The sequence below is a fragment of the Ornithodoros turicata genome, chromosome 1, assembly GCF_037126465.1.
Source record: "Ornithodoros turicata isolate Travis chromosome 1, ASM3712646v1, whole genome shotgun sequence".
Classification (NCBI taxonomy): Eukaryota; Metazoa; Arthropoda; class Arachnida; order Ixodida; family Argasidae; genus Ornithodoros; species Ornithodoros turicata.
This window is the reverse complement of record NC_088201.1, coordinates 223,228,737-223,300,825: the sequence shown is the minus strand read 5'-3', so window position 1 is coordinate 223,300,825 and position 72,089 is coordinate 223,228,737. Positions and strand designations below refer to the sequence as shown.

The 72,089-nt window shown below is 46.8% G+C and overlaps 4 protein-coding genes across 4 annotated transcripts in view; 1 reads left to right on the top strand and 3 right to left on the bottom strand.

Moving 5' to 3' along the window:
• The window catches only part of LOC135377037 (uncharacterized), a 1,512-nt gene extending 1,251 nt beyond the window's left edge, over positions 1 to 261 (bottom strand). Inside the window, exon 1 of the mRNA XM_064609392.1 lies at positions 224 to 261. Coding sequence (XP_064465462.1) covers positions 224 to 235 — 12 coding nt within the window. The 5' untranslated portion in view covers positions 236 to 261. The remainder of the gene's footprint in view (positions 1 to 223) is intronic.
• An 8,978-nt stretch (positions 262 to 9,239) lies between these two features.
• On the bottom strand, positions 9,240 to 10,680 carry LOC135395187 (uncharacterized). Its single transcript, XM_064626430.1, has 2 exons — positions 10,585 to 10,680; positions 9,240 to 9,896 (listed from the first exon to the last, which is right to left on the bottom strand). Exons 1-2 carry the CDS (start codon positions 10,678 to 10,680, stop codon positions 9,240 to 9,242), a joined length of 753 nt encoding a protein of 250 aa, XP_064482500.1.
• A 4,976-nt stretch (positions 10,681 to 15,656) lies between these two features.
• On the bottom strand, positions 15,657 to 17,594 carry LOC135395178 (uncharacterized). The gene is made up of 2 exons (XM_064626420.1): positions 17,589 to 17,594; positions 15,657 to 16,955 (listed from the first exon to the last, which is right to left on the bottom strand). The coding sequence occupies exons 1-2, from the start codon at positions 17,592 to 17,594 to the stop codon at positions 15,657 to 15,659; spliced, it is 1,305 nt and encodes a 434-aa protein (XP_064482490.1).
• A 39,198-nt stretch (positions 17,595 to 56,792) lies between these two features.
• LOC135395164 (uncharacterized) lies at positions 56,793 to 62,111 on the top strand. The gene is made up of 2 exons (XM_064626406.1): positions 56,793 to 56,846; positions 61,404 to 62,111. The coding sequence occupies exons 1-2, from the start codon at positions 56,793 to 56,795 to the stop codon at positions 62,109 to 62,111; spliced, it is 762 nt and encodes a 253-aa protein (XP_064482476.1).
• Positions 62,112 to 72,089: the final 9,978 nt, after the last annotated feature.

The following is a 72,089-nucleotide window of genomic DNA, read 5'->3' as shown; positions in this document are numbered from 1 at the left end:
GTACTGTGTTCGGAAAGCACAACCGAAGGTACTGACGGCAGTGCTGAGGAATTGCCTGAACATTCGTCCGAGCGGGCCCTGATCCCCCTCCGTCTTCTTTCCCACGAGCAACGTTATGCCATGCCGGCAAGCAGACCGCTCGACACAATACAATTCCAGCAATTCACCCTCCGGTACTACCCTTTGCTCCGAACTGCGAAGAATTATCCTGAAGTCCACTTACAAAAGCGTTCATGATTATCCTGGTGTTCGTTGCTGCTGACCAAGCAGTGACTGTGAATTTCTCCCGCAATGCAAACTGTTTTATAGTGTAAGCCTGACGAAGCAAAACGAGAAAGGAATGTAAAGTGTAAAGCGGGCGCTGATAAGTCTTTGCTATGAGGAAGCATTCGGCAGGGCCCTTGTTTCCGCTTCCGACGCACACTGAGGTTTTTTTTCCGTCTGTATCTCCCACGTGCGAAACGATAAGCGGCGATTATGATCTATTCCTTGTTGCATAAGTTGACCACGACGCAGACTGTTGAATGCCGTGGCGCGATTATGAATTTAGAGGGAAACTGTTTCTTTTTTTATTTTTATTTTCCTGTAAGAATGCCTGTGAGATAATATCATAGCCTCCATATATTGTGTTACGGGTTAACTCGGTGAAGTCGTCGCCTGTTGATCTAGGGGTCAGAATCATAGTTTTACTATTTTTTTGTTCGGAATTTACATACGGCTGATGTTGTTGATTATTGGATAAAGCAACACGAATAAAAAAAGTATGTTGGTCAACGGCTGTATATTTGCATTTTTTTATGTTGTATTTGTTTAATATTCACGCGGTGTGTGTCCTGTGTGGCCTAATTCATATCCGTGGTATCCTGTACGTAAGAAACGCACACATTGTGATTGTGAGTTTTTTTCATTGGGTGCAAACCATCTACATGTAATTTCATGGAGCGGACCAAAATTTCAAAATTCAAAACTTCAAAATTTCTGCAATAGCAGTTTTGCTATTGCGGAAATTTTTCGCAATCGGGAAGTTTAAGAACACAACTCGGTTGGTAAATGTGACATACGAGAGAGATAAAAATCGCTGTATGAGTAAAAAATGTAATCAATCAATCAATCACTCTAGCATGCAACACACCACAGCGATACAAGCCATACTCCTTGATACTGTTTACCTTTCATTGATTGCCTGGAGGCGGCAGATCGGGAATTGCCACGTTTCACATCTCTCGTTTCCATATTAAGATTTCAGTTGTTGCGTAACGGTTATTAAGGTTACCTTTAAAAAGTTCCGAGTTACCGCTATATATACCCCGTGGGAGAAAATACATTGATGCACTTTCGGATACGTCCAAAAATGAACTCGGCACTTTTACAGGTATTTTTCCATTAAATTGTTTGATTCATGTAGCGAATTCTTATTACACTGTTAGAAAAAGAAGTATAAATAAGGTATAATAATGGGCTCTTATACCTCTTTTATACCTCCTGCTTCAGATCTATACCTTTAGAGGGTATAGAAGAGGTACAAATTTCCTATTTATACCTCCAACCCTTCTCAAGGGTATGAAAGAGGTATAAAGCAGGGCTAATATACCATACATATACCATTGGCACGCGTTTATACCCCGTACAAGGTATAGATCACCGAGGTTATACCTTTCATGGTATAGATGAGGCTGTTTATACCTACTGCGTTTTTATACCACTATGGTTTTTTATACCTTTACTTCCGCAACGCGCTGTATCACATCATTATTATTATTTCTTGAGACGGTATCAGCCAAGTTAAACTGATATTTAATTAAGAAACACAGACATCAGTACAGTACTATCTGAATTCACATAGTGAGTTTATGGCTGCATAATATTTGTCTAGCTCGAATGACTAAATCTAGATGTCCTCACATTTAGGGTTGCGTACCAGACGAAGGCTGTCAAGTCCACAGCTTGTCAAGTCACCACTGGTATATCAGTATTTGTTGCTCTGTAAATGTCTATCTCGCGATACGCACTTTGATGGCTGCGCACTGCAAAACTTGCAGAGCGATCTTGTGACGTGGCAGTGACGTACATGCTCGGAAGCTCCTCCCTCTGGTGGTCCTTTTTCGTGCTAGCGGTACTGAAAGATGACAAAGTGCGCATTTTTTCAATGCGACAACCATATAGTTCTCATAAAAGAAAATGTAGCGAACGGCAATGACGAAGTGTATTCTGGATAAAAGGAGTGTACGGACGCCACCGGATTTAAAAGCACAATTCAAGGCTTCGTTTTAGAGCAAATGCTAGATAATCTCGACAGCTGCGTCGAAAAAGTGAACCACCACCACGGAGGCCAAACACGGTCGTTTGACGTCATGTGAAAAGATCGTATAAGTCTCGACCTCGTAAATTGCACTCCGTCTTGGGCTTCTGTTTCCTTCAGGTCTCGGGATCATTTTCTTTTTTTACCTTCGTTGACAATAACGACGTTTGGCCAATGGAAATAATTGAATTGTTCTCCACAGGAAAATTCTATATTGGCGACAGTTTTAAGACACCGTCGTTTCAACTAGACTTATTTGGACATGTGTAATCTGCTCTTCCTGATTTGGTAAAACGCTTCTTTTTTTTTTTGTGGTTATCATTGAGCTGTCCGCTATTTTGAACCCATTGAAACGCGTCGATGAAACTTAGGATGTGCTATAGTATAACAAATAATATCCACAGGGGGAAGTGATGAATCGCTTTCCTTCATTTGCCGTAGCTCGTATTACTATAACTAGGGCTAACTATGTTTTTCGGTGCTTATTGATTTTCACCAAAATCGGGGTTTTTCCATGTTTTCCTTGGCGCGTACATGGTTTACCAGACAGTTATCGGCGAATAGAAATCACGATGTAATTTCCGCACGACGCTCATTCGACATGGTGTTGTTCGCTGCGACGGCGTTTTATGGCTAACGAAGAAGTAGACGGAGGGGGGGGGGGAATATATATTTATTGAAAGGAAAGGTCTGCGGGAAAGTAGACGGACATTTTTTCACAACCATCGTATTTCTGTATGGTTTTCTGATCTGCATAAAGAACTTTCTAGGCATGTGCAGCAATTTTACTGTCATCGTTCCTAGAATGTCCCTCTGCATTCGGCGTTTTTGGATTAAAACCGAACGATGGAAAATTTACCCGCCGTATGTTTTTCGAATAAAACCGAACGAGGGAAAATTTACCCGAATGTGCTTCGATTAAAACCGAATGAGGGAAAATTTACCCGACGTATGTTTTTCGATTAAAACCGAATGAGGGAAATTTACCCGCCGTGTGTTTTTCGATTAAAACCGAACGATGGAAAATTTACCCGGCGTATGTTTTTCGAATAAAACCGAATGAGGGAAAATTTACCCGGCGTATATTTTTCGATTAAAACCAGAAACACGGAACCCTAACTATAACTTTTTACCAGGAAACAAAGAACAGGGTTACATTCGACTATTCGGGTGTTGTGTCCTTCTGAGTTTTTCACGATTGGCAGTCGCGTGAAAGTTCAAGGTGAAAAACATCGTACATATCTGTCAACAACAACAACTTTATTTCAGGATGATGGGGCGTGGGGGGGTACACATCTGTCGAAACCTATATGACTTTGGAATGTCCGCTTCTTGTTAGTATTTGCAACATATACCGTGGGATGGGCCCCTGTGACGGTACTCATGGGTTAACGTTGGAGAGGGTCGCTGCAAAAGCTAGTATATAGCTGCCAACCAGTCAAATCTTGGCGCCTTGTGGTTCGTACGCGTGTTCGAACATGTGAAACATTTGTGAAACATTCGTGAAACATAATAGCGGTAGGAGTCGCCAAAAATGAAAATTAAGAGGATGCTGCGATCCTCCTTCGAGATATAGAAATGACCTCGCAGTGCCTGACAAAATAGCCTGTCATTCTTTTGCTGCGGTCTACTGCTGCCAGCAGAAAACCATGACAAAATGTGAGGTGTGCAAGGTCCAGGTCCATAGACAAGGAAACTTTGTAGTTTTTCATATAGTATAGTATACTTTAGTATTATACTTTAGTATTATAGTATATTTAGTAATATACTTTATAGACAAGGGCCGAAAGGAGAAGAAAAAGAGAAAAGAGCCGTGAGACGAACTCGAGACCTCTTGCAGTCCCGACAGTGAGGCTTTCGAAAAAGGTCAAGAGGAAAAACACTTTTTCAATGTTGACCTAATTAGCTTAGAGAACAGTCTCCTGCATTTCTGTCACTATAATTTCAGCTTTGCACTACGTTTTTTTTTAGGTGAGCAGAAGCAAAGTGCTCTCATACTCGGTGACCGCGCTGCGAAGCCGATGTGTATGTGCGTGTGTGTGTTTTCGTTTTCTTTCCTTTTTTTTCGTTTTTTTCAGTTTTTTTTGTTCCCTTTCCTTTTTTCCGTTCCTTTTTATGAAATGAATAGCAAGTCGGTGTTTGCTGACTAATCTTTCCTTTTTTTTTCTCTCTCTCTATAGACATATCCCCCCCCCCCTCCTATGTCGGAGGTACGCCGCCGAAAAAAAAATCTTCGATTTAACAAAAGGTCCTTCGTTACCGTGGCTTACCTTTCTCACTGAGTCGTATACTTAAAGGGTGTTGTGACAGTTAGATAGATGTGGTTCGTTAGATTTGATTGGTTTATTCCACATATTATATTGCACACTTGACTATTGAAAAGAAAAAAGATGAATTTTTCTACGTGTTGCACTTGGCGAGATATGAACCCTTGAGCAAGCTTAGTCGTCAAGCTCTGACACCAGAGCTCGGCATCTTGCAAGAGTCTCGGTATTATTCAATTTACCGTGTCTTAGTGCTGCAAGGTACGAATGTACGTGAGAATGCAGATGCGTCTCAGTTACTTGACCCGCCATGAAGGCAATGATTAGCATCTGCACAATATCCGCGCGTGTAAGATCCTCCATACGTGCAGATATTCAGTGTATCCGCGCATTCGTTGTTACCGCATTTGTGAAAAAAAAAAAAAAAAAGAAACACCCATGACAAAATTGTTCCGTATACGAGGGAAGGTGAGGTATGGCAGTCTTCCAAAAAGCTAGACAGAGGCGGGATTTAAATCATGCGCCTCTCGATTAGCGGTCGAGCGCATTGACCAATTCGACCACGCTGGCATCTGAGGCTTGAGGCATCTTGACGCTTGTGTTGTCTTCGTCTCTTTGTTGTTAGAGCCTCAGAACAATTAGTTTGCCACGGTTTTTCTCAGCGTCCCCACACCGCACTGAGCGCACGCGAAATTTTGCACCACACCCCAAATTGCCTGCCAGGCAGGTAAAAAAAGCAGGAAATCCTCGAAAAATGTGTGTCACACAAACCCTGCGTGACAGCAAACACCCCTCCCCCAACACGAAAATCCTGGGAATATCCCTGGGTATTACAGCCGGTTTTACTTTTCAGCATGCAGACTTGCTCAGGAGCTTTGGCATCCACAGTTGTTGAATAGTTCAAGGCACAACAGTTAATAAGCAAACAATAAGAGATAAGCACGCATAGCAATACACGCATCAGCACTATAGAAAGCTCCGTCCTGCCCATCTCCTTGCGCGTTCTTGAAGCTCCGTGAAATTCTCTATCTTATTACGGTACCCCGTCCCGCTTTCACCATTTTCATTAGTCCATTGACAGGATTTTAGAGTTAATGTCCGCTGTCAATTATGGCTACCCGTAGATTGGTATACCAGAGCCATACGGGCATGAAAAATGACATTATCGTCCAATGGGATTGCGGTCTAGAATAACATTATTTCCGAAGCTCGTGCCACACGCCATTTTCTAATGACATTAAATGCCATGACATCGATGCTGCTCACTGACTAACTGAAATATCAACTATGCTACTTAAAAAAATAAACAAATAAAAACTCGTTAAACATGTTGAAAATTCATGTAATATTCTGAAATATAATATTATAAGTTCGGTCTTCATGTGGACCATGTATTTGCCAACCAGTGCCGAATCCAACACAAGCAATATGACGGCACCTCACGTTGTTTCGCTATTGTTGTTGAAGATTTCTAACCTGTAAGTTCTTTCGGTAAAAGATGTTTGAGAAAGCTCAGATTTATGGAGCCACATATTACTGCGCAGTACAAAGTGGTTCTAGGTGGGCAACGTCACGACTTACGCCGTTGGGGGAATGTGCGTCCTGGGCCGACTTCTAAGGGAACTGTGGCGACATATATGTCTGAAAGCGGAAAGGAAAACCCAGGAAAAACCCCAGGCAGCACAGCTGGCACCGAGATTCGAACCAGGGTACCCCCCAGTCTCGACGTGACAAACTAAACTATGCAAAAAAAAAAGAAAAAAAAGCAAAGCGATTTCATGGGCGAATGAGTTGTGGCGAACGCAGTAACCAGAAAATGGCATTAAGGCACATGCAATTAAAACTGTCAGTGTGGCATCGCACGAATGACGCGAATGACGTCACAACTTCACCCACCCTCTGGGCACTTAATGTCCTTTTTTCGTGTCCGTGTGGCGGAGGTATAATGGTAATTTGAGCGTAAAATTGGGACACCGGCGGGCACCCCCGAGGCAAGCGATTTTATCTGCATTTTGTTGGAGCGTTTGAGAACCTTACATTGCTTCGTGTTATACATTTCCTATATTGCGTTTTCTTGCTGCAATTGCACTATTGTCGGTGTTTCGCTTTATTACGATATCATTATGCTTTCTTCATGTAATGCCGCAAGGCCCGTGGACCTCCACAATAAGTAAATAAACTTATATCCAGAATCGGTAATATCGAACGGACAACCACCCGGACCCGCGTATACACACAGTTTTCCTGTCAGCCAGTCAGTCAATAACGATAACAATAATAATAATAATAAATGTTTTATTGGTGTCCATGAACGCCAACAGGGGCCATAGTATGGTCACACACAACATATGTAACATCGTTAATGCAATACAGTACAATGGAATACAAAAGTTGTATCTGAATGTTTACAGTGCACTATCTAGTAGGATTTTCAGTCGATGGGCACTTTTATTATATAAACAAATCAATAAAAAAATGACATGACACGAACCATGTTAAACTATAAAAACAGAAATAGACAAGAGGCAAAAAGAAAAAGATTTGACATAATTATGACAGACACTCGGTTACATCTGTTTTGAAGAACCCGTAGGAAGGATGAAAAAATGTCACAGGACATGGACATCAAGTTCAGCGACATTTCACAACGTGTAATAGTATCAAATGGACGGAATATATTTACATAAAATTATGGTCGATTGCGAAACGCAGCTCGAGGAGTACAAAAGCATAGACGATTTAATAGGAAAGAAGAGTCAACAACTGAATGTACACATCTGCGCGTGAATAAAGCGTGAGCAATATTACGCCGTGAGTTCAGTGAGGTCAACTTGAAATGCTTTAGCAAACTATTAGAATCGTACAACTCAAAGGCCGGAATGTGCCGTAGAAAGAAATAACGAATGATGTGAAGAGCTCTCTACTGAAGAGCTTCAAGGGGGTTGACATCCGTCAGAGGGAGTACCCCACAACTGACGCATATACTCGAGTATAGGCAGAACACATAAAGTGAAACACCTAGCGCTTTTGCAGCCTGTACAAGCCAGAGAGAAGGAAAGCGATACCCAGGGAGGAAGCATCGTGTGATTTCCTTCTCTCTGGCTTGTGCGGTAAACTGTTTTCAAACGTGCTAGACGGGGCTGAGGCTTTCAATATGGCGGCATCCAGGAGAAAACGGTGTATTACCGGTCCTATAGCTGTCTCAAAAGGGTTGCTTATAAAAATTGCTGCATGGGGCATTCTCGGGACCTCTTTCGAGATCTGTCTTCTGCATCTTTTGGTAATTCTCTTTAAATCCACCATTGTACTAAATCACTTTTGGGAATATTCCTTCAAAACTACCTTTCGCAGTGAACCGATCAATAAGAACGAAATCATTTAATTTTGTTGTATCATTCTCTTTCACTGGGTATGGACTTTTTCGTAGAATATGTTATGTCTCTCGCGTTTTTAACGATCTTCCTTCTCAGTTTTTAACGATCCAGTCCAAGTCAGATTTGAAAAGGTCACTGCGTCAATTATATTATTGTGCCTAATTAGTGTACTATGTAGCTGTATTTGGTTTGTTTTTTCTAGCTAAGTTGTGTTTAGTTGTCTTGCTGTTGACTGCCTCCAGGCCCAGCGTCACAAGCCATTCGGCTTAGGCGGGCCTGCTTTGTACTTTGATTTCATTGAAGAGGAATAAGAAAAATATTATTCTTATTATTATAGTATTGTATAGCGGAAATATATTTGTTTATGGTGGAGAAGGAGTTGTGGGCTTCATCGTAGTTGTGGGTTTTTGTGTGTGTGTGTTTGGGGTGTTCGTTTAATGCGCTGCAGTTGCAAAGTCGATTGCGGTTGTGCGAAAACAAAATCGGGTTTTGACTTATTTATACCGTAATGGATAGGGGGTTGTTGTGCGTTGTGTTCGCGTTTTTATTAAAAATGCCGGACCATAGTCATAAATAGATCGGCTAATGCCAACATATTCACGTGGGAAGGTGTTATGTCGAGCGTGTGCCATGCGTCGTTCAGTCACTGGCTGAGCTGACGAGAGCAATGCTTGTAGCAATCTATGAAGAATATTTCAGCATGGCGAGCGACCACGTTTTGCCAACAAGAAAGCTACGTAACATTGCCAGTTCTGTTGGTGACGTAGTCGCTTGCCGAGGTTGGCTCCACGTCGTCAACGGCTAACGTGGTCAGAAAGATAGCCCATTATGAGAGAGAGAGAGAGAGCTGAACTCTTATCATTGCAAGAGATAGTCTTTAAATGTGTGTTTGCAGGTCACCGTTTTAACGCACTGTATCCTTAGTTGAATTGAGCGACATAAAAACAGTAATCATAACCATCATAACGTTTTGCCCTTGGCGGGCATTTCACGCTCTACTTATAAGCATCTCAAAATGTATGTGTTTGTGTCCACGTGTGATATCTTTTTTTCGTTTCAAAATTAACCGTGCCCGTAAGAAAGACAGTAAAGTATCGGATACTTTATTTCGTGCCAGCAGCAGTGGCACGCATCTCTCATACAAACCGAAACACGAGTTGAACAGGGCGCGCTTTATACAACGATGCAGATGTCTTGTACAGCTCATGCAACATGCAAACCAAGTAGCGGTGAATCTATGTGTACCTATAGCACGGTTTAAATTTACATCGTTGGCTATGTGTGTGACGAATTTTGTTAGGCTTAGTGCCATCCCTTGCCGTAACCACCAACGAAACCACCCTTGCCACCGTATCCGCCTCCGAGACCGTAGCCTCCGGCAAGACCGTAGCCGCCGTATCCACCGAGGCCAGCACCGCCGAAGCCGAGGCCAGCACCGCCGAATCCAGCTCCGCCGAATCCACCAGCGTGGTTCAGGACAACGGGCCTGACATTGTGGGACACAGTGGTAACTGGAGCCCTGACGTAGTTGACGACCTGGCGAGTGACGTGGTGCTGCTTCACAACTGGCTGCCTGAGAACGGAGACGGTGGCGACAGGCTGGGCAACAGCTGGTCCAACACCGAGGAGACGAGGAGCGCTGGCAACGCCACCGCCGGTAAGGGTTCCGCCAACTCCGACACCGACTCCGGCACCGACTCCAGCTGCGAGACCAAGACCAACGGCGTTGCCGAGGCCGCCGCCAAGACCGCCGCCGAATCCACCGCCGAGACCGCCGAAGCCGCCGCCGAGTCCGAAACCGCCAAGTCCACCACCGTAGCCGAAACCGCCCAGTCCTAGACCGGCTCCATAGCCGAGACCAGCACCGTAGCCACCTCCGTAGCCAAGACCGCCGCCATAGCCGTAGCCGCCGTAGCCACCGGCAGAGGCACAAGCGACAACAGCGCTAATGACAAGGACCTAGAGGACCAAATATTAATGAAATTGAAATTAGAAAGAACACCTAATGTTATTGTCTTGTGTTATTTTTCTTTCTCATTAACTATGCTCCAAACTTAAGTGCAATCTTGAGTTTCCTTACGATCTAGTGAAACACTCATCAATGTTGCAAAAGGAATACAGGGTGTCAGACGTCAAGACTTCGAAGTAAAGGAATTATTGTGACAGAAACTTGTACTGTTATATTGTTATGTACGGATTGCTCGCCAACGTATAGTGCTAGGGTAGACACAGAAAAAGTATTTCTTTGGAACAAGGAAGGTGCATATTAAAAAATAAATAAACCCAGGAGAAACCGTCTCAATTGTCTCAAGGGGCGGCGGTCCCACATGCGTTCCACACCAACAAAATTATGTGGCATTCTATTGCAGCAACAACGAAATTACGGCAACTATACACGCCATTTCACGATTGGCCATCTTCGAGTAGGGACCTAGTTGATTCATTGGTTGGTTGATGGAGCGTAATTGTCGAGCGATCTGCCTACCCACGTTGCGGCATGACCCCCGGACGAGAATCAGGCGTGCTTGGACGACTTCACACTAAATATGTATGGCTTGTAGCGCGCGAGCAAAACCAAGGGAAAACACCCAACGCCGTAGCGGTATTTAGATACGTGTCACCTCTCGAAGCTTGTAGATTATCAAACCCAATCGACACTGGTGAAGTAGGCCCAGGACTCACGACTACCCGCGAGCAACGTGTTGGTGGTGGTGGTGACGATGGAACTCCTCGATGTAGTCATGCTTAGAGGGGGCAACGTCACGGCTGTCGAAAGTGTGTGGGGGGGACGGTGCTTCCTGGGCCGACTTCACAGCGAACTGCGCCGACATCTGCCGACATTCGGCAGCTCATCGGCAGTTAGACGGCTCGGTAATCAAGCGCTGCAACCAGCCAACCAGGGAACTACCGGTGTTTGCCGGGTACTAAAGTCGATCAGAAAGCCAACTTACGTAAGCGTTCATGGCTGCCGTGTTGGATTTGCACTCCGTACGGAGACTATGCTTTTGCAGCGCGGACCTTCCACGTATTTATACTGCACCGTAACGAGGAGAGTGAATGAGATACACTGATAAGGATAGATAGGAAAAAGAAGTAGTGCACGCTTTTTTCCTTCTGTCTCTCTCTCTTTCGAAAGTGTTTTTTTTTCTTTTCCTTTTGCGTTTTCTATTTCTTTTCACTCATTCGATAGGAATGCTCGCCGAATTCGTTGTTTCAAGCCACTTCCGCCTTGCATAAGTGGGCGACGTGCGACGGCGCTTTGCATAACAAACAGTTCCGATACGTGTGAACTCTTCTGAGGAAGCGAAGTTGAAAGTCTGTGTACTTAGATTTGGAGATACATTAATCGCTAGCCAGGGCGTCAGTGCGTTATGTCATTTAATTATTGTCGCACTCTTCAAGAGGGGGGGGGGAGATCTATTTGTTTTTCACAGGAAAGATCAGCCAGGAAGGACGGCTTGCTATTCCTTAATAAACGATTAAATTCTTAGTTAGAGCGTGGTCCTGCGGTCTTCAAGTGACTATGAGTTGAACAAAGCCGGTAGCATTTTATTTATAAGTCGATCAAGTCGAGAGCAATGTGAGAGGGGGGGGGGTAAATATGGCCTCGAGCAGTGTGTGCCGGATACTTCCTCAGCGCTTCAAAAGAAGCCCCGGGTGGCCGAAACTATACGCAGTCCTACCCTGCGGCAAGTGCAGTATGTCGCCCGTGGGCTTTCCCAGGATTTTTTTTTCCAAGGTGGCGCAAAGTGCATCCATGGTGTGTGTGTGTGGGGGGGGGGGGGGGCAAAGCGTGCAAACCCCCCTTACCACCCCTTTTTGTGGAGACGGACTGTGCTGGTGTTTTAGAGGTTCCTATTATAACATCTGTGAAGAAACATGCGAACCTATGACTAAAGAGCGCACTCTTTCACAAGCGATCTTATAGCTCCAGGGGGAGGGGGCGGCCCCCCTTGCCCCCCTCTCGGTACGCCCATGATGTCGCCAAACATATAAGCTGATTCAGCTGGTTCACCTTACGCGTAAATCTACTCACCATTTAGTCTAAATATCATTGTTTTATTTGGTTTTATATTTAATATAATTAATTAACAGACAATCACTCATTACCATATAAGTACAAGGGGAGACCGAACTGCATGGCTCCTGCTCTCGCGTGTCATTAAAACACGTCGCTCTCAACAAACCGGGTGCTCTCTGTCTGTTGGTCACACACATATTGCGGTGATGTAAGATAACTAATTCGTTAATATAATTTATCTCACCGATAACATTGTGATATTTTTCGTGCTCATTTAGCGAGTGATTGGTACAGAACTGGGCTGTGTGACATTCCCCTAAAAAATATAGGATCCTTATCGTTACAGGGGATCGATACTCTGGGTTGCGACCGTTTATTTACTTATGTAGACCTGTTGAACAGTCACATTTCAATTACTTGTAATATTCCGGTGCAATGTGATTTTTCTCAAACCCTGAGTTAACACCGCGGTGGAACTTGGAGCTGTAAGTATAAGCGGTCTATCGACACCCAGCAGACTGACCGAGGACAGTAGGGAGAGAACTGATGTTCTGAGGTTGTAACAACATAGAAGGGACAATCACATACAATGCCTCAAGTTGCCTAAGAAATTAACGATGAAAGATGGAAGTCACTGAAAAGGTTAGCCAGCTGTAGGACTCGAACCCACATCTTCTGGATTACCGTGGGAGCAGTGAAAGAAAGGGCGTTTAGTATGCAAGCGCTGCGTTCTTTCTTTTCTTTTTTTTTTTCAAACTTTCCGTGTGGCCCAAAGCTCAAGGAAAACGTTAAAAATGACATCGCGCTGCCCCATAAGTATTTAGCCTTTGAATTTGAAGCACTGATCAGATTCTGTATGCACCCAGGCACTCCGCTAGTGTTTGTACAGCTTGGGACAAAAGTTTACGGAGCACGCCACTGGCGTATTTCTTCATCTGAGCGGCCCCCTGCTAGCTATAAGGGAAAAAAATCGAATAAGAAAAGGGTAACGGGCTATTAAATCCAGCTCTCATTAAGTGCGTCCGCTCCTCTTTGCTGCTAGGCTGTCGTTCCAATGGAGAGGCGCGACACCTCGGTGTTCCGTAAACTTCTGTCCCAAGCTGTACTAGCAAAGATGGGAAATTTGTTTAAATGTTTGTCCTCAAAATTATCGTCATCGAAATAATGAAAAAAAAATATTTTCGAGGGAAAGTTTGTCGATGTCCTGCTATTTCCGAGCGAGCGGCCTGCCAGTATGGCTGCATGTTACTCGAGAGGATCATGTATCCGCGGCCAACGTCATAGGCAACAGTGCCGACATCTGGAAGGGTAGAAAATCGAGTGAACCGGTAGAGGTGTGTTAATCGAAGTGCCGACATATTGCCTACGGGAGGAAAGACAAAACACACTGAGCTAGTTTCCGCAATTCGAACTTCGGGCCACCTGCCAGAGTTGACGCGGAATTCCATAATCCTAGCCGTTGCAGATGGTCTTTCACGGATGAACGGACCCTTTACAAAATGAACGCGTTCAGAATGCTTCTTGGACACTTTGACTCCGTGTTAGGTTAAGAAATAAGATCCTTCCGTGAAGAATCTCTCCTAACTATACCTAACTAAGGTGACTATCGCGTGCCCTACTGCATGTCGTGATATCCTTAGCTAGCTGGATATGTTTGTCACAGATGCGACGATATAAACGCATACAAGCTGACAGCTGATTCGCTCTACTGAGCGAAAAGGCTGAGCTTCTGCAACGCAAAGAGCGACTGTCTCGGTCTTGTCTGCATTTTTATCGGTCCAGCCTAGGCTTTTCTCATGGCGACAATTCCACCCCCCACCGCACCCCCCCCAGCTGAAGACCATTACAGTTGACGACTTCCAACGCTGCTATCAGCAGTGGGGATAATGTTGATGGGGATAATGTTGTTAATTCGAACGGATAATGTTGATTCGTAGTTCAGTTGGCAATAAAAGAAAAATGCATCCTAGCAGACTCATTACTTTTCAGGCAGTCCTCGAACGCATTCTAAGTGTGCGGCACTAATCAAAAAGCCTTCGCCTGTGTAAATGTTATAGGCGTCAGAAAAATCGAGACCCTTTGAAGACATACCGTGTGTTCACGCGAGCGACATCGTCACGGAATATTCTAGTAGAAGAAAAAGCGAAAACACTGCTAAAAAGCGATAAAAACCGGGCTGTTTGGTGGTACATCCTAGAAGCGATAAAACCCCGGTGTAGGGGAACCCGGTGCACGGGCACTCTCTGTGTCCCCTGCTCCGGGGCTTTATCGCTTTTAGAAAAAACTGCTCACAGAGCCGCAGTTCCGACCCGTGTCATGTTGAGCATTGACACAGTGCGGAATATCGGGAGTGGCAAACTGCGCATTTAGCAGACGACACTTAGCAGGCGACACCGTCAGCGTGTTTTCCTGTCGTCTGCTACGAAATATCTTGTGGCTGTGTAGCAGGATATTCCCCACGGTTAGCAGTGTACGCGAAGACACGACATTGAGCGCTTGCGCTCACGCGACAGCAGAAAGCTATGACGCTTTTCGCAGTTTCCGCTTCTGGGGGAATGTCGCTTGTGTGAATACACGGATACTGACGTGTACGTTCAAACGGTTGTTCCACATTGGTACATTTGGTTCAGCGTGTGGTGGAGGAGGCCTTGTACTGAACGACAGGGAAGGGAGCAAGAAATACTGTTCTTTTAAGTGTCACAGTTGCTGAGACAGAAGGCCTTTGAACAAATTTCCGCATCAAGTTCTGACGTCAGGCAACCGAGAGCCTCTGCCGTTCCCGTTGGTTCTCGAGAGCACGTGGCCTCGACCCCGGCTTCACCATTTGCCGAGTCGCCTGCTGACCCAGCCAGACTACTTTCTAGGCCTGCAATAGGTATTTTCTGCGCGGTATGCAGGTCCGTATCGGTTCATATATGCCTTTTTTATATTTATCCGAGATAACCTTGAGCGGAGTGTGACAAATCCTCTGAAGTCGTTTCTTTCTTTTTTTTTTTGTGGTTGTGGCGTGTTCCGCAACAAATAAAATGACCTACTGCAAAATAATGACAAGCGCAGATGAGCTGACGCGCGGGAGGACTCTTTTTCGAACACATTTTCAAAAATTCCCCACTCATGGAAAGAGCCTGTTGGAAAAGGAAGGAAGGGCGACGGCAGGTTGTGACGTAACGTATCCCCTGGCAGAACCGATGACGCAGGCTGGCGCAGCTCAGGCGAATATACACTACAACAGTTTGTCTCTGCGCAGGGTAAAATCGTGGTAAACCATATGATGACGCATCTGCCCAATCACAAGGCAAGGCAGCAATGAGGACGTATTCTTAAATTATCCCCTTGGATTGGCCCACGGAAGAAACAACCTGCGCCTCATCTTGAAATCATCCCTTTTGTTTTGTTTTTTTTTAGGAATGAGCGGAAGGTCTACGAGCCGGCCCTGTTAACCAAATTAAGTTCACACAGGCACAAGTGGCTTTGTATTGCGTGATGGGCGCAGTGACACGAGTATCTCGAGGAGATACAGTGCAGCATGAGGAACCTTCATTTATTTAGGAAAATAATGTACACATAGTTGACATAAATATGGCGGCATGTACTACATACAGCGCAATATACATGTAATTTACAACTGTACCGCCTTATCGACGGCAGCTTGAGCAGCGTATCTAACAGATCGGGCACAACCACATTTCTGGAACATGTCAGTAGGTCCCCTTTCTGTATCCGCCCTTTGATCCATAGCCTCCATGAAGGCCGCCAGCAGCTCCGTATCCACCTGCCAAGCCGTAGCCACCGCCGTAGCCACCAGCTCGTGCACCTGCACCTAGGCCAACACCTGCACCGAGACCAGCACCTGCACCGAAGCCACCTCCGGCACCGAAGCCAGCAGCTGCACCGAGGCCAGCACCTCCAACGCTAGCAGCATGGTTGAGGACGACGGGTCTGACGTTGTGAGAGACGGTAGTGACAGGTGCCCTGACATAGTTGACCACTTGGCGGGTGACGTGGTGTTGCTTCACAACTGGCTGCCTCAGAACCGATACGGTGACCACGGGTTCAGCAACAGCTGGGCCTACACCCACGAGACGGGGAGCACTGGCTACTCCACCTCCAGCGAGAGTGCGACCGCCTCCAATGCCAACTGAAGCACCGAGGCCTGCTGTGAGGCCAAGTCCCGCACCACCCCCCAGACCACCACCGAAGCCAACTCCAGCTGCACTGCCAAGACCAGCACCGAGGCGAGCACCGAGGTCGAGTCCTGCACCCAGCCCGCCTCCAAATCCATATCCACCTTTACTGCCGAAGCCAGAACCAGAGCCAAGACCTCCTCCATATCCTCCCTTACCGGCCTGTCCTGCACCGTAACCAATGCCTGCGCTCAACCCGGCTCCGTATCCATATCCACCTTTACCGCCGAAGCCAAGGCCTCCTGCGTATCCTCCCTTCCCGGCCAGCCCTGCGCCGTAACCAAGGCCAGTGCCCAGCCCGGTTCCGTATCCATGTCCACCTTTCCCGCCGAAGCCAAGACCTCCTCCGTATCCTCCCTTGCCGGCGAGTCCTGCACCGTGACCAAGACCACCAAGGCCGTAACCAAGGCCAGCGCCCAGCCCAGACCCAAATCCATATCCACCTTTACTGCCGAAGCCAGAACTATAGCCAAGACTTCCTCCGTAGCCTCCCTTACCTGCGAGTCCTGCACCGTAACCCAGTCCAGCCCCCAGACCAGCTCCATATCCCCCCTTACTGCTAAAGTCACCACCGTAGGCAAGTCCTACATTATGTCCAAGACCAGTGCCTAGCCCGGTTCCATATCCATATCCACCTTTACTTCCGACGCCAACACCGTAGCCAACACCGGCTCCATAACCTCCTGTACCGGCGAGTCCTGCTCCGAACCCAAGGCCTGTGCCGTAGCCACTTTTACCGTCGAAACTTGCTCCATAGCCAAGGCCGGCACCGCCAGCGGAAGCGCATACCAGAAAAGCACTAAGTGCAACAACCTGCAATAGAGTGCGGTGATCGTTTGATTAGATGGTTGACTTACGAATGCATAACGGAGAGGGGGAGGGGGGGGCGATGCGGCCCGTATCACGACGTGATGCAGGAGTCGTTACAGAGGAACACTACAAAGTGGAGCCGTTTAAATACGGACCACAGTGTTTCTTGCAATTGCCGAATACAGCGGTGGTCTCCCAGTGGAAATGCCAAAACTACAAGAGAGACAGACAGCGTGTGGATTGGCTGATTCCCATCACAATCACTAGATGTCGCATGCCTCGATCTTGTGTGGATGTAACTGTATGTTGCGCGTGTTCCAAAAAAACAATCAGAAAATAGTACGAAGATGGTGAGTATGTGGTCGTGTCTGTCCGAAAGAGGAGGGCTGAAAATTCGTCGGAAAGTCACGCGAGTACGGCATAAACGGTGGCGCGCTTGAGCGGCAATGAAGAGGTGAAGGCAAAATGAAGAGGAACCAGGGTGTCTGCCTGTTTGCACGATAGCCATATTTCAAGACTACTGTGTCTTGGTGTGCGCTTAATGTTAATATTATTATCTTTGTTATTATTTTTACTTTTTGTTTGGGTGCAACCGTGACGCTATCTGCTAGACTTCGCCGGGGCGATTGCTCATACCTTCATGGATAGCTCGATATCTCAATTAGCTCGATTGAACGATTAATAATGGTACGTGTTACGCTGCGGCACAGCAACTATCATTACGACGCCACAGGGGACAGTTCATGGGTAATTTCGATCACGTAACCGCTCTAGGACATACAGGTAATTCTGAGCATATGACATCCCATGCTTAACCGAAGGCAACGTATGTCTGCGTAAATTGCACCAAGCGACCAACTGCTGGTGGGCTAAGCCAGCAGTTTGGCTAGGTGGAAGAAAAATTAGTTAGGGACGCTACGCTGGATAATAGATGTGGGCGGACGTTTCTTTAATTATTTTTTTCACAGGGACCGCGGCAAAGGCGTTGAAACCACCGTGGCCTGGACTGGGTTTCGAGACCTGTTTCGACCACCCGTTCTCAACTAGTCTCGACAGGGAAGGCGGCACTTGTTGAAGGGTTGTGACAATTTTGATAGCTGCAGAATCTTGAGGAAAAACTACTATTCGTATATGCTGTTGAGGGACCGCCCTCGGGACGGTAGCGGAAAACTTTTTCGAACAGGGACTGTTCTTCTGAGAAGAACAGGCTCTGTTCGAAATAACGACGGCTAGCATCCTGAAGCACTTAATATTGCTTTACACGTTCGATTAATTGTATACCTTTATGTATTCCTCTGCATGTCGTACTTCACAAGAGAGAAGCACTTAAACAAACTTCAAGTTCTGAAGTCAGAGCAGCGATAGCTTCGACCACTGCCGTTGGTTCTCCAAGCCATGTGACATCACCCGCTACTGCTACACTCAGTTTGACGTCTGCTTCGATGTCAGAGTCCGATGAGTTTCAGTATCCCCAGTAATGTTTTTTTTTTCCTTCTGGCATATATTAACTACTTTCCTGTACAGCTTAGAATGCGGATTCACATCGATGCAAATAAATATTATTTTCTTTCTTTTTTTACATATATTCGACTCAACTCATGAGACGTCACTGAACGCTTTTCACTGCCATCAGTGCCCACTTCCAGGCGAGTAACTAACCCATCCAATGAAAGGCGAATGACAAGAAATTGGAACTAACGCGACGAGTAATTAAGGAATTGCAGCACAAACCGGCATTACTCGATTCAATGGGTAATGCACGCAATGCTCCTATCGTGTAAAACTCTAAAGTCACAACAAGGTTCGAAATCCATATATCCAACTGCTTCTCTGTAGGAAATACTAGCCGAGGCTTAATGTACTCACAACGGCTTCCATGTCTGTATAGGGGCGTCTTCGGCGTGAAACAAGGAGTGTGCCCTCCAACTTCATGGAGAGGAACATTTATACTATTAACCGCTTAGCAGAAATGAAAGTGGAGAGTGTGCGAAAAGGGTTGGAGCCGCAAAAAAAAAAAAAAAAAAAAAACCTCAGATGGGACCGATTGAGATTGTCCGGCCTTCTTATCCGGAAGCGGCTATTTCCTCAAACCTCGTAGCCATGGTCCACTCTGATAACCTTTCTCTTTTAATCACATTGGATGCGTCTTATTTCCGCGTTGTAGATTGCAGATTATTTGTACTTTATTTCCGGGTAAAATGCTTAGAAGAAATTCATGAAAATCCTTGAAATCCTGCTTTAGCTTGTACACTTGATTGACACTATATTGATCCGAAGGCAGCGGGTTCGGACCTGGTGTTTTACGCTAGAAATGAGGTGATAGATTATTGGGGGATGTTGCGAGGGGTGTTCAATATGGGTCGCCGTGCGGTGTGATGACCAGCGCACACTAACAAACCCCCAGGTGGGGAAAACTGATCGACGGATCGAACCGTGTAGCACCGCGATCAGGGCTGCGATCTTGAACTCTGACACGGCAAGCATTATGGTTATGTCTAAAGGGGCACTAAAATGCAAAAACAACTTGCTCTCACATTAAAGTCCGTGTCTCAATTGGTACAATTCAAACAAAATTTGTTGACGCAACGCTACCGTTTAGAAGATAAACGCAATGAAAACAGTCCCTAGCGGCAACGAATGGGATCCCAGGAAGCAGAAATTGGCGTCATCCAGTGATACAGCAGGAGAAGCGCGCGCGCGTACCTATCGTGGCCGTGTGGATTTGGAACTGGTCTGATCGTAGTGGTCCGTATATGCGCGGTATGATGCTCACTACTGCATTTTTCAATACCGATTCACTGAATTATTGCCCACATAGCCTCAATTTGTAGCCTGGATACCACAGGACTTGGGTCCTTATTGTGAAGGGGCTCATGGTTTCATTCCCCGCTTCACCACCAGCGATGGGGTAGAGTGTCGCCCCTGGCGATGAAATTCCCCATCCATGATCTCGCAATACAGTTGTTGTTGTTGTTGTTTGTAGCCCACAACAGTTCACGCGAATGTTCCACTGACAACATTTACCTTCACGTCCTTCGGACAGCAACGCTAGTCCGCTTCGGAACGCTCGCTATGTTTTTCACCGGGACTGCTCCATGGCGTGGTACGAGCGCGTGCACGCGCAGTATGGGACTAAAAACACCGATGCACGAGCTGAAGCGACGTTCACTGCTTAGCGCCGAAGCAAGAAAGAGTACGTTATAATTTTGATTGTAGCTTCGTAGCGGAACCAAAGTTTTGAATTATGATATTAAGTACGAAATTAACATAGCATGTAACGTAATTTGAAGTAAAGTTGTTTTTGCATTTTAGTCTCCCTTTAAAGTTCGCGTGCTCTAAGGCCGTTTCCGTAGGCTCGCGCAATAACGCGCGGCAAATCACGGGCGAAGTGGCGCATTTAGTGCGCCTACCCAGTACCCTGGTATCCAGGTTCGAATCCCGGTGCCGGCTCTGCTACCTGCGGTTTTTCATGGGTTTTCCCGGACACTCTCAGACATGTGCCGGCACAGTTCCCTTAGAAGTCGGCCCAGGACACACATTCTCCCAGAGCGTTAGTAGTGACGTTTTCCACCCATGTGACGATGAAAGATGGAAGTCACTGAAAAGGTTGTTGGACTTCCATCCAATGACTTCCATCTTCCGTCGTTAATTTCTTAGGCACGTGAGGCTTTGTGTGTATTTGTCTTTTCTATGTGTACCAGCCTCAGAGCATCAGTTCTCTCATGTTCACCCATGTGAGGCCTACAACGCCGAACAGCACCACCACCATGTAACTCGCGTCATGGGGCTAACGACAAATTGAAGATCGGGCTCCGTGATTCTGCGCAGTGGAAGTGTCGTTGCCGTAGTTATTATCGAACCCCCAACAAATGACATGAGCGTAACAACGTCAACATCACAGCGATTTAGTGACGCCGAATGTCCGCGAATGACGCACCATCGTTACATCGACGGCCATCGTTACAGCCTCATAAAGAATTCTCGAAATTCCCGCAAGAAACGCCATAAGTGCCTGAAAAGAAAGGGAATACCGGTACCACACACACACAAACACTGAGACAAAAAGCTTCCGCGCAAGCAAGCAACAATGTCGCTTAGGCAGCAAAGTAAGACGCTATCCTTGGGTGTTAGTGCGTGTTCCTGTATTATCTGGTATAGCTACAGGATGGATCTCTCACAAGACACTAGAATCGGAGGGTGTGTGTCAGAATCCTGCTACTGGTGCATTTACATCCACTTTTTTAACCTTATGGTGTGCGTACCTCATGATTTTAGTTGTATCAATGCCTGAAACCACGAGTTATCAATATCAGATCAAAGTTCAGTAAAACATCAATTTGGGCTTGTTGGTACATTTCCTAGACGATATAATAGCAAAACAACAGGAAAGGGGCGTTACAAAAAGCAACGAGAGAGAGAGAGAGAGAGATTTGGGAAGTCCGGGCTGATTGGTCAAGGTGGTAACACCTGTGTTAGCGCACAGAGTATCACACTATCGGAGAGTGAAAGGGAATTCCTGCTGCATAAATGAAGATGGTTTGACAGTCCATTCAATTGGTGAAAGTATATTGCTCTATACGTTGTGTCGTCTGTGTTTGTCTCTTTTAGCGCTTTTATCATGAATCAGATCAAAGATTCCATTATACAAGCAGATAAAGAAAACATCAAGGGCACAGGGCGCGTACGTTTGCACAAACGATTGGAACAAAAATATACGGCTGGTTGGCAGACAGTCGCGAGTTGGCGGGTGGGGGGTAACGTTCGGGTAAACCAGTAGCGTGCACGCCTGGATCCGCGTCAGAATGCTGGTGGGGGGGAGGGGGGACGAGGGCAAATAGAAACTCTCGTAAAATTGTTTGCTTCTCAGCAGCCTGGTCTTGTAGCTTCCCTTGATGATCGACGGGCTTCAAGGAGGTCAGCGGAGCCCCTTGAACGAGACGCTGAACTTGATCTTTGGCACTGTAGGGTCTATAGGTTCCTGTAGAGAGGCCGCTGAAGCATCCGCAGTGACCGAAGCCCGTGATGTGTGTGGAGAGGTTACTGCAGTCATTCATGGAAGTGAGAGTCCCCAAGGAAGAGTACCACAGATCTCAGCTCACTTCACAGATCACAAAGCAGTGCTCGTCACTCTTAAGTAGTTGTGGATATATCAGCTCTAAAAGTGTCAGCATCCACAAACAACAGCTACACTCTTAAAAAAAAGGGTGTACTTTAACTCCCGTCCTTGCCACATATATAACACCCTTTTGGAGAGTACAATTACGCCTGAAAGGGTGTCTCCTCACTCCGTCAAGGGAGTAGCATAACACCATCTCCCTGCCGGGGAGTAATATTACTCTCCAGTAGGGAGAAAGGTGTTATGCTACTCCCTTGAGGGAGTGAGGAGACACCCTTTTGAGCGTAATTCTACTCTCCAAAAGGGTGTTATATATGTGGCAGAAAAGGAGTTAAAGTATTCGCGACTCCAGCGAAGCCGTAGCCACCTAGCGGTGGAAGTGGCAACCCTCGAGTCCAGGTTCGGCTTGCGCCACCTATAGTTCGCTGTAGTCGCGAATACCCTTTTTTCAAGAGTGTACCGCTGAAATTCCCGTTGCACAATCCTGACCGTATCTGTACGTTTTTCTAAGTGGTATGACTGAAACGGTCCTGCTTTGCCCGTTAAGAGGGGATACGAGTGAGGCGGCATCTCCGATTCACGATTTTTTCGCATGTAGATGGCGGCACACGAACATACGGGTCTCAGCCTGAAGGAAGCTCTAACCATTACCCTTAGTACAAATAACTCACTCCTCCGCAGGATTGTGTAGTTCCATAAACACGTGTGACCTCCTTGACTATTGAGACGCAGGGATTTGGGTTGCCAAGGTCAACTCAGCTACAGAAAAAGAAGGAAAGGAAGGAGGTCCCGACGAACGCCAATTCTTTTCTTTTGTCCCTTTGTGGGCTGCATCTGGTGACTTCTTGGTGTTATGCTATCTTAGCTTGTCTGACTTTCTGAACACAGCGCAGAGTCCTAATGTTATATTTCGTTGGCCTTCCCTTATTTATATTCACCTGCCGATTTTTCTTTGGCGCTGAGCTCTCGCACTAGAACATTTTGCGGACGGAATGTATATATGACGCAATGTTTGTATTTAACTGACTATTCAGTTTTAGTGTATTTACTTTGCGTCTGTGTGCAAGTGAATCGAAATTTATTAGTCGCTACAAATATTAACTGAATAAGCCCTTCGAGACCTAGACAAGATAGGCCGTGCAGCGGACCTTTGCATTTTGTCTTCTTTCTTTGTTTTTTCACGGATAGCGTGGATGTGCAGAGATCCAAGACTGCAGATGCATACTCTAAATGAGGTGGAACTAATGTTTTGATTGACTGATTTGTAAAAGAAAAAAATGGAGATGTTAGTCCCGTGCCACTCGGGACTAATGCTTTACATGCAAACAATTTAACATGTTTTGTTGTACCATGGCGAAATTTCTTTCTTAGTATCCACAGGCTTCGAGTGGCTTTCGCGCACATATAGATATCCAATTTCAGAACTTTCTCTTTAAATTTGCCGCCAGCAATGAGAAGGGTGCCCAGAAGAAGCACAGACTGTCGGCTGCTCCCAACGTGAGGCCACTTTCTTCAATATGTGTAGTGCGTCGGATTGTTCCCACTGTTCTGTTCAGCTGTGTTCTTCGTAAATGACAAAGGTTTTAAAATAACCAGTGGCCTCCCCTCTTCGGCTGAACAAAGCAAACAAATAAATAAAAAAGCAGAGGGAACTGATTGCCCGCACCGTATGCTCGAATCAAAAGTTACAGAAAAACAGGTGCGTACGACGCACTTCACGGAGCTTTGAACTCCTTTCCAACAAACGGCGTTCGATCAAACGGCATTCGACCAAACGACGTTCGATGAAATGGGCGGACACCCAGTTTTAGTTTATTTACTTTTCGCCTATGCGCAAGTGAATCTAAATTTGGTCCTTACAACATACATGTATCCTTCGAAACCTAGACAAGATATCAGAAGGCGAAGCCTATCAAAAGGCCGAAAATCATAACGCCGAACTATCATAAGGTCGAAAGCCAAAAGGCCGAAAAAAAATAAGGCCGAGCAATGAGAAGGCCGAAAGTCAAAAGGCCGCAAATCAGAACACCGAACCGAACACCGAAATAAAACGGCCAAAGAAGCAGAAGACCTAGTGTAAGCATCCCTGTGAATGACCACTGAAAGGGAATTGCTCTTTTCATTAAAAAAAAAGCAATAAACTATAACCTCGTATTGCCAACCTAATCTAGTAATAATCTATAACATGTTTACTGCAAAGAGAAAGTGTGTGGTAGGTGAATGCCAGTGAATGAATTGTATCACCCACTGAATGAATTGTAGAGGAGATGGTGTTTCTCTACATTTGGTAACCCGAACCTGATTGTCACCGTGTACAATAAACACACAATAGCACAGTGGTTCATATCTCTACTTTTCCTTTTTGTTTTCCCCTAAGTTATCGAAAGTACTTAGGTGAAAAAGATGAAACGATTATTTGCTGTATTAATTCCCAACACGTTTATTCTATTTAATCTGTAGAGCTAATTTTTTTTTTATCGCAGTTGGAATACCAGTTCTGCTATCCTGGGTTCCTCATCTGTCGGCGTTTCGATAATTCGGTTTTGTGACTTTTCGGCCTTGTGATTTTTCGGTGTTTAGATTTTTCGGCCTTCTGGTTTTCGGCCTTATGATTGCTCGATGTTTTGATTTTTCGTCCTTCTGAGTTTCGGTCTTTTGATAATTCGGCCTTGTGAGTTTCGGCCTTATGATTGCCACCCATCAGAAGGCCGAAACTTAAAAGGCCGAAAAATTAAAACATCGAACAATCAGAAGGCCGAAAATTCAGAAAACCGAACTATCAGCAGGCCGGAAAGCCAGAAAACCGAATTACCGTAACGTCAAAAAGTAAGGAACCCGAGATAGGTTATTCCAACTGCGATAAAAAATGAGCTCTAGAAAAAGTAGGATAGACTTGTTGGAAATTAATACAGGGAATAAATCATTTCATCCAACTTCACTTCAGATAACGTACTTTTGATCACTTAGGCGGAAAACCAAAAATAAAAGTAGACATGACTGTGTCATTGCATGTGCTTAGTGTACACGATGACAATCACGTTCGGGTTACCAAATGTATAGAGCGACACCATCTCCTCTAAAATTCATTGAGTGGGTGGTACAAGTCATTCACTGGCAATCACCCACCAGGCACTTTCTATTTGTAAACATGTTATAAATTATTGCTTTTCTCCCTCTCTGTCTCTCCCTAGCCAGTTTATTTCCGAGCACCAAATGCTATGCGTTCCAATTATTTGATTTCTAATAAAAGAGTTAAATAAAATTTCTACAAAACCTTTTCCTAATCATCCCCTTCTTCTTTTGTCTTCTAGGTCTTCTGCCTCTTTGGCCTTTTTATTTTGTGGCTTCTGATTGTTCGGTGTTCCGTGTTTCGGCCTTTTGGCTTTCGCTTTCTGATAGTTCGGCGTTATGATTTTTCGGCCTTTTTGCTTTCGGCTTTATGATAGCTCGGCGTTATGCTTTTTCGGTCTTTTGGCTTTCAGCCTTCTTATAGTTCGGCGTTAGATTTTTTGTCGTACCATGGCGAAATTTCCTTCTTAGAAATTTGATGAAACGCAGAAATTTGACGTTTTACATCAGTCATCCCACCCAGCCAAAACACAGTATGTTCTCCCCCGACAAACATTCTTCTATTATATTGTGTTACAGGACACGACACGTAACTTGCGAAAACAACAGGCACATAAGATACTTGGTGTGTATTTGTCCGACCGTGCATTCAGAGCGCTTTTTCAATGACGTAAGTGCATGGGAAAAACATAGTAACATATATTTTAACATGATAACAATATAACAATAATATGATATTTTTGTAACAAAGGAACACATCAGTGAAAGGCGTCAACAAAAGCTTGCTAAATTCTGAATGTATGGTGAATACGGAACGGCAAAAATAGTCACTGCTGTAATTTTTCGTTTCACATTGCCCCGCCAAAAAGAATGCGCACCGAGTTGTCCGTGCACTGAAGTGTCCGTTCTCCTAAACGTTCGTGCTCCGAAATGCACGTGCACCGAAATGTCCGTGCACCGCCGTGCCCGTGCAAACGTCCAGTTCCATCCTTACGCTGTGTCGAAAAGAGCGATGGCTAACCTTCCATTTTACCCCTTATCAAACAAACAAACAAACAACAAGCTCGAAACGGTCGTCCACAGCTGGGATTGCGGCACGATGAAAATCGATGTTCTGGGTCTGGAGCACAGAAGAAAGGGCAAACAAATATTCACAAAGTCCAAGTAAAAGGCGAAGTAAGAAGTCGACCAGTACACGCGTTCCAAAAGCAGATATTCCTCAGGTGATATTTTTCCAGGGCACGTTTCTTCAGGGAACATTTTTTCCGGATACTTTTCTGGGAAAATTTTTTCCTGGACCCGCCCGAGCCTGGGACACTTATGAGATATTGATCTAAGACATTAATCTTACGACATGTTTGTGTGTGAGACTATATACTTCACTCTGTAGGCTGAAAACTAAAAAGGCCGAGAACTCGGAAGACCGAACTATCGAAAGCCAGAAGCCACCAAGAAATGAAAAATATATATTCGAAAAGTTACATCTGCCACATAAGGTAGTTCCACAACGCTGTGCTCAGGAAAGGTATTGGGAATTATTGTGCTAAATGCTTTTTATGGATTTAAAATAACTTTGTATGACCTTGTCCAGCGCATGCCACTTTTTGGCACAATCCCTCGTGTACTGGGGTTGATCTTACAGCTGTGGATAGAGAAAGAGCTTCTTTTGAAAAAGTTATCTTAAAAAGTGAATTTCTACGTGGATTCTTTTTCAGCGTTTTATTCTTAAATTATTTATTTCGCAGACATCCTCTTGGAATTCCTTATTTTTCGGCCTTTCCATAATCCAGTCTACGACTGTTTGATATTACCCCATTAAAAAAAAAAAGAAAGAAAGAAAACTGTCTTTCAATTTCAACACATCGGGAGAGCGAATGATAACACCAATCGGTCTCACTGTGCCTCACCTCCCCAGCCCTACCGTTCTTTTTACGTGCATGCGATGCGAGACGAATATTGTTGTAAGTCCATTGACAGGCTATTTAGCAAAGGTTTCCTGGTCTAATGCCGCCTATTCCCCCTATTCTCAAGGCCTTCCCATTATTTTGCGACGACCTACCCAACGTGGATCTCCCCAGACAGGTTTCACGACCCCAATTTGGCGCTTCCGCTGCCCTGGAAACCCCTTCTGGGATAGGGTGCCAGAACAGTGACTGCATTCCGCGGAACGATATGAAGTTCTCTTGTAACCGGCAATGTGGCGCTACTGTACGATGGCAAGGCGGGGCAGTTCACGGAGCCGTACATACCTTAAGTTTTTTCAATATTGTGAACAACTGGAGGCATGGACAGACATAACATGGACACGTACATATTCAAGAAAGAATTCCGCGTAAATGCTACTGGTTACATTTCACATATGTGCTACAGTAAACGAGCTACGAGCTTGCAAAAGCGAGAGACCGAACTTATAATATTTTTGCAGCTTTCGTAAGGTTTTAAAAACTTCTGCAAAAAATAATTGCAAATGTCTCCAATGCGAATTGTTTGAAATTCGAAAATCTATCCAACAAGGCCATTTTGGTCCAAATCGGTTCAGTATTAGCTGCAAAAGATCGCATTGTTTCGCCCATAGAGAATACATGGGGCCGCCGGAGGTCGTATCCCCTCTTAAGAATGCCATATACCGCCAAAAAGTGCGCTATGTCGCTGCATATGGCTCAGGCGAATTACGCCATACGCCGAATTACGCCATAGATAGTTATTCGATGTGCTGTTCATTGCCTTCGCGAACGGCGCGCATAGGCTGCAATACTTTGATTCCCTCATTTTTATCAATCTCACTGACTAGCTGTCTCGCATTCTGTTTTCACGGCTTGGTTCAGGGTGCCAGTGCTAGCAGAATCCACTGACTGCGTAACACGAAGCAGCCTAAAAGCAGCGTAATAGCTTAGATGTGTAGCTGGAAGACAGGTTTTCGGTCGGTGGCCTTGGCACTCCCTCAAGGGAGTAGCATAACACCTTTCTCCCTACTGGAGAGTAATATTACTCTCCGGCAGGCAGAAGGTGTTATGCTACTCCCTTGAGGGAGTGAGGAGACACCCTTTTGAGCGTAATTGTACTCTCCAAAAGGGTGTTATATATGTGGCAAGGAAACGAGTTAAAGTACACCTTTTTTTTTTTTAAGAGTGTAGGCTTCCCACTTGTGATAATTAGCGAACTCAGTTCGTCGAAAACGATTTTGTCGAACGAAAGCGATTTTGTGAAATAATCTAATGTTTCGATAGTTCTAGTTTCGAGGAGAAGAAATAAAAGTATAACTAATGCACCTGTACAATGCTTCATATGTTCGGCCCTTCTGTCTTAATTATCGTGAGTGACATCATTTACGAATAGCATTCTGTTTCTTCGTGTAGCTCGATGCAAGAGAAACGAATGACATTCGGTGCGACTGTCATTCGTTGGAAAATGCCATTCAGTTTGCCGTGTGACTGGTGTATTATTCACCGATATAGCGACGTCTCCTGGCGGGGACTCGTACGTTCTCGACCGAATAGACCTCTACCTGTTTGTAAACAAATGACGTCATAGTGTTCGACAGCGCCACGAGTTTGGTAGAGTCGAACTACGTTCAAAGCTAGTGGCGAACGAGGTCGCGCCCGAAAGCCGCGGTCTTGAGGGGATTACAATGGTCTCTGAAAGGGACGCGACCTTCGGTCCTACTTTTCTTTCAGCGAACAACTGCCCATTCCTGGAAACCAGCTCTCCCTTTCCGATCTGTTTCGGTTTCGGTCTGTCTACCAACGTCATGATGATGTTTGTCGGGTAGAGGCTTATTGCCACGCAACACTGCCTGAACTTGCCACACACGGTTTAAAGTAGGACAGAAGTAATTTTTGGCACCTTGTTTTCTTTGTATAAAACTGTTAAGTAGGCCACTAAAATGCACCTTGAGAAGTAATTGATCCCACAAAATAATTATCGCGGAAATAATTGAATTTAAAGTACGCCGCAAAAAGTGACCGTGCGCAACGTAGGTGGAGCAGCACTACCAGCCGGTGAAGGTTGGTCCTCACTGATGCGTTTTGACGCACAGGCGTCCGTTCCGCTGTCACGCATTCGTCTGTTGCAATGCGTTGCCATGTTCTCACTGCCACCGACCTACGTGCGTCACTTGACGGCGGTTGACGCATGTGGTCGACGAAGCGCACCAACGTGGGCTCAGTGCGTGTCCATACAACAAAGAGGGAGAAGAGAGAGAGAGAAGGCACAGCGAATGCACTACGATTGAACATCGCGTCTTAAAAGCGTTTTGTTGGCGTGCTGTGGTGCCTCGATATGGAAGATGGGGAAACGGTGACGCTAAAATTGCACACAACAACACGTGTTTTCACGTTGCACTGCACTTTTATAATCTAGTCGTGTCTAGTCCCGTCTCAATTTCGCTGCAAATCATTTATTGTACTGCAACACCCATGGCAATACCAGATACACAAAACCACACAGCGCTGCTCCGTTGGCCGCCATTGCTCTTTACCAAGTTCAAACTGCGCATGCGTTAGGTTCGGCGCTATGATTGGTCTCCTCGCTGCGTCTAACGTGCTGCTGTCCGGAATAGTTGGGCCGATGCGAACTCTTGTACGTCGGTGCGTGGGAGCTCTCCGTTAGCGCGTTGTCTTGGTAACTAACGGATACATGCCAACGGAACGGACGCCTATGCGTCAAAACGCACCAGTGAGGACCAACCGTTACTTTGCGCTGACTCTACTGTTTGCTAGTCAGCTGTTCAGGCTCTGCAGAAGCATTGCACACACAGGGAAAATCCCACGGGACAATGAAATCCTCCATGCCTACGGTGACCCTTTCCATTCCTTGTTTCCCCCCCCCCCCCCCCCCCTCAGGGAACAGGTTTACCGACTACAGAAGAAGAAAGCCCTCGTGCGCGAAACGAAAAAGACAGGCGCTGACGTTATGCTGTCATAGGTGGTCCTTCTCTGCCTTGTTACACGCCGAGGGGGGGGGGGGGGGAGTCTAGAGTGAGCGCGAGCGACGCACTGTTTGTGTACGTTTTATTTTTTATTAAACAAAAACTGCATGCATCAACACATTTTGATAAAACGGTCGGTGTCGGCATTCGAACCCTAACCGCCTTTCACGATGTCATTCTAAGCATTTAGTGACTGGTAGTGGTCAGCGACCAACGAGAAACAATCACAGTGAAGTACTGATCGGTACGTCAATATTCCTATTAGCTCATCCGTCGTGCTTCACGCTTCAGGAAACCAAAATAATTTTGGAGTGATACAAAAATTTCGAGAGTATCCAACATGCCTTTGTCTCTACGGCATCAACTCCAAGTCACATGTTGTTGTTTCTTAATCCTATATTACAAAACTGTAAAACTATTGTAACGCGGGGATATAGTTACTGAAAAAATAAAGGGACAAAAGATTAGTCAGGCGTAGGTCGACTTGCTATTCCTTTAAAAATAAAGAAAAAGAAAGAGACAAACACACACAAGATGGGTGGGCTTTCGAGCTTGGTCAAGAGGCCGAAGGCATGATGAAACCGCGGGATGCAGTGCCGTGTATGCCGAAGGAAGTCTAGCCATTAATGGGACCTGCCTATACCTGAGGCTCCACCCACTTTTTCAGGTATCTAGCCAGTCACAGGTCGAAATACAGTTGTCGATTGTTATATCCATCCAATACTTATATCTCACCCTTATTTACTGGGCGCTACCATTTTTGAGGAAATTGATGGATTTGGATTGAAACGGATATCACTGGAGACAGACCAAAATGACGGATTTTGCTACCACTTTTACCAACGCCATCTGCATGGAGAGAGGCATGTTGGGAAGGCTCAGAATAGCAGAAATGGTTGCTGGCAGAAGTGATTGGCCAGGATGGCGGTACAACCGCTTCTTCGTAGCAGACGACAGCCGGTATTAAGTTTTATATCATCTAATGTAAATACATTGAATCAAAATGGAGCAAAGATGTATGCATAAACAAAATGCAATTATATAATGCAAACTCCTACGTATAAGGGTCGTCCTTCTTGCTATTTTCCTGGTATCACGATCTTAAGGCCTAACGTTAGCGACGAAACATCCCATTTTCACGTAAATAATGATGCCGGAGCGAAAGTTGAAGCTGATTTTGCACATGCGTACATGAGGATATATACTCACAGTATGAAATTAAAGTAGTCTGTGAAAATTTTTTGTCACGAAATCTCCGCTTCGCCGTTCCAAGCACCATCTTCCATCTTGGAGAAGATTTGGTGTCATGGCAGCCCCAATGGAAAACGGTAACCAATGAAATACGCCTAAGTTTGATTGACAGGTCGATCCTCTTTTTTAGTCTCCTCCTAATGGCCATACTCCCTTTGGCATACACGGCACTGGCGGGAGGTAGTCGTAACCGCCCTCTGGTTGTGCAGGACCGAGCCGAGCACAGTGGACAAAGAGACGTTGGGGTAACCAAGTTGTCGCGAGTGGCGTTGGAGGACAAGTCATTCTGAGAGATATCAGTTGCAGGATAATAGATAGTGCTCACTGTCGGCTTCCACGCAACAAGTTGTGCAATTCGGAGAGTTCGTGTAGCGCATTTGATACAGGAGTAAGAGCGTGCAACATTCATTCGAAGACGAGTGCAAGACGAAGGAGGAGTGACTCTTCAGCACTATTGCAACGACAGCCAATAGTAAGATCCTAACAGTATGGCCCAAATGGTTAAATGAGGTACAGTCCTCTCGGAACTGCCGGGTACAGACACAGCGCAAACTGCGAATGTGCAGGGAACGGGCAGAGCCCATTAATGGCAGAGGGGTAGGAGGGAGAGCTGGTGTAGATGTTGCGCGCATCGCCATCGTCTCTGCGCGGGTGCTGCCAAGAAGGCCCACGTGTCCCGGGATCCACTAAAACTTCACAGAATGGCCGCGCGTTGGGTGAGAGCTTGAAGTATGATCGCGCGGAGAGCACATGTGGTGCTGGGTCGAAAAGAGTGCAGCAGATCCAGTGACGCCTTGCTGTCAGTCAGAAAAAAAACCCCCACTGTGCAGCCGGAAGGGCCGAGCAAGCACTCTAGAGCCGACAGGATGCCGAGGAGTTCAGCTTCCATAGAGCACATTGGGTAAGGGAGGGCGAATATTTGCTGAAGGTCACTATCCGGGATATAAAATGCAGCGCTCGGACTGAGCCGTTCGTGTAGACGTGGCTATGGTTCTGATCTGTGGAGTGCAGAAAGTCGAGAGCGAGTTGGAGGGCTACAGGTGCGGGAGAGTAACGCTTGCGCCGAAGGCCGGGGACCGATATCAGGACGGTTCATATATGGGACCGAAGACTGATGTAGGGGCAAATATCAGGACGGTCAAAGGTCCCGATTGCTAATAGACGGAGCGGATGAGAAGGAAGGAAGATGATCCTTCAGACGGGCGATGGCCTTGCTGGAGGCGGAGTTAGGGCAATCGTCGTCAATATGGTGAAGATAATGGTGAAGGTGACCGGTGAGACTACAGTGAACCCTCGTCAATATGACCCCCGTTAATCTGACATACTCGCTTTATGACCGTTTTTCTGTGAACCGTTCCGCCGGCATGTAAATCCCCCTCGTTAATATGACGATCCGTTTATCGGACAATGAGCAAGATTTTTGTCACAAGTAGGGTCAAACAGAGGCATATCTTCCCACTATCATGACCGCGTCCCATGACCCTCAGAGTAGCCCCCGGGAGAGGCTATCTCGTACCTCGCTCAAAGGGTGACACGTGTTAAAGTAGGGCGCCAAGGTTTGGGATGTCCCCTGAAATCGCTGTCCTCGGGATTGTATTCATATCGCTTTTCGAACTACCCAAATACTTGAAAAAGGCGGGGACTAGGTCACACTGCGCTGATGTTTTCACATAAGGATGGCCGAAACGAAGCGGAAGAGGGATTTGACAGTCGGAATGAAGAGCGGCATTACTCGCAGGAGGCAAGCGAAACCCAACAGGTTGCCTCGTTATTTTTGAGCAGATAAAGGTCGATAACGTGTCCGCAATTGATGGTGCTATTGCCCATTTAGAAAAATTTAAATGTCTGAAAATTGTTTCACGAAGTCATTGTTAACAGATTTTTCAGAAAATAAATCATAATTACGTCGGCTTTTGCTGTGCATAGCGGTGTGCCCTGTCAGCGGAGGGTGCGTTTCGCGTTAATATGACAATTCGCTTTATGACCAAAATGCGCGGGAACGGCAGTGTCAATTAACGAGGTTTCACTGTATATACTCGAAGGGTATCAGCATCCCGCAGAAGGGGAACAGGCGCCTCGCGTACTTCAGCAAGAGTGCAGTAACTCTCGGATGTTCGTCGCGCTCCCAGACAAATGCGGAGGCCGCGAACCTAGATGTCATGTAGCTCGCGCTCCTGGGTTTGGCTGAGGGCATACAGGACAGGGAGGCTGCAAGGCAGTGTCCCCAGCAGGATGATCTGGTGGACGCTATGAATACCAGAGCACGACCGACCCCAGGATGCACAAGCGATACGCCTCAGGACGCGAACTGAGGCAGTCGCCTTTGTAGTAATCATGTTCACATGGCAGGACCACGTGAGGTTGCGATTACGTCTGAGCCCTACGTATCGGCACGAAATGGCAAAATTCAAGGGGAGCCATAAAGGCAGAGTGCACACCCGCTGAAGGATTTGCGCGAGAACGCCATTGCAACAGTCCTGGCCGGGGAGACCGTTAGGCCACGGGACGCAGGGTAGGTGTTAATTATGTGTACAGAGCGTTGCAGGCGGCGCTGAATGGTATATAGGATGTTTACAGAAGTCCTGATACAGATGTCGTCGGGGTATATCGCGATGGCCGTAGCAACGGGGTAAGGGAGGCCATGATAGGATCAAAGACGATGGGGCTAAGGACACTGCCCTGCCCTGTAATGGGCGTTGACATGGGGTGGGAGAAGAGGCAGAAGGGTGTGAGAGACAAAATGGATGAGTATGCGTCCAGGGCTGGCTTGACGGGAAAACTATGCTGCCAGGTGTGTCAGGAAACCCGTGGGAAAACCTCAAACAGCAGATGCGGTGGCAGGAATCGCCGCATTCTTCACCACCTCGCAGTCTTCAGTAGGTACTGTGTACGAAACAACAACAACTTCATTATTAGCTGATTAATGGGGAGTTTCATCGCCAGTAGCGGTACTCTATCCAATTGCTGACGGTGATGTGGGAAATGAAATAATGAGCCTCTTCACAGTAAGGCTCGAAGCCATGTGGTGTCCAAAAAGGTCAAAGGAGCTTTGAGGGCAAAGCGTTGTTAGGCTGTAGAAACAAAAACGCATGCAAACAGAAGTATGGAAGTTTACGCGTGGAAGCTTGTCTTCTATGTAAACAAAAATATTACGTACGGGCTGCTAACTTTTTGCACAGTGCTAGAACGATGCATTACATAGAACTGTAGAACCTATGACTGCAACTACGGAAATTGCATGCGAAGCATACAGGAACTACAGCAGTATACACAGCGCACGACTATATTCTGATAAACCCATGCAAAGTTGTGAAAGCATAGATATCACACAGGCTGAGTCATCAGACATGGTTCCGCGAATTCCGCTTTTTACTTTAAGGCGGATTAGGAGTATATGTTTAGGTGTGTACTTATTTTTCATGAAATTGACGTTTTTGTTTTATGATTCGTCCGGTTTTTACATGGTTTACCCTGCAGTTATCGGCGAATATACATCGTAACATAACTTAAAAATATGCGCGTCCGAGCGCAGCCTTAAAGCCAAAAGCAATACCAAATTAGTCCCGGTGAGACATCACAAAAGGATCACTTTATCGCTCCACAGCGAAGTTATGGTACGGCTCGCGTGAAAGTTATCTTGAACACATCTCCACCCTGCGAAGCGGGAATACAGCAACCATGACAGCGCCTAGCAGAAGACAATGCCCTCATAACGACGGTCACCGCTCTAACTGCAATTAAGTGTCCAAAACACCCTCCGCCGTTGTTTCTACGAAGCATCACCGGAGTCCGCAGACCGGAATGGCGTTCAAGTTAATTCTGATGCGAGCTGTACAGATCCGGACAATAGTTTACACGGCACACCACGACGATGTGTTTCTTGATAGAAGTGACGCCCTATCAGCGAACGCGAGTGGACACAGTTACTTAGAGGTGCATGGAATGCTCAGTCTACCAGTATATGCGGTGTAAGTCTATCTGTTCCCGTTTGCTGCAAGGGTATGGCTCCGATGCCGATACGCTACACCGGTGCTGCATAGACTCATCGGAGTTCTAAGTTGGAAAAGTTTGCATCCTGACATGCTAATAAAGAAATCAACGAAAAGGACGGAGACACGGGACACACACACGCACACAGGGCTACTCACAACTGACAGAATGTTTAATGTATGTTCAAGAAACAGGGGCATCAGGGATAACTGGTTTTGTTGCGTGGGACGCAATGGCGCCCATCTTAAGCCTGTTCCGCACTATTGCGTTTCAATACGTCCGTCCGTCAGCGTCTCTGTATGACAGACGCATGGGTTTCCAATTCAGGTGCGCACTTTTGCGACGACACTGTACGAGAAACGGCTTAGAGCCGACTCGTGAAGCGAAGTAAAAGAAGATAAGAGCGCGCGGAGGCATGGTTACCAGGGTAACGACCAGCATTTCTTGCGTCGCTCCGTCCAAAAGTTGAACTTGGCGAACGTATGCGTCCATCGCTTACGAAGAGGCTTACGTCGCTTCGCAGACGGACGCAGCGCTGACGAACGCATTATAACGCAATAGCGCGGACTAGGCTTTAGATATCTTAGTTCATATTATCAGTTATAAAAACACCGAAATTTCTGTTTACCAACATACGAGCGTTCTTTCGGAAGTTTGCATTTCGTCAGGTGCGGAATGATGACTAGTGCGTGAAAGCTTGTACGTTAATAAACAGTAGAGTCAGTGCTTTATCTTTTTACCACTTGTGTTGACCGCAAGTGACAAAGTTTCTACATTCCCCGATATCTCAGTTCAGCAGAAACCAGATCAGTCGAGAGAGTGCTGGCACACGTATCTGGCCCTGGCGGCTTCTGTAAACTTTTGTCGGGGCCTGTACCTAAATCGCGAAAGCAAAGCTATTAGCGAGTTCTACTGCATCGTGCGCTATTGCCTTTGCGCACGTAAGGGATAGCGCTGACGGTTCTGCGCACGCTAATAACTGAAAAACAGCTTCGCGCAGTGCCCAGGACCACCAACGCTATCCCTTACGTACGCAAGGGCTATAGCGTACAATGTACTGTTTTCCCGTTAAACGTAACCGAACGTAAAACCGGAAACGCGGCACCCTATACTCATATGCTACAAAGCTGCACCATAGCCAAGTTGGTAAAAGAGTCCGCCTGTGGGTGGTAGACAAGGTCGTGCTGAGGACTGGAAGGTTATGGGTTCGAATCCTACCACCGGCTGTGGTGTCTGAGAAATCTTCCGAGGTTTCCCGGTAGATGTTCCAGACGAATATGTCGGCATAGCTGCCATTCAACTCGGCCCAGACCGCATAGTCAACACCCTGTGTCCCGGCTCCGTAGTGCTGTCCTCTCTCATTCTGTCCACGTTTCTGTGCCGGTCGTAGTAACAGTTTATTCTCGGCGCTAACTTCGGATGAAAAAAAAAAAAAAAGAACACGCAGCAAGAGCTGAACGACGGCTACAAGGCAAAGCAATGCAATCATGAACATAGCAGGAGCAGCCAAGCTAGCTGGTGTTGCATTGATATTAACATTGCCTGTGTTTCCCCTCAAACTTAAGGCAATGTTAATATCAATGCAATCATGTTACATTATGCAAATAATACTCCATACGAAAGAAACAAAATTTGCTTTCGACTGTGGAGGGACACTTCATATGTAACACTTTAGCACGGTACACCGTGTGTACATATTAGAGATGTTACAGTTGGTGATAGACTCACAATAGAGCGAAGCGCGCATCCCTTTCTCTCGGGCAGTTTATTTCACCACGTGCCACAAGAACCCTACGTGTAGGTCGTGACCCCCAAAAGAGTTCACCACTTGGAAACAAAGGCCGCTCACCAGGCACGCCGGAACCGCTTGCACAAGTGCAGTGCTTATGGCTAGATATCTTGATCGTGATCTGTGTTTCTGGGCCACCTTACGCGCGCCGAATGTCACGACGTGCATCTGTAAACTTGTCTTTGCCTGGGGGTCGTAAGCATCACCAGTGCAGGGTCACGAGGGTAGACGAGGTAGACGAGGTTAGACGAGGGTCACGAAGAGGGAGACGAAGGGTAAACGAAGCGTACTCGAGGCACACGGAGCACGTTGCAACGGGGGCTGGCTTCACGCTTTAAATGTACTGTTTGGGACGCGGTTGTCTGAAATCTCGGTCTAAGATCGGTGACGTCGTGCACGAACGTACCAATACAGTCTCCGAATGAACAGAGCTATTTATAGGGATAGACGAAGGCATACCTTGAGCTTGAGGGAACGATAACACACGAAGAAGTAGACAAGACGAGGCTCAAAACCAGCAATGAAAACATTTATTGATCAGGAAAAGAGTCAGGAGAAAGTGAGGAGGTTACAAAGGGCCTCAGGGAGAAGGACAGAGGAGGAGGAGGAGGAGTGTAGTTGGGAGGAACCCGAGAGGTCTGCCTGCCTAATTAGGCGGCATGTTTCTCGGGAAGGGAAAGGTGGTGGAGAGGAAGAGAGGAAAGGGTGAAGTGGAAGACCGAGCGGAATCCGCTCGGGGGAGGATAGCTGCGTCCATGGGCCGACTTCAGGGGAACTGTGCCGGCATACGCCTATTACACATCTGAGGGAAACCCAGGAAAAACCCCAGACGGCACAGCCGGCCCGCGGATTCGAACCGCGGACCTCCCAGTCTCCAAGCGCACGCGTTACCGCTGCGCCACCGGAGCTGGTGAGAAGGACAGAAGGCTGGCTGACGCAAGCATTGCCCGAGCCTATTACAGCGGCTTCAAGAATGACCCGGTTAGCATCATCCCTTACAGTGTAGAGACACTTGGTCCGCGGGAAAACGGGGGCACAACCTTGACAGGAGATCACGTGTTTGGCCAATTCTGAGGACTGGCTCTTGTTTTTGACAGCGCTGGAATGTTCAAGTAAACGTTCGTTGACACAGCGTTTGCTTTGGCCCACATAGGATTTTCCCAAGTTAGGGGGATGGAGTACACAATGTGTTGTTTACAGTCAACAATGGGGATAGTTTGGCCATTCTCTTATCTTTGGCCGCCTCATGGGTGGAGCCTATTTTGCAGTCAGAGTCGTCGTTGCGCCGCCCAAAAAGCCCGAATCCAAGCGGAAGCCGCTTACCAGCCATCTAGACCGCGCCATATTGATGCTGTAACGCCAGCTGGTCGACAGCTTCGTGGTCGCGGTGAATGTACCCACAGGCGCTAGTGATAAGTGGGCTTTGTTGCCAAACTGAAAGAGTTCAAGCACGAAAGGCTTTCGAAGCAAGAAGTGCGCGCGTGTCTTCTCTCCTTGGATTACAAACAACGATCAGCATGAGTATGGCGTCGGTAACCGGTTGACGACTGGATAACAATAGAGCACGAGGAGGGAGGTCATTCAGCCATGACGTCGCATGACGCGCTTTAAGTTAGGCTCCTCCTAATGGCCAAATTCTCTCTATAAACGGCTCTGCGAAGGAAGATCGCCCGCCGCCACATGTCGGGAGAGACAACCATCGGATACTCGGCGTCGTCTGGTAGCCAGAGCAGGTGAGCACGGTCTACCCTCGGAGAGGATATTTGTATAGTTCCTACGTGCGTGACATGCCGATAGGGGATCGATCTGCCCCGTGATGGAGATTTTTGACAACCGTTTCCAAACGGTAATTCAGAGCAGTAGCAGTAGAGGTGCAACATCAGAAAACTTTTCTATTTAGTAGCCTGATCCCTCAGAATTCTTACTGTCCAATTATCGTCCCAAATGCGCCCGTAATTTTTAGAAAAATCTGAATTGAAAATACGAGCAACACTGGGTCGCAGTGGCCACCAACTGCACATTGCTCGCACAGTGCGGCGGAAAAACTACTTTGCATGCGCATAACACTGTGTCTGAAACAAAATAAGTTGGCTACGTGTCGCATGGAGGAAGGAAACACAACGAGCGGCTCTTCCCTGCAGACTAGCGCAGCCACCGTCTCGCGGTCGCTCGAGTCAAAATCGCCATTACGTCCTGTACTTCACGTGGTCCTCTCTAAAGTTTCGGTTTTTCAAGGCTGTGTTTCTCGCGCCGCTATCCGTGTGATTTTGCTTTTCGAAAGTCATTTGTTGTGAAAATGTGAGCACCATCGTAAAAACGGTGTATGGTAATGTGTTCCTGTAGCCGCTGCGGCTCTCGTTGAACGGAAAGCAGCTTGGTCACGGAAACATGTTTCATTCGTAAGGACACGATCAGTGATTTCCCCAGAAATTCACTGCTGGGGGGGTGCCGAGCTTTCAAGGGGGGGGGGGGTAAGCTTCGTGAAGGTTCCACTTAAGGAATTTTTCTTAGGCACGGAAAGGATCGTGGCACAATGGTGACACCCCTGCACAGCTTTCCAGTTTTATTTGTACATGTCATTACATTAGAGCACAGTACATTAGAATACAGATTCATTATGAACGGCATCTCCACATTAACATGCATAATCACACGACCGACAAAGAAAAAAGACTAGCACCTTGTCTCAGGAAGCTCAATGAATACCTAGCACACAGATTGGACAAATGCATGATACGATCATCTGCATGACTGTGGTCCTACAGCCCAAGTTTGACAGTACAGGATGTAATTCGCTGCGCCGGACTCCCTACCAGAACGTGTTGGTGGCCGAGTTGGATGGGGTCACCTGAGAAATTTCAGGGGGGGTTGCAAAAATGCAGGGGGGGTGTAGGGAAATCCCTGGCACGATCAGTTGTTTTAGTCGCTTGTATGTGTTCGAGTAATCTTGAATCGTTCGTTTGGGACCTGTCACTGTGCCGCATATTCATTCCATATCCTCTGTTGTTGAACAAATCTAATTAACGGTGTTCTGCGTACAGCATTGTTTACCACAAATCAAGAAACGTACATGCTTTGGAAGTTACCGTTGCCACAAATGATGTTTCCGGTCCCGCGTGCTGCTTTTGCGTATTGCACACTGTGACTAGTCTTCTAATAGAAGAGTAAACATCCGAACATAGAGAAATAAAAGTGCAAGCACACGTGCAACATAACACTTTCATGTGAACCGTAACTAAACTACTGCTTGCGTCGTCAGCCTTGGTGGCGCCGTGCTGTCTGGAGGGTCACGTGAGCGGTCATATGGTAGACAGGAGCATCCCAGAATGCAATGCGAAGGCGGTTACGCTCATCCCGATGGAAAATCGTCGGAGGAGCCGCTCCTGTGTTTCCTTCCTCCATGACGTGTAGTCTACGTAGCCGCCAACAGCAGCAGGCGAGCCGGGAACACAGATCACTGTTGTTTCACAAATTGAGGATTCTTTTCCGCTAGACGTCGCCCCCGAGCCAGTTTACCGCAATTTTCCTTACCAATTAGAAATATTGAGCGTTCCCTGTCACGTGTATAATTTGTTGTGCTTGGTTTACAAGTAGCACGTCTGTTGCTTTGCAGTACCTTTAAAGTGAGACTTCGCGAGCATTCGAAAAAAAAAAGAAAAAAAAAATAGGTGACCATCATACGGAACGCAAACCACCCCCTCGATAGCGAATACAGCATTCGCGTATTCACTTCGCGTCAGTGATTAATTCGTAAAATGATAATAATAGCAAACCGAAACCGAACTGCGAGGACCTCCATACTACGGCGGTTCGTGCGCAGGAGGATACTGTGACGTCACCCAGCATTGTCGTCTGCTTTGAAACCTGCATTCATCTTTGCGTTCTGAAGGAAACTGGAAAGGACGTCCCATGTGGTCGCCGTGTCCGTCGTATACGAGTCACTTCCCGCACTCATGGAACGTACCGTGTATTCACATGAGCGACATCCTCACGGAATATTCTAGTAGAAGGAAAAAGCGAAAACACTGCCTCACAGAGCCGAAGTTCCGTCCCGTGTTGTGTGGAGCATTCACACGGTGCGGAGCATCGCGAGTGACGTACTGCGCATTTTGCAGACGACACTTAGCAGACGACACCGTCGCCGTCTTTTCCTGTCGTATGCTACGGAATATCTTGTGGTTACGTCGCAGGATATTCTCGATGGATAAGCAGTGCAGGTGAAGACACGACGTTGAGTGCTCGCGCTCACGTGACAGCAGAAAGCTATGACGTTTTGCGCATCTTCAGCTTCTGGGGGAATGTCGCTCGTGTGAATACACGGTTATTGAACCGACCATTACGGCGTCGATTGCAACGGGGTAGAAGCGAGCACGCTTTGGAAGAAGATGCCGGATGATGTCAGCAGCGTGTCGCTCTCAGCGCCCACCCGCTTCGCAGAGGCGAAGCGCTCGCTTCGTAGTAAATTCGTGTGAATAAAAGCTGCGGCAGTTTTGGAACGCGATACTTTGTACACATGTTCCTGACATCACAAAGGTTACGGACATACCACAATCTTTGTGGGGATTTTGTTGCAGAGTCCCAATTTAAGGCTATTCTTGAGGAGCGATATTTGAGGACAATGATCAGAAGTGCTGAGTGCAGCGAGTTGTCTTGTCTTGCGATATCTACAAACATATCAACATACGACCATTACAATTTGTACATCGGGTGATACAACGACAGTCACGAATGTGATCAAGAGAGAAACTGATGGCGCGGATGACGCACCCCGAAAGTCGCTGGAGAGGCGTGTTAGCTTAGCTCAATTGGTAGAGCCCTGGACCGATAACCCATATGATGTGGGTTCGATCCCTACAGCTGGATAACCTTTTCAGTGACTTTCATCTTTCGTCGTTCATTTCTTAGGCAACTTGGGGCTTTGTTTGTATCTGTCCCTTCTATGTTGTTCCAGCCTCAGAACATCAGTTTCTCTCTCGTTCAGCAGGTTCCGCTGGCGTCGATTTCCGTCGTATGAATGTGTGTATGAGTGAGCAAGAAATGTAAGAGTGAAAGGAGGGTGAGTGAGCGTGAGTGGCTGGTTTGTCGTCCCTTCAGATGACGCACCCCGAAAGTCGCTGGAGAGGCGTGATAGCTTAGCTCAATTGGTAGAGCCCTGGACCGGTAATCCAGAAGATGTGGGTTCCATCCCTACAGCTGGCTAACCTTTTCAGTGACTTTCATCTTTCACGAATGTGATGGTCCCAGAAAATGCGGTCCCGGAAAACAATGTCCCTGGTTTTGTGGGTCGAAGAAATTGTCCCCGCGGGTTCCTGCGTGCCCAAAAAATACAGGAGAGTGGTTGCGGAGAGCTGATGAAACACAGCACAGCATAGCACGCCATAGCACGCCAACACGCCATAACCGCTCTCCCGATTTGTCGATATTGGAAACCGTTTTTTTTTCGTATGTTCATGGATAATAAAATACGCTTGCTATTCACTCAGTAACATAAAAGCGCGGCTGCACTAGTTCGCTAGTGATATCGTTCGCTGGATGCTAGGCTTTTTTCTATAGTGTTGGTCAGAAACGGGTGTTACAGTTGTCCCCTGCATCTTTTCTGTGTCGATGTTTATGGGGAATAAAAGGTGTACCCCCTGTCATTCATTATTTCATTGTGCTTACAACTACATTTCTGCTGTAGATGCGGCTCATCGACATAAAAAGTATGAGAACAACTGCAAAACCTGTGTCTGAACGACGGTAGGAAAATACTAGCATGCAGGCTGAGTTGGTAAGCAAATCCTACTAACGCCCCTTATAGCGAGCGTCAAGTCGGAGGCCAGTAAGCTCAGTTTAAAATGTTTATATGCGTTTTATTTCGTTGGTATTAACACAGAAGGTAACGTAAAGCTTTCCTCTCTACTCTGCTTGTAGTTTCTTATATAAAAGAAGGGGGTACCCTTTTTTTTTCAACCAATCTGACAGAAATACGCAAAATTTAGACCTTGCTGACCTCGGAGAAGCGCTTCTTAATATTTTCGCGCCACTGTATCAAAAACAATAAAGAGAGAGAGAGAGAGGAACAGACCGAATCTGCTCAATACAGGCGGTGCAGGGAACGTAATAGCTCCGACGTTCCTCATGCTACGTACCGCAGCTTTTATTGTTCATTAAAATCAACGATAAATGAGAAAAGCCTATGTATCCCAATTTAAAAAAAAATCGTGAGGGCTAATACTAGAATGACGCTCCTGTATTTTTGGGCCCGTGAAACCCAACGAACCCATTTTTTGTCGACTGCGCCACCAGGCACCATTTTTTTCCGGGATCACTTCTTTCAGGAAGTCCAGTTCAGAATACGTTTCGGTACAGGATTAAGAAGTCCCGCTAACCGCAAAAAAGGAACAGGTCCGGGCTCATCGTCGGACGCGCCAGTCAACGCGCGGAACGAACTGTACATTCAATTTCAATTTCGATTTTGTTTACATTTTAGATGGGAGAGAGTAAAAAGCTTAGAAGGCTTGACGAAGACTCTGCTCCCAAGAATACATCGTACAGCAGTATTACAGAAAAATTTTACATAAGAAGCGCATAAACAATAGAAATGCACTTAATCCCTGGATATAAAGAAATGACACGATTCCCGTTTAAAAAACAAGGAAGGTCTACTGACTGCACAGCTCTTAGTTCATCGGAACAGGACAGTTTCCGAAGACTGCACAAATCCCAGAATTCGGCACGATTGTTACGAACGCTTAGAGAATAAGTTCATGTCAATTTATAACTAAAAAAACTGTAGAATTGGCACAACGTTATAGCACTTAAAAAAGTATCTGGAATGCATAAGAGAACGCGAACCAGGAATAATTTCCATGGCTGTCCATTGCAGGACTGATAGTATATATATATGTTTCTGGCAGTGGTCAGAATCACGGTGGTTCTATTCGGGTTTTGCTGAAAATAAAACTTTACGCATTTTTCTCTCAGCTACAACTAGTCCAAATTTGTAAAAAAAAGAATAAAAAACATACGTACGCTTGGGATTTTCAAAATATCCGGAAAGACAACGGTATTCGATAATATGAGGTAAAGATAAGGTGGCATTCTGAATGGCGGTTGACTCTGACGGAGTCTCGTGGTGAAGCTGTCATTCTAAGGTGTGTCGCTCAACTGTCGCAGTGGGTTCCTGAAGGTGTTCGTGGACAACTGTGCACGTGGTATTACGGTAGAAAGTGCGTGTGATGGGCTTCAAGAATAGAGTTTTAGTGTACGGCACGCTATCGTCTTTACGTACGTAAGTGTTGTAATTGGAGACTGACAGTCCCACGGCTGTTCAGGATGAACGAAGCAGGTTTAATGAAAAAGGAACGAATGTGTGCGTGAGTGCATGCACTAGTGCGCATGCTACTTAAAAGGGGCGTCGGTTGTCGGCTTCTTCCAACCCCCCCCCCTCGACAATCAGCCCTTAGCGACGCTCATACGATCCCTGAGTCCCTCGAACCGTGGTTTCGGAAGAGGTTTGGTAAGGATATCCGCGACCATGTCGCAGGTTTGACATCACTGGAGTTTGACAACCTTTCTCTCAACTAAGTCTCTCAGGTGGTCGTGCCGTACGTCGATGTGCTTGGTCCGTGCGCTGACGAACTCAGTGATCGAGAGCTTGACGCAGCCTTGGTTGTCTTCATACATACAGGTCGGCTCGTCGTCCCTATAATCGAAGTCAGTTAGCACCTGTCGAAGCCACATTACCTCCTGTGAAGCGCGTGCGGCCGACACGTATTCTGCTTCCGTGGAGGAAAGAGCTACCGAAGTCTGTTTCTTGCTGGACCAAGACACAGGACTAGTCCCCAGCCTTACAAAGTACCCGCTGGTTGACTTCCTGTCGGTGACGTCTCCTGCCCAGTCTGCATCTGCGTAACAGACAAGCCTTGCTTTCGACTCCCCTGAGAGCCGCAACTAGTAATCGACACTTTGCTTAACGTATCGAAATACTTTCTTGACTACAGTCCAGTCACAATGACGTGGGTGGCTAACACGCCGGCAAAGGTAACCCACTGCGCAGGCTATGTCCGGGCGTGTTGTCGTGCTCAGATAAAGCAGCTCTCCGACCGCTTGACGATAGTGGTCGTTATCTGGTAACAGCTCATCACCCAAGAGCTTCGGGTAGTCTGTATTTATGGGAATGGCGCTCCCCTTGGCGTCATCAAGCCGGTACTTTGCTAATAGTGTGGTGATTTTATTGCGCTGATGAAGGAGAACGCAATCATCACGTGGCCTCTCGATTTCAGTCACTAGGTAATGACTGAAGGAGCCAAGATCCTTCAATTCCAAGTGCTTGTTTAATCTTTGCCAGGTGTCGGTAATGGCCGAATCAGCTGGATGACAAATCAGCATGTCGTCCACATATAGGAGAACATACAAGAGCTTCCCGTCAATCATTTGAGAATACAGGCAGGGGCCGGCGTCACTGCGTTTGAATCCCTCCTCCAGAAGCACCTAGTTGGGCTATATGATCCATGCTCTAGCTGCCTGCTTCAGTCCGTACAGCGATTTTTTAAATCTGCGAACTAGATGCTCCTCGCCTTCTGTAACAAACCCTTCAGGTTGCTTCATGTATATATACTCCTCTATGTCACCGTTCAGGAATGCAGTCTTGACATCGAAATGTCGAACGATTAGCCTTTCCGCTGCCGCTATGGTCAAGAGGACACGCAGTGTCGTCAGTTTCGCTACTGGGGCAAACGTAGCATCATAGTCTTCCTCGTATTTCTGAGAGAAGCCGTGAGCGACCAACCTCGCTTTGTACCCTTCCACGTTCCCCTGTTTATCCCGTTTAGTCTTAAAGACCCACTTGCAGCCAAATGGATGCTTCCCTGATGATAACGGTACGAGATCCCAGGTGTTGAGCTGATGCAGCGAGTCCATTTCCTCCTTCGCTGCTGCTAACCATTTCGCCTTTTCGCAGTCCGGCAATTTCTGCATCTCCCTCCAGTTATCTGGATCACTGTCGAGTTCAGTCTGCGTAGTGCTGTAGGCAAGGCGTGCAGGCGGCACCCCTTTATTGGATCTCGTCAACCTCCTGGGTATATCCACGGCGTGACCTTGGCCGACAGGCACTTGGACAGCGTTCTTCTCTCGTCCCGGATCATCACTGATAACAACTTCGACCGTCTCAACTCCATTAAGCGGTGTGCCAACACTTGGCAGTGCATACGTTGTCGGACACACGTCCACCATAATGTCATTGTAACTCGCAGCTTGACAGATCTGCAGTGGGTTCCTCGCATTTGAGGTCGCGTCGGTGTGATCCCGATTCTCGACAGAACTTTTCCATGACAGGGCATTCATCAAAGACGACGCTCCGGGCTGTCTTAACCTTATTTGTGCCGGCTACCAGTATCCTGTATCCCTTCTGTGTGTCACTGTAGCCGACCAGTATTCCTTCAGGAGCATGGGCATCCCACTTGTCGCGCTGCTCCTTTGGGACGTGCACGGAACCGCTACTCCCAAATACCCTCAAATGGCCCAGGCTTGGCTTCCTACCATTCCATAGCTCATATGGCGTCTTGTCTACTGCTCTACCTGGGACCCTGTTCTGAAGGTAGCATGCCGTGAGAACAGCTTCACCCCAGTACGTCTTCGGCAAAGCCGCTCCGAAGAGCATACTTCTAGCACTTTCGCAGAGCCTACGGTTCTTTCTTTCTGCGACGCCATTCTGTTGCGGACTGTATGGCACTGATGACTGAAGTACGATACCGGTCTGCCGGAGAATTTCCCGTGTCCGTCCCCCAGTGTACTCCATACCGTTGTCAGCACGCAGCATCTTTGGATATCCGCCAAATTTGTTAGAAACGTACGCCAAGTACGCCTCCACCTTCGCATGAACTTCATCCTTAGACCTGAGCAAGTATACCAAGGTGTACCTAGTGAAGTCGTCTGTGAAGGTGATGAAATACTTGCTCTTGCTTGGTGTCATCACAGACATTGGTCCGCAGACGTCCGTATGAACTAAGTCTACGGGATGTTCAGACCTCGACGAAGTATGTTGAGGAAATGATGCACGCTTCATCTTTCCTTTTATGCAGCTGGCACACTGTAGCAGTGTCTTGCACTGCTTCACTACAATTCCATCCGCTAAGCGTTCATTTTGTAGCCTCTGTAGTCCCGCCTGGTCGCGGTGTCCGAGGCGGTGATGCCACACGTGAATGCAGTCAAGGTGGATGTGATGACTCAAACCTCTCGTAGCGCGGGCTGCTCCCGGATCGGCTATCACAAGCTTATAAAGGTCTTTGTGAGCCTCACCTCCAGCGTGTAGGCGGTCCTCTCTTGTAAAGACGCAGTGGTCCTCTCGAAAGGTCACAACGTTCCCCTGCTGAGTTATCTTGTTGACCGAAAGTAGGTTGCTCTCCAATGACGGAACGTAGAGAACACTCTGTACTCGTACTTTCTGAATCAGTGAATCATTAATTCTGCAGTACAGTATGCCGTCTCCCACACCTTGAGCCAAGACTTGTTGTCCGTTCGCTACAGTGATAACTTCTGACTTCTCCTCGAGCTCTTCTCTAGAAACTCCCCGTCGTTGCACATATGGCTCGTCGCTCCAGAGTCAATGTACCAGGCCCCCGAGAGACTCCCAGCAAGAAAGGCGGCTTCTGAAGAGGACGAGTGACTCGACGCAGCTTTCCTGGCACGTTGTTTGGCGCCAACTCTGCGTGAGCTCTTCCTTTCTGCATTCCTGGCTGGGCAATCCCGTCTGAAGTGGCCATACTTTTTACAGCAGAAACACTCCCCCGAATCAGCCGCACTGGAACGGATCACTCTTTCCTTGGCTTGTGAACGAAGTGCTGATTCAGACTCGCTTGTGGCAGCTGTTAGCTCTCTCTTCCTCTTGTACTCGTCCATCAGCTTGCCCTTGACATATTCCAGCGTGAGGTCTTTTTCCGAGCGAGCATCCAGGGCCGTGACCAGGGTTTCATAGCTGTCTGGAAGTCCACTGAGAAGTAGTGCGGCAACTTGAAAGTCCGTCGGTTCTTGATAAATGCTCCTCAGGCGTTGAGCCAATTCCAAAACGCGCCTAATATACGCTTGCATGTCTTCGTCTCTCTCCATCTTCGACTGGTACAACTTTCGCAAAAGGTAGAGCATGTTGCTCAAGTTGGCCCGTTCGTGCACCTTACGGAGCTCTTCCCACATAGACCTCGATGACGAACAATTGCAAATATGCACAATCTGGGTGTCGTCCACGGAGAGAGATATGATGCTCTGGGCCTTGCGGTCCCCCGCGCTCCAAACTTCCGGCGCGTTATCTGGCGTGTCGTCAGAAACATAGGTCCAAGTTTCCTCACGTATCAGTAACATCCTCATCTTGAATTTCCATGACTGATAGTTCCCATTAGTCAGCCGAGCTATGGCAAACTTGTTCGCTCTATCCATCTTCAGGCTGTCCCGAAAGTACGCCACGCTGACTTCTTAGTGACGCAGTGAAATCCACAGCTGTCCTGGGCCTATAACCTGTTGTAATTGGAGACTGACAGACTAACGACTGTTCAGGATGAACGAAGCAGGTTTAATGAAAAAGGAACGAATGTGTGCGTGAGCGCCTGCACTAGTGCGCATGCTCCTTAAAAGGGGCGTCGGCTGTCGGATTCTTCCAACAGTAAGGGAAAGCTTTGATGCTTTTGCGCCCATAACAGAAAAGGGAGTTTCAAGCACTGCGCAGAACCACCAACGCTATCCCTTACGTACGCAAAGGCGATAGAGTACGATGTACTTGTAGAGGAACAGGTACATGTTGGGACAAAAGTTTACAGAACACACGAGTGGGGTACTTTTTCTTCGGTGCGACACCCTAGCGGCTGCCAGAAGCGGGTCAGTTCAGAGCTTCGGAGGGGTGGAAAGGTTCGCTGTTAGCGACACACAGTGGTAGTTCCGGTGCCGCTTGAGTGTGCCTGGGAGGGAAGCTACCGCTGTGTGTCGCTAACAGCATACTCTTCCACCCCTCCGAGACAATGAACTCACCCGCTTCCGGCGGCCGCTAGTGTGTCGCACCGAAGAAAAAGTACGCCGCTCGCGTGTTCCGTAAACTTTTGTCCCAACCTGTACTGCGCTCTCCTGCATGGTTGCATCTCACGTTTCGGTATACCTGCTACCATAACAACAGATCGTCGCAGGCAGGTCGAATCCTGTTTATTGGCTGAACTCTTGCAGTTGCTTGGGACTCATCGTATCCGAACAACAGCTTACCATTCGCGTTACGTTTAGCGGCTGTGACTCCGTAACTTCGCCGCAAAAGGGCTCTTGAAGGGGCTCATTATTTCATTCCCGGCATCACCACCACACTCTAAGAAAAAAGGGAGTAAAGCGGGGAGTAGTTGCAGCTTCTACTCCCCTGGACTGCAATTACTCCCCATTTTAGTTCCTTAACCCGACATTTTCTGCCCAGGACTGCAAATCGTCACTGAACTTCGCGAATGGTCTCCTGAATGCAACAGTCTACGTAAATATGTGCCCTTGGTCAATTTGATGGCATAAGGCTGTATAACTCAGCCAACGTAGCAATTTTCCAGCCATACAGAGTAAGAAACAGTTAGCGCATCTTTCTTCGGAAAGTTGTGCCCTATGTATGGCGCATGATTTTGTATAACTCGATATATCATGGTTGACGGCTCGCTCCAACGTATTTTCATGCATGCACACGAATTATGTACCTGGGACTCTTACAACAGCGCGTGAGATGAAGACTCCACTCTGTGACATTCATTTACTCCCGTGCATTTACTCCTAAAGGGACTATTTTTTGTGGCAATGCATTTAGTCGCCAAAAGGAGTAAAGTTACTCTTTTTTTTTCTTAGAGTGCAGCAATGGGGTAGAGTATCGCCCCTGGCAATGAAACTCCCCCATTCATCATCGCGGAATGAAGTTGTTGTTGCACAAAATATGCGCGACGATAGATCAAAGGGGGGGGGGGGGGGGGCGACGAAATAACTTTATTGTTGTTCCGGTACGTGATGGCATCCCGAAATGGGCTCAGTCGTGTCCGCCATGTAGTGTTTGTTGTAAAATCGGCACGATCTCCCATTCCTTTTTTTCCTTTGCGGGACTTAACTGAAAGAAATAAAAGGCTGTGTTTGGAGGTCCTTCGGACGGACCCGATTCTTTATGCAGCGGGGTCCGTCGGATGGTCCGTGGTATGAGGAACTAGACGCTGTTTCCTAACCTAACCTAGAGCTGCACGAAGCTAACTTGCACCAACCTGACTAGAATAAACTAACCGAACCTAAACTAACTTCATCTAACACGACATAATGTTGAAAGCGGAGTGTCCCGACGGACTCCGATGTATAAACAGTCGGGTCCGTCGGATCGTCTGTGGTATGAGGAACTGGACTGTTTCCTAAACTAAACTAACTTAAAGGAGAGCTGCACGAAGCTAACTCAAGCAAGGGGCGCGTACCCCTATATTTCCGCCCGTCTCTGTCGCCCACGCCACGCTCAGGACTACGTCAGTCGCCGCCGTGATTTTGTTAGCCAGAATCTTACGCCGTAAGCTGCCCCGATTTAGCCGGGCAATTGTTATCCGTTTATTACTCACCGACTTATCGTGTCATTAAATTCGGCATATTATAGTTGCATCATAAATTCTAAGCTGCCTACCAAACTAAACTTCAGGAAATTATTTTTCATGGCAAACGATTGCAAGGTGGGACGATTAAATATGGTATGCTGTCGGACGCTTTTCGTGAGCTCTTTTCGGAGATCCAGGGGGGGGGGGGGGGTATTCAACGGAAGGGGTGGGGTTCAACTTGGTGCGGAAGGGGACCCGTTGGGCGATCGCTCCCCCCCAAAAAACGTGAGTTTATACACCTACCTCCTACCTCTCCCACTATGCGCTCTAACAAAGAAACCACCCCGCATGCACAAAAAAAGAAAAAAAGAAAACGAGAGCCTGGATCTGCTCCAGATGCTCAGTCCTTCCTGTCCTTCTTCTGCACATGACCAGCTCAGCACGCGATTCACGGCGACATTTGCCGCCACTTTTGCAGCCGACAAAGACACAAGCCGACACTATTCATCGAAGGCCTTACAAACCCCGTTAATGTTGAGAGTTTCTGGTTTTCTGAACAGGCGACCTTGAGCTAGGCTATGGATGAAGAGAAGCGTTCCTAAGTAGGGGATAAAGCCGTGAAAAAAGGGTATGACAACTGGGCGCCAACAGCTGTGCTGGGGAGGACTTATGGATTTGGAAAGGCAATACGATGGAAGCGGTGTTGTATTGAGTCTCGGGAGTAGCCAGCTTCTAGTAAACGCTAGACTTGGCTTTTTACAGCTGACCTAACATTATGTGAACAGAAGTTTTTTTAATGCTCCATTAAGAATCGACTTCATGATACCATCGTTTTTTTCTGCGTTTAGGTGGCAGCTGGGGCGTGGGAGACGCGGTTTGGAATCAAAGCGTCCATATATTCCCAACAAATGCCACCCGTTAAGTGTAGCTAATATCTAAAAACCTGAGGCTGCCATTTGTAGGATACTCAGTGGTAAAAGTTCGTTCCAGGCATGATTCTTGAACATATTCCCGAATTTTGTCTAGAGAGAGAGCGGGTTGGAGATCAAAATTACTGCGTCACCCACGTAGCCGCGGAAGAGCGTGAAGCCTGTACAGGAGGTCCTTTCATAACGTGAAGGCGCTAAACACAGGACGAACAGAAAACACGCACAACGTCAAGCGCCCACTTTCAACAACTTTACTGGAATGCCAAATGGAAAGTGCTTACAACAGGAACTATCTTTTCCTTTCAGATAATAGAATACTTTCAGAGCTAAACACACGTGTTGCCCGCTTTCTTGAACAGGCAGGCCTCCCAGATCTCGCGATCTCTCTGCTTTTTATCCTTCCCCCTTACCTCCGTTTGATCGAAAAATGCCATCACACCCGCACTCCCTTGTATATAAAAACAAGTTACTTTGTTTACTGTTCTTACAATTCTATGTTCTTTCAAGCGGGTGTTCAAACGCCTCCCCGTTTGCCCTATACCGGGTGTTTCAGATAAATCCCCGGGCTAAATATTTCGCCGAACGGGTGCACCAATCCACAAACTTTCTTTTTTACAAGTATCTGTCCGATACCACCTACAAGCTGCACACCGTGTGAATGAGTGTGAAGCGCTCCTTATTAAAATAAAAATGCAAATGAGTTTCGTAAAAAAGCGTAACTTCTAAAGCAGGGCGCGGTCGGCATTAAAATGGGTACTACCCCTTTTGGGACCTTCAGTGGACACGTTTTAGAGAAAAATCTGCCACCGAAGCGGTTCATTTGTTGCAGCAATTAATTGGTTTCGGTTTACGTATTTTTGTCGCGGCTGGTCGCGGCGAAGCGCAAAAGGACGTAATTCATTGCTGCAATTCATTGGTGTAACTCAATTGAATCGCGTAAACCACTTCTTGTGCACATGGTACATGAGCTTCTAGATGCTTAACTGAACAACCTATTCTTTTATCTCTGTTGATATTCTCTCTGTATTCACTTGGGCTTAACTCACGAAGGACAGGGGGTTTATTATGCGTCCTAAGCCGACTTCAGCTGGAACTGTGTCTGGAAAGTCTTCGGGAAACCCAGGGAAAATCTCTGACAGAGCCCTGTCTACTTTTGTTTTGTGCTTCTGTCCCTACCACCGCCTGAAGCTCAGGGAAATGATACCACCAAATATATATCTCTGATGGTGATTTCACGCCGGATCAGGCAGAGTGGTCCGGTCGACCTCTGCAATTTTTTCAAACATATATAAAAGCTTTGTCCCTAGGAGGCAAATTGGAGCTGAAAGTAGTTGAAAATAATTAGTGGTTATTTTTTAATGAATTGCCATCCACATGGGGGTCATTTCGAACATTGCGCTTCCTACGCAGTTTGGCGCCACGTATCTTCATAACTATTTCACATATTCAGCTGAATTTTTTTCCACATATTGTCTGGGTTGGGTAGCATTGCATCCTAAGTTTTGAAGATTCTAAGGTTTGCCTTTGAGGAGATAAAAAATCGCAAAGTTGCCTCCTTTGTAAAATATGGTACTTTTTGGGAACCTCACAACTCGTCCCCCAGTTGTGATACCCTAAAGTAATCTGGCATCATTGTGTTCGTATCGGAATGTCCTTTCTTCTCATAGTATATAGTCTTCTCATAGAATATATCGTATTGCGAATTAGGGCAACGCCCCCAACGGTCTTTTCGTGAGCGGTGTCTAGAGAAAATGCGTAAATTCGACAGCGCGTATCCCATATATGCCCACTCATGACATCGTTCATTTTATTCACAAACGTTCTTCATGACGAGTCAAAACAACACATAAAAAATTGCTTGAGAGATGGTCTAAGTTACGATGACACGAGTGGGCATATACAGGGTGTCCCACCGAAAAAGGGCCGGGGGCTAAAAAAAAAGACGGAGTGCTGGACACAAATTGAACCACTTGTACGTGTTTGGCAGTTGTGTGGTCTATCAAAAACTATTTTTTCATCGCCCCTTGTTAATTAATTAGCGATATTTAATTTTCTAACTTTTCAATTATAAAAGCTACGAAGTTGTCTCAATGAGACCATCTGATCTCTTCGGTCACCTGATACCAAAGCCGTTTTCAGAACAAAAATTCGTTCGATAGATCGTTCACAAAACATTCGTGAAGGAACACCATTTTTTGTTCTTTATTTTGTTCATTGCGCATCCTCGAAGACGCGTATTTCCTTCATTCCCAATGTGAGAGAGTGAAAGAGCACAGCGCCGCCTCATGCGTCGAAGATGAGTTTTAACTTGCGGAAACAAAACAAAAAGAAATGTATGGGGTGGCTCTATCGCAACTGCCCTTATCTTGGGTCGCTATTCCTGTTTTCTTTTAATCTTTTTCCAGGACGCAAGAGGCGATAGTGTGCTCTTTCGTCGTCTCGTTTTGTTGTGAAGGAAAGGCGCGCCTCTAGAGATGCGCAACGAACAAAATAAAGAAAAAATGGTGTTCCTTCACGAATTTTTTGTGAACGATCAATCGAACGGATTTTTGTTCTGAAAACGGCTTTGGTATCAGGCGACCGAAGAGATCAGATGTTCTCATTGAGACAACTTCGTAGCTTTTATAATTGAAAAGTTAGAAAATTAATTACCGCTAATTAATTAACAAGGGGCGATGAAAAAAATATTTTTGGATAGACCACACAACTGCTAAACACGTACAATTGGTTCCATTTGTGTCCAGCACTCCGTCTTTTTTTTTAGCCCCTGGCCCTTTTTCGGTGGGACACCCTGTATATGGGATGCGCGCTGTCGAATTTACGCATTTTCCGTAGACAGCCCTCACAAAAATACTATTGGGGGCGTTGCCCTAATTTGCAATACGATGTACTCGCTATGAGAAGAAAGGACATTTCCAGAGGAACACAATGATATAGATTGCTTTCGGGTATCACAACTAGGGGACGAGTTGTGAGGTTCCCAAAAGGTGCCATATTTTACAAATAAGGCAAATTTGCGATTTTGTATCTCCTCAAACGCAAACCTTAGGAGCTTCAGGACTTAGCATGCAATGCTACCTACCCCAGAAAATATGTGAAAAAAAAAAAATCAGCTGAATATGTCAAATAGTTATGAAGATATGTGGCGTCAAACTACGGAGGAAGCGCAATGGTCGAAATGCCCACATCTGAATGATATTTCATTAAAAAATAACCACAAATTATTTTCAACTACTTTCAGCGCCAATATGCCTCCTACGGACAAGGCTTTAAGACATGTTTGAAAGAAAAAAAATGGAGAGGTCGAAGGTGATTCGGCGTGAAATCACCCTAGAGCAGTTGAAATCGAATACCATCGCCAGACATGTGAGCCTGAAAGGGATGATAACTTAAAAAAAAATATGAAGACAACAACTATTTTGCTACTGTATTTTTCTCTCGCTTTCGCTGCGTACGAACTGTTCATTTTACGGAGAACAGGAGCAGTGTCTAGACCCCCCCCCCCCCCGATACCAGAAATTTGTCTTTACGTCTTGTCTTGTCTTTTTGTCTTTACATTACGCCCTGTCTTTCAAGCCCCCTAATGCACGATAACAACACCAACAACCAGCTATTTAACGCGTAGCAGAACACGGAACCGTTAGAGGCGACGGGTAAGACTGCAGATTATCAGATGGGAGACACTTAGCAGATCCACTACACGTGATATGTTCATTCCCCGGCTGCATGTGACGCTTCCATTATAGCACTTCCTTCTTCGCGTATCGCAGCCGAAGCATCAATCCCCTCCTCCCCCTCTTTTTGGTGTGGTCTGGTATATATACACCCTTGCTAGACACAGCCATCTATCACAACCGATCGGAGTACTTTGCAACTCACACAGCCATGAACGCTTTCGTAAGTACCACACCGGGTGCTTCTTCTTTGCAGTGGAGAGTGCAGGATAACCGTAAGCGCGCCGTAACACCGTGCTCGTCTTGCGAACGGGATACATAGCGCTCTTCGAAGTCTTCCAGTACCTGTGTATTCACAGAGAGCGACATCCTTACGATATTTTAGCGGAAGAAAAAGCGGAAACACTGCTCAGAGATGAAGTCCCGCCCCGTGTTATGTTACGCATTGACGCGGTGCGGAATATAGGCGAGAGGCATACTGCGCACTTAGCAGACGACACCGTCAGGGTGTTTTCCTGTCGTCTGCTATGGAATATCTTGTGGGCTGTGTCGCAAAATATTCCCCACGGGTAGCAGTGTACGTGAACACTGGAAGTTGAGCGCTCGCGCTTCGAAAGCTACGACGTTTTTTCGCGTCTCCCGCTTCTGCGGGGAATGTCGCTCGTGTGAATACACGGTACTGTTTCAATTCTGTGTTAGCGCCGCGATGCAACTGTGGCTATGAGCTGCGCACAGCTGTGGACATATGGAGGAAGGACAGCAGTAAGGAGTTGGGGACAGGGGGATTAGTTGCGTCCTGGGCCGACTTCAGGTTGAACTGTACCGACATTAGCCTGGAAAGTCTTCAGAAAACCCAGGGAAAACCTGAGAAAGCGCAGCCGTTGGTAGGATTCGAACCCATCCCCTCCCAGTCTTAAGCACGACCTTGGCTACTAGCAACGAGCGACAAACGACAGCGACACGATCAAGCGACAAAATCGATCGCGGCGCCACCCCGCGAGCGACAAAAAGCTCTGTCGCGGCTACATAATCTCGCATCTACTCCCTGTAGATATTTGTCGCTTCTTGTCAGAGACCGTTCCGCGGTGTGTGCTCAAATCCGCTAGATTTGGCGGCATGTAACTGAAGTGAATGATAAAGGATAGAGATATTGGGGGCCACGGCGTTGCTCTGGGTGTCTGGCGCGTCAACTTAAAGTTACTGTAAAGCAGCAGGCAAGGTGTTAATATTGGCAGCGGCATTTGAAAGCTTATGCCTAAAGAAACCCACAGTGCAAATTTTATGTGCGACAGCGAATTCTAAATATTTTTTAATAACTTCCGAAATTGCGGTGAAAGGACGCGGTGCGACAATTGTTGGGAAACAATCGCCTATTCGTCGAGCAACAGTGTTACAGGTCCCCAAACCTCTATCGGCTAAGTCATACGCTAAGTAGCCGGCTTCATGAACTTTCTTTTAAAAGTTTGTTCAGAATAGGGAGTTGCGGTCTCTCAAAATGCAAGAACATTTGTACATCGTGTAAATGAGTAACAACCTGCCAGCAGAATCACCATGAAAGCCAACTACGCAAAAATGCACCATGTCCGGCAAGCCGGTGTGGTGATGGTAGCGGTCCACAGATGTCGCTCTACGCTCCATTGTTATTTGCGTGTTTATGTCAGCCGCCCTAGATGGCGGGAACTGCGGAGTTCGTATCGGGTCTTAGACACAGAGTTGCCCGTAATATTGAAACTTAATTTTTCTTTCTAAAAAAAACTATGGGATGGATTTGAACGAAATTTGTGGCGTTTGTTTACTGAGCACCCAGGCTGTCAAATGAGCCAACAATATCAAATTGTATGCCTGCTGCTTTACAGTACCTTTAGTTAAAACACAATTTCGAGCTCGTAGGTGGGAAGCAAGCGAACTTTCGAAAGTAAAAGTGACGGGACGAGGAAAAAACAAACAAACAAACAAGAAGACGAAAGCGCAGGAACCGTAGCGCCATCAAGAGCCAGCCCCGTAAAATACATGTACACATAATTTGGCACTACTAATTCATGATTCCATTTGATTGTGTGCTGTATATAAACTAAAGTCACTTCACGTCGTGAGGGAAGGAAGGGAGTTGCCTCAGGACAGGAGCCGCGGATATTTCGAACAGAGACTGTTCTTCTTCTGGGCACCGTACTCATCATTGACATGGTATTTAAAGGGTTAGGTGTGACGTATTTAAAGGTTCATGCGATTTATGGGTCAACAGCCCGGAGGGAAGAAAGGGCCTTCTACGGCCGGTGTGAATGACCGCTTTGTTAGAGTGTGGAGGCGATTATGTGAACGTGAACGTAGTGAACTACGTTAGTGTGGAGGGGATTATGTGAACGTGAATGTGAACGTAGTGAACAACGTTCGCATAATCCCCTCCGCACTCTAACAAAGCGGCCATTCACTCCTGCCGTAGAAGCTTGTACGGACCCTTTCTTCCCTCTGACCTGTTGACCCACAACTCGCATGAACATTTAAACACGTCACACCTAACCCTCTAAATACCATGCCAATGATGAGGACGGTGCCCAGAAGAAGAACAGTCTCTGTTCGTAATATCGACGGCTTCTGTCCTGAGGCAACTCCCTTCCTACATCTCTACCGGTTCGCTGGATTTCTACCCATCTACCTTCACGTCGTGAGGTGTTTCGTTGGGAAATGCTGTTTTTTTTTCCCCTGAAATGTTGTCTCGCAGCTCGCGTTTGTCGCCGCTCAAAATGTGTCGGTAAACAGCAGCAGTAGCACGAGCGACAGCGACAAAATCTGTAGTATGCCACGTGTCGCTCGTTATGGGGCCCACTCCTTAACCCGCTCTCCCATGCCGCTGGTGTGTTTTAGTACTGCGGAGCGCGTTTAGTACAGAGCACGTGGCGCCCACCCATACCGGTTTAGTGAGAAATGAGTACCGGGGCGCCGAAGCAGCTGAATTATGATCATTACATGATTGCCGCCCGGGTGAATAAATCACCGTTGATCGCAAAGCGCTTTCGTGAAATTTAAAGTCGTTTGAAGAAAAAAATGCTGCTGTCGCCATCTTGACTTTGCGACATAAAGATTCACGATGGAAGCTCACTTCCGATAGCGGTCGTCGTTGGCCTCTCAATCGCATCATTCTGCGGCGCATCGGGGTACGCGCTGATTGGCTGCCAGCGATACGCCGTTGGAATCAAACGGCGATTTACAATTTTACGATTTACAATTTACGATTCTTACAATTTTTCAACAATCGAGCGTTTCCATCGCCAGAAATCGATGATCACGAGAAAAAAAATCACTCTGTGGACTTATATAGAGGGTCGCTCAAGAATGGCAGAGATATCACCATATAACATACTGTATCTAACAATTTTCGTTACGACGACTCGCATACAAGCTACTAGGCGACGGCACCAGATTCCTGGAGTTATTGACTGGTTTTGAAACCCGCTACCTCGAGTCCTTTACGCGGATACGTGATCAACACTTGACTACCTGCGTTGCGCATTCCGGGTTCGTTTGGGTTCTGTGCATATAACGTTGCAAATTTCGACGCAAGCACGACGCCCCTGTGCGCAACACGTACTACAGTGCTCGAACTACAGTTTACGGAAAGCGCACCGGCGAGTTCCTTGCTCAGAATGACACGCTTGCAGCGAATAGGTCCGTACGGACTTTCAAACGGGTGACCGGGTTACCCAGTCATATGTCTCTTAAGTGCGTGATGTCCCATTCGCTGCTGGCGTGTCACTCAGAGGAAGCACTCCGCCGGTGCGGGCTTCGTAAACTTTTGTCCAGCACCGTACAGTCTAAGAAAAAAAAGGAGTAAAACTGGGAGTAATTGCAGCGTCTACTCCCCTAGTCTGCAATTACTCCCCATTTTAGTCGGCTAACCCGACATTTAGTCCCGACATTTACTCTGCAGGACTGCAAATTGTCACTGAACTTCGCGAATGGAATTCTCAATCCAACAGTCTACGTAAATATGTGCCCTTGGTCAATTTGAAGGGCACAAGGCTATATAACTCAGTCAACGTAGCAATTTTCCAGCCACACAGAGTAAGAAACAGTTAGAGCATCGTTCTTCGCAAATTGTGCCCTATGTATGGCGCAAGATTTTATATAACTCGATATATCACGGTTGACGGTTTGCTTCAAAGTATTTTCATGCATGCACACGAATTATGTACTTGGGACTCTTACAACAGCGCGCGAAATGCAGTCTCCACTCTTCATTCTCATTCATTTACATTTACTCCATTGACATTCATTTACTCCCGTGCATTTACTCCCGAAAGGGACTATTTTTTGTGGCAATGCATTTAGTCCCCATAAGGATTAAAAGTACTCCTTTTTTTCTTAGAGTGTACCATGTTTATGAATTTCTTGCGCTCGCAGCGAGGGTCATATTTCTCATCTCCTGGGATGGTTGCGGGAACACATTCACTACGGAAGCTCGGAGGCTGTGCATTCGCGTTTGCATTTGGAATATGAAGCTCGAAAATTTAAAATAATGCGGATGAAATGAATGTAGATGATAACATACAGGGTGTTTCAGTAACCATGTCAAAAAATTTTAAGGAAGAAAGTACGCAGCGTATGCATATGGAATCCAATCAAGGGTATTTAAGCCTGCTAGGTTTTTGCCACTAGTTGCGGCAGTTAGCACACATGTCACGCATTAATGAAGCTAATTTTGCTAATTGAACACGAAAATTAGCGAAGTGAAGGTAGCGTTTTTCTTCGTGAATTCGATAGCCTATGATCACAATCGTAACAGAAATCTCGAAGTTTTTCATCAGATTTCTTCAAACATTTGGCAGCCTAAAATCCGTCGCGCGCCCAAGCGCGCTTGCTGAAACAGGTACTTGCGGAACTGCTGAGTCCATCTGAATCGAGCCTTTTTTTTTCTTTTCTTTTTACAAGAATAGCAGGTCGGCTTCTGCCTGGCTGACCTTTCCTTTTTTACCTGCCTCTTTTTTTTCGCAATAAACATATCCCCCCCCCCCCAAAGTAGAACAAGTGACAGGGTGATGTTCTATCACCGAAGGTCTTATCGCGCAACGCGTCATATCAGTGGCTGCATTCCAAACACATGGGCAGGGACAAAAATAGGATTGCGGCGTGGCTTATTTTGTTCTTGCACTGGGAGAAGGGCTCTTGGGCGAAGGGAACTTCTCCTGCAGCGGCAAATATCAGCAAGCGACGAAGTTTCGGCTGCCAAAATTTTTGCAGACACGTGATGAAAAAAGTTATCCAGTTGATGAAAAAACAACAAAACAACAACAAAAGAGAAAAAGAGCAAAAATTAGCAAAGTCAGCTTAATTAATGCCTGGCATGCTTGCTACCTACCTATGCTCACCAGCTCCCGTGGCGTAGTGGTTAAGATGATCGCTTTCTACGCCGGGGCTGGGAGGTGACACGGGTTCGAATCGTGTCACCGGCTGCGCTGTCTGAGGTTTTCCCTGGGTTTTCCGAAGATTTTCCAGACGGATATCGGCACAGTTCCCACTGAAGTCAGCACAGGACGCATACTAACCCCCACTGCTTCCTGCTGTCCTCTCTCCATCTGTCGACGTCTGTACGCCGCTCATATAACCATAGTTGCTTAGCGGCGCTAACATGAAATTTAAGCAATAAAATAAAAACCTATGTTCACGCCCGAAAGTAGTCAATCGTGAAATGCCGTGTATAACAGCCGTAATTTTGTTGGTGTTGTAATATAATGCAACATAATTCTGTTGATGTGGAACGCGCGTATTGCACCCCCGCCCTTTGAAACAATCGAAGCGGTTTCTCCTGTGCTTTTTTGTTTTTTAATATGCATCTTCCTTGCTCCAAACAGATACTTTTTCTGCGTTTACCTAGCGCTATGCGTTGGTGAGCTATCCGTACATAACAATAAAACATTTCAAGTTTTTGTCGCAATAATTCCTATGTTTCGATGTCGTGACGTCTGACATCATGTATTATTTTGCACACCATAACAAACATTGATGAATGTTTCATTAGATCGTTGGTAAACTCAAGATTGCACTTACTTTTGTAGCATACTTAATGAGCAAAAAAAACAGCAAAAAAGAAAAACAAAACGAAACACTAAAGGCAATAACATTATGTGTACTTTGTAATTTCAATTTCATTATTATTTGGTCCTTTAGGTCCTTGTCCTTAGCGCTGTTGTCGCTTGTGCCTCCGCCGGTGGCTACGGCGGCGGCTACGGCCATGGTGCCGGTCTTGGCTACGGAGGTGGCTACGGTGCCGGTCTCGGCCTGGGCGGTTTCGGCTACGGTGCTGGACTTGGCGGTTTCGGACTCGGCGGCGGATTCGGCGGCGGATTCGGCGGCGGATTCGGTGGTGGACTCGGCGGTGGACTCGGCGGTGGATTCGGCGGCGGTGTTGGCAGTGGACTCGGCAGGGCCGTGGGTCTTGGTCTCGCTGCTGGAGTCGGCGCCGGAGTCGGCGTTGGAGTCGGCGGCACCCTCGCCGGCGGTGGCGTTGCCAGCGCTCCACGTCTCCTCGGTGTTGGACCAGCCCTAGCTCAGGGAGTTGCCACCGTGTCCGTTCTCAGGCAACCAGTCGTCCAGCAGCACCATGTCACTCGTCAAGTGGTGAACTACGTCAGAGCTCCAGTTACCACTGTCTCCCACAATGTCAGGCCTACTGTCCTCAACCATGCTGGCGGATTCGGCGGCGCTGGCTTCGGTCTCGGTGGCGCTGGTCTCGGTCTTGGCGCCGGTCTCGGTGGCTTCGGCGGTGGTTACGGCTTTGGCGGGGGCTACGGCCTTGGAGGGGGCTACGGCCTTGGAGGAGGATATGGTGCCAAGGGAGGTTACGGACTTGCCGGAGGTTTCGGCAAGGGATGGTAGAGTAGTGTGCTTCATCGTCGTGTGAAATGTATGAACTCTTCAGTGCATTGCAGTGGTCATGCATTTGTACCTATTCGTGTGTGATTGTGAACATGTGTATAATGATCGCGCGTTAGCTATTCGAAGGTTGTGCCATTCTGGTTTGGTTGTGCCACATACTAGCATGAAATGTACCTAAATAAATCATCATGCTTCACACATTAAGTCCGTTCTCGCTTCCCTCCTAGATTACTTAAGGGGGTCATTCCAGGACAGGTCATTCCATGTTATCCAAGATAAACGTAAAAGACGCTTCTCTGCAGGGATGTGGACCTGCATTGAAAGTTTTTACAGCGAAGAGGGTGCTGGAACCGGAGGAAATGGGCACAATGAATACCGAAACTCATGCGTCCCTGACGTCACAGCCCTCGCCGCTGCCAGTGAGGCAGTGCATGAGAAGTCACACGCTTACGACTACCAATGGGGATGGACGCAGCTCTGAGCTCTGTGACGTCTGCGCTTTTTACTCGGGAGTGCTTTCGAGGGCTTAAGCCTCGCTAAGTACAGCACGTAGCAGAATAATTCCTTTTTATTCAGTATTCTCGCGCGCAGTACAGCGGGAGAGCAAACGCCTTTTGAGACAGCATTAATGCTGATGTGTTCGCCTTGAGCTCTCACACAATGTACACAACGTTTATTCGATGGTCAATATGATTTAGCGTTGTCCAACGTACCGGTTCCAGTACTTTTACGTGTGAGTGTGTGTGTGAGGGCGACGGATCTTTCACAAAGAAAGAATAATGTGCACATTATAATATATAGATAGGGAAAAACGAAACCAGACACTGAAGTAGGGAGTGGGGGAAAGTTATCTATTAAACTGGCATCTAAACTAAGGGTATGGAGAAGTCTACGTTTCGGCGGAGGCTCCGCCTTCTTCGGGACTAAGAAGAAAATACAACACCCTGGTCGTTCGAACCTCCATTTTGTGGCACTTTATAATATATATACATATGTATATATATATATATATATATATAGATACTCATGGAACGATGCGGCAGCACCAGAAGACACGTGTTTCGCCGTGTTTGCGGCTCGTCGGCCCTGGGTAGCTGCGCATCGTTCCGAATTGGCAAACCAGGGGTCACTCAGCGAGCGATATACACCTGGGAGGGTGACTGAGCACTCCTCAATGCCACAGTGCGAGCCAGTGAATTATAATGCAGGAATAAAGCCATCAAAGGAACAAATAAATGATACTAGACGTGTTTGTAATTCAAACTTACAGATTAACATGGCTTCTATGGCTGCACGCAGAGAAACAGATACTCATGGAACGATGCGGCAGCACCAGAAGACACGTGTTTCGCCGTGTTTGCGGCTCGTCGGCCCTGGGTAGCTGCGCATCGTTCCGAATTGGCAAACCAGGGGTCACTCAGCGAGCGATATACACCTGGGAGGGTGACTGAGCACTCCTCAATGCCACAGTGCGAGCCAGTGAATTATAATGCAGGAATAAAGCCATCAAAGGAACAAATAAATGATACTAGACGTGTTTGTAATTCAAACTTACAGATTAACATGGCTTCTATGGCTGCACGCAGAGAAACAGATACTCATGGAACGATGCGGCAGCACCAGAAGACACGTGTTTCGCCGTGTTTGCGGCTCGTCGGCCCTGGGTAGCTGCGCATCGTTCCGAATTGGCAAACCAGGGGTCACTCAGCGAGCGATATACACCTGGGAGGGTGACTGAGCACTCCTCAATGCCACAGTGCGAGCCAGTGAATTATAATGCAGGAATAAAGCCATCAAAGGAACAAATAAATGATACTAGACGTGTTTGTAATTCAAACTTACAGATTAACATGGCTTCTATGGCTGCACGCAGAGAAACAGATACTCATGGAACGATGCGGCAGCACCAGAAGACACGTGTTTCGCCGTGTTTGCGGCTCGTCGGCCCTGGGTAGCTGCGCATCGTTCCGAATTGGCAAACCAGGGGTCACTCAGCGAGCGATATACACCTGGGAGGGTGACTGAGCACTCCTCAGTGCCACAGTGCGAGCCAGTGAATTATAATGCAGGAATAAAGCCATCAAAGGAACAAATAAATGATACTAGACGTGTTTGTAATTCAAACTTACAGATTAACATGGCTTCTATGGCTGCACGCAGAGAAACAGATACTCATGGAACGATGCGGCAGCACCAGAAGACACGTGTTTCGCCGTGTTTGCGGCTCGTCGGCCCTGGGTAGCTGCGCATCGTTCCGAATTGGCAAACCAGGGGTCACTCAGCGAGCGATATACACCTGGGAGGGTGACTGAGCACTCCTCAATGCCACAGTGCGAGCCTGGTGCTGCCGCATCTCTGGTGCCGCGCTCTGGTGCTGCCGCATCGTTCCATGAGTATCTGTTTCTCTGCGTGCAGCCATAGAAGCCATGTTAATCTGTAAGTTTGAATTACAAACACGTCTAGTATCATTTATTTGTTCCTTTGATGGCTTTATTCCTGCATTATAATTCACTGGCTCGCACTGTGGCATTGAGGAGTGCTCAGTCACCCTCCCAGGTGTATATCGCTCGCTGAGTGACCCCTGGTTTGCCAATTCGGAACGATGCGCAGCTACCCAGGGCCGACGAGCCGCAAACACGGCGAAACACGTGTCTTCTGGTGCTGCCGCATCGTTCCATGAGTATCTGTTTCTCTGCGTGCAGCCATAGAAGCCATGTTAATCTGTAAGTTTGAATTACAAACACGTCTAGTATCATTTATTTGTTCCTTTGATGGCTTTATTCCTGCATTATAATTCGCTGGCTCGCACTGTGGCATTGAGGAGTGCTCAGTCACCCTCCCAGGTGTATATCGCTCGCTGAGTGACCCCTGGTTTGCCAATTCGGAACGATGCGCAGCTACCCAGGGCCGACGAGCCGCAAACACGGCGAAACACGTGTCTTCTGGTGCTGCCGCATCGTTCCATGAGTATCTGTTTCTCTGCGTGCAGCCATAGAAGCCATGTTAATCTGTAAGTTTGAATTACAAACACGTCTAGTATCATTTATTTGTTCCTTTGATGGCTTTATTCCTGCATTATAATTCACTGGCTCGCACTGTGGCATTGAGGAGTGCTCAGTCACCCTCCCAGGTGTATATCGCTCGCTGAGTGACCCCTGGTTTGCCAATTCGGAACGATGCGCAGCTACCCAGGGCCGACGAGCCGCAAACACGGCGAAACACGTGTCTTCTGGTGCTGCCGCATCGTTCCATGAGTATCTGTTTCTCTGCGTGCAGCCATAGAAGCCATGTTAATCTGTAAGTTTGAATTACAAACACGTCTAGTATCATTTATTTGTTCCTTTGATGGCTTTATTCCTGCATTATAATTCACTGGCTCGCACTGTGGCATTGAGGAGTGCTCAGTCACCCTCCCAGGTGTATATCGCTCGCTGAGTGACCCCTGGTTTGCCAATTCGGAACGATGCGCAGCTACCCAGGGCCGACGAGCCGCAAACACGGCGAAACACGTGTCTTCTGGTGCTGCCGCATCGTTCCATGAGTATCTGTTTCTCTGCGTGCAGCCATAGAAGCCATGTTAATCTGTAAGTTTGAATTACAAACACGTCTAGTATCATTTATTTGTTCCTTTGATGGCTTTATTCCTGCATTATAATTCACTGGCTCGCACTGTGGCATTGAGGAGTGCTCAGTCACCCTCCCAGGTGTATATCGCTCGCTGAGTGACCCCTGGTTTGCCAATTCGGAACGATGCGCAGCTACCCAGGGCCGACGAGCCGCAAACACGGCGAAACACGTGTCTTCTGGTGCTGCCGCATCGTTCCATGAGTATCTGTTTCTCTGCGTGCAGCCATAGAAGCCATGTTAATCTGTAAGTTTGAATTACAAACACGTCTAGTATCATTTATTTGTTCCTTTGATGGCTTTATTCCTGCATTATAATTCACTGGCTCGCACTGTGGCATTGAGGAGTGCTCAGTCACCCTCCCAGGTGTATATCGCTCGCTGAGTGACCCCTGGTTTGCCAATTCGGAACGATGCGCAGCTACCCAGGGCCGACGAGCCACAAACACGGCGAAACACGTGTCTTCTGGTGCTGCCGCATCGTTCCATGAGTATCTGTTTCTCTGCGTGCAGCCATAGAAGCCATGTTAATCTGTAAGTTTGAATTACAAACACGTCTAGTATCATTTATTTGTTCCTTTGATGGCTTTATTCCTGCATTATAATTCACTGGCTCGCACTGTGGCATTGAGGAGTGCTCAGTCACCCTCCCAGGTGTATATCGCTCGCTGAGTGACCCCTGGTTTGCCAATTCGGAACGATGCGCAGCTACCCAGGGCCGACGAGCCGCAAACACGGCGAAACACGTGTCTTCTGGTGCTGCCGCATCGTTCCATGAGTATCTGTTTCTCTGCGTGCAGCCATAGAAGCCATGTTAATCTGTAAGTTTGAATTACAAACACGTCTAGTATCATTTATTTGTTCCTTTGATGGCTTTATTCCTGCATTATATATATATATAAAGAGGGGGAAAAGCCATTAAAAAATAAGTAAATTATGCTAGACGTGTTTGAAATTCAAACTTACAGATTAAAATGGCTTCTATGGCTGCACGTTGAGAAACAGATACTCATTGAACGATGCGACAGCACCAGAGGACACGTGTTTCGCAGTGTTTGCGGCTCGTCGGCCCTGGGTAGCTGCGCATCGTTCGGGATTGGCAAACCAGGGGTCACTCAGCGAGCGATAAATAAAACCCTGGGCCGACGAGCCGCAAACACGGCGAAACACGTGTCCTCTGGTGCTGTCGCATCGTTCAATGAGTATCTATATATATATATATATACATATGTACATATATATTAATATATACAAATAGAGGTATGCGAGGCACGTGAGGTACGTGCATACAAGTTGAGCGCGCCACAATCTCCAAATGTGGATTGTCGTACGCTTGACTTCTATGCAGAGCCAGTGTTACCTCCATGAAAGCTAGTCTTAACCTATCTCATCTCTCACTTCGACGCAATGTTACTCGTCTTTGTCTATTTAAAAAAAAATTATCATAACGATATCCTCCGACACTCTTTAATTTCTTGTCCGTCACACATCTCTTCACGGCTGGACCATGCACAGAAGGTTGGCATTCCCTTTTGCACTACTAACGTATACTTTCAGTCATTGCTGCCCAGAACCTCACTCGAGTGGAACCGCCTTCCCGGCTCTATTTCATCCATTACTGCCCCTTTATTATTTAAGAATGCTCTTTGTGATCATCTGAACGCCACATAGTGATTATATTTTTATTTTTTTGTCTAATTTTTCATTGTTTTGTGCCTTCTGTATGCATCCTTTTATATTTGAACTTATTGTTACATACGCCCCTCCCCTCTCTAATGATAAAAGCCCTGAGGGTATCATAAATAAATAAAATAAATAAATAAATAAGCACATACCTTACGTGCAGCTATGGAGTTCCTTTCTCTATTTGTATATGTACTTACTGGCTCTGCACTGCGGCCTCCAGGGGCGTTGCTAAGATCCTGGAACACTGATGTCTTCAAGAGACACAGTGTTTGTGCCGACCCAAGAGCGTGTCACGTCCCTACGCTGTGCCGATGAGAGCCAAGAAGCTTGAAACGGCCGTCCACAGCTGGGATTGTGGCACGCTTGAATTGTAAACATGTGCCTCACGTGCAGCCACGGAGCCCACGCTCATTTGTATATTTCTATCTGTACTTACTAGGGGGTATATGTTTACTAAGAAAAGAAAAAAGAAAGGAAAGGTTAGCCTGTACTTACTGTACGCTTGACTTGTGAACATATGTATATATGCAGGGTGTCCCACCGAAAAAGGGCCAGGGGCTAAAGAAGAGACGGAGTGCTCTACACAAATGGAACCTACTATACGTGCTTGGCCCCCCAGATGTGTTGTCTATCCAATTTTTCTTTCATCGCCCCTTGTCAATTAATTAGCGGTAATTAATTTTCTACTTTTCTAATTATAAAAGCTATGAAGTTGCTTCAATGAGAACATCTGATCTCTTCGGTCACCTGATACCAAAACCGTTTTCAGAACAAAAATCCGTTCGATAGATCATTCGCAAAAAAATCGTGAAAGAAGGGCTCCTTTTTCTTTATTTTATTATTCTTATGGTATTCTTATTATTCTTTATGGTATCAGGTGATAGAAGAAATCAGATGTTCTCATCGGAACAACTTCGTAGCTTTTATAATTAAAAAGTTAATCATTGAAAGTTAATGAAAAATAAGACATTGTCGTATAGGAGTCTGCTAATGGCCGCCTAGGGAGTGCCCTTCAGCATATGCTATATTGCAATTGATTTCTTCTCAGAAAAAGTGATAGATATCTTTTTTTTAAATATGTTCACGTTTCGCTGGGACACCCTGTATATATATATATATATATATATATATATGCCTGAGAAAGTCTACACGTGGTCAACTTCGGCAAGCGCTAATTTTTGAGCGCTATATAGCAAATCGCGATGTGTAGGAACAGGACTTTACCCTTGCACAGTCGTGTAACGGCTTCTAGGCATACCTAGCTGACACCGCCGTAGATAACCTAAATAACCAGACATCAAAGAAGCCACACACCCGCCATCTCATATGTGAGCCCAAACAGCTGAACCTTCATGCTTCACCCAAATGTGTTTGAGATCTCAATGACGTCAATTAAAACACACACGCGCGCGCACACACACTCACACACAAAGAAAAAGGATGTTTTAAACAGCTATTGCTTTGATATTACGAATGAGCCGTTCAATCCCATTTTCGGTATCTCTCTGCGTTTACCAGCTGTGACCAGTAAAATCAAAATAAACAACCTGGGTGATATCATCAGGCATGCAGTAGGATTACGTCCTAGAACGAAAGCTAAATCCATTTTCCCTATTACTCAGTATCATATACTGTTACATATCGTATACTGCTGTACGTTTCGGTAAGCAATGAAAAGTACATAGAGGCACGCATGCAAATACAACAACGCATATCGAAAGGCATCATCATACATGCCTCTCTAAACAGGTTGAGAATAAATGGGTAGGGAAAAAATGTTTTGCCGGTGTGTCCTTTTGGTCTTTTTTTCTTTTTTTCCCCCGGTGTATCCCGAGTTTCCCACTTGGTTTAAAGTGGCGGTAGCGAAGAAAAGTGCCCTCATATACCATACTCCATACCACCACGTTTTGCGCTACCAATGTAGAAACTAGCGGGAGCGCTACTCAGCCACTGAAAAAAATAGCGCCTGCGGTAGCGTAACCATGTGCAACACTGAGATATTATGCCAACGACAGTTGAACTGTTGCCTGTACCGTCAATCTTCCCAATATCAAAGTGCTCCAAGATCTGGGAGCACTTTCAACGGTAAGAAATCTGGCCGCCAAGATGAGCTACACTTTCTTCCTTTCCGTTTGTTGTCTGTTTTCTTTTTTTTCAGCAAAGTTCGAAGCAGCGCTCACCCTGCCCAGGAATTTTCCCCAAAGCGGACAGTGACCAAAGCAAATGACATCACCACCAGGACGTGACCTTCTGGAATATTCCCGAATCTGACTCACTGACAAACGCCTGGGCGTGTTCGTACCGATTATGACGTCACCTACCAAACCTATTTAAATAATGTGTAACCACCTGCGCATCTTTTGTCCTGGCCAAGACAGTGCCACTGTCGAAACGTCGACATCTTGCACATTTCACTTTTTAACGTCTCCCTATGTAATAAAGTAGTGTTTGTAACTTCCCCAAAATCTGTTTCCGCGTCATATTTTGCAACTTATATATATATATGTGTGTGTGTGTGTGTGTGTGTGTGTGTATCTAACACCGAGTTCGATTCCTACCCCGCCTGCGCTGTCTCAGGGTTTCTGAAGACTTTCCAGAACAAATGTCGACACAGTTCCCCCTGAAGTTGGCCTAGAACGCATACTAACCCCCCCCCGGCCCCCACTCATTCCTACTGTCCTCTCTCCATATATCTCCATATGTCCACATCTGTACACCGCCCATAGCCAGAGTTGTATCGCGGCGCTAGCACGAAACAAACAAAAAACGAGAGAGGTTAATAGATTTTGAAAGACAGAGCAAGATCTGATTACCAAATTGACATCAGTGTTAACGTAGCCAATCCATGGATCTGGACGTGTTTATTCAATCTTAATGGAGCAATGAGGCATTTAACATGGCTCGAAACCCTGTCTCGTCTGTCAAGCTGTTCATCAGGAGCCACATGCAAAATATTTGTTGATAGTGCGCAATCCACTACAATGCGCAATCTACTAGTGCGAAATTTACAACAACAGTTAGAGAAAGCAACCAGAGACAGACGACAGGCTCCTCATGTGATTTCGGGAAGTCATCGCACCTTTTTTCTCTTTGCTTCTTTCTTCTGAGCTCACGCGCCGCTTATAGACCTGTAGTAGTTGTTGGCCCGGCAGCGTTCTTATCAGGCAAGTCGTCCAGGCGGCGTTGTGACCAGCGGGCAACAGCGCCGCTTGTGGAAGTAAATGGGGACATGGGTTCACCTTCAAGAACGTTTCCGTTTCACCACTTTCGCACTACGGCAACATGTGAACTGTATATCAAGGTGATATGTCTTAGTCACAAAACCATTGAGCACCGAACATTTTACTCGCACAGCAACTTGCGATGTAACACGGATTCAGGTGTCTCACCTTGTGTCTCACCCAAGGAGCAGCTCCCGTGGCATAGTGGTTAGAATGATTGCTGTCCACGCCGAGACAGGGAGGTGACACGGGTTCGAATCCAGTCACCAGCTGTGTTGTCTGAGGTTTCCCTGGGTTTTCCGAAGACTTTCCAGACAAGTGTCGGCACAGTTCCCACTGAAGTCGGCCCCGGACGCATACGAACCCCCCTGTCCCCACTCCTTCCTGCTGTCCTCTCTCCATCTGTCCACATCTGTACGCTGCTCATAGCCGCAGTTGCTTCGCGGCGCTAACACGGCAAAAAAAAAAAGAAAAAAAACAGGTGCACGCAAACAGTGCGGGGTGCGTCATGCGCTTGCAAGGCGTGAAATTGCGGCAAGTGCCAGCACGCGGCGGCGCAGTCTGCAATCAGCAGTCAGTCACCGCCCTCGGCAGCTCAATCGGTAACGTGCCGCCTTGCCAAGCTCAAGATCGCGGGTTCCATCCCGGCAGTGGGTGGTAGCAATGCGGGGGAGGTAAACACTGCTTCCAGCCCCGTGTGTCGGAGGTTTGCGGCGCACATCAAAAGTACCCCAAGGTGGTCCAAATTTTCCGCAGTCCTACCTACAGCACATTACCGTGTGACATGTCGCGCAGACAGACCTTGCGTGTTACATCGCGGTGCCATTATTGGCAGCAGTCTGCCGCATTTAAACAAGGAAGAAGAGGCTACATGCACGGCCCATGCAGCATCAGAAGAAGGGCTGAAAGGCGGCATATTTACTCACGGCATGTATATATAATACATGCCTGACGAGTGCTGTCTGCGCGGACCAATAACGGCGCCCGCTACCGCTTGTGTCCCGATTGGCGCTGGCGTCGCCGTGCAATCTTGAGCACGACAGGGCTATAACCGCTTGAACTGCGCCGCTCTGCGTCACGAGTCATTTGCCGGAGTACCACGTTACTTCACGACTTTCCCCGCTCTCCGATGCTTTATTTTCAGGGGCGAAGGATTGTTAAAGCTCTGTAGAAAAGAGGCCTCGCACGCTCTATGTATGACACGTGCGCTCCTCGTTCTTTCGCAGGAGCTCATTTTATTCGTTGCAGAACACGGTTCAGCGACGAAAAAAATATGGGCGATCACCTCAGTACTTTAAAGGGTCCGTAAACAGGTATACAAGGTGCGCATTTCTCAGCGTTATATCATTGCAACTCAGGCAGTGAAAGCTCCTTGCAATTACTAACGCTCAAAACCGAAAGGCGCTTGCATACGCATGAGATATTCTCTGCACTCTTTCCGTTTTTA

Excerpts from the sequence above, each read along its gene's own strand:
- LOC135395187 (XM_064626430.1), bottom strand. The coding sequence starts at position 10,680 with ATGACTACATCGAGGAGTTCCATCGTCACCACCACCACCAACACGTTG. Across the intron at positions 9,897-10,584 it reads ACTTCACCAGTGTCGATTGG|GTCCTTGTCATTAGCGCTGT; the intron begins GTTTGATAATCT and ends TTGGTCCTCTAG.
- LOC135395164 (XM_064626406.1), top strand. The coding sequence starts at position 56,793 with ATGAAAGCCAACTACGCAAAAATGCACCATGTCCGGCAAGCCGGTGTG. Across the intron at positions 56,847-61,403 it reads GGCAAGCCGGTGTGGTGATG|GTCCTTGTCCTTAGCGCTGT; the intron begins GTAGCGGTCCAC and ends TTGGTCCTTTAG.